Raw genomic sequence first — 72,089 nt, 5'->3', positions numbered from 1 at the left:
TGCCTTCTTTTTTTTTAGATTTATTCTTTTTAGGACATTTATTAGCCCATATTCATGATAGTTGAAACATTGACTGTCTTTTGTTTTAAATTTCCAAGAATTAGATTTTCCCTTTCTTTTATCAGATGGTTTTTGAAAATCTGTTCTTTTCTTATTTTTGAAAATTCTATAAAATTTCTTTGCTAACATTAGCATATCATCTTCATTTTCTTTAAAATCAGAATTAGTTTCTTTTAAATTAGATTTAGAAGATTTAAGAGCAATATACTTAACTTTAGGAGCCTTAAAATTCAACTCATAAGTTTGAAGAGAGCCAACTCCTCAACTTTCATAACATCAGTATCCCTTAACTCTTGTATAGCAATAACCTTATAATTGAACCTATCAAGAAGTGATCGCAGTATTTTTGCGCTTATTTTCAGAGATTCTATCTCCTAGACCTCACATGGAATTTACCATGTCATTTAGTTTCGTATAGAAGTCCATAAATGACTCATTTTCTTCCATACGAATCTCTTCAAATCTAGTTGTGAGGATTTGAATTTTTAATTTGTTGACAATAGTAGTTCCTTCATGTGTCATTTCGAGAATGTCTCATGCTTGCTTAGTTGTATCGCTTGAAATAATTCTTTTGAATTTATCAGGCAATAGAGCGCATGTTATGGCATTTAAAGCTTTTGTATTTGTGCTGTTTTTATTTTTCTGACTAGCAGACCATAAATAAAATGCAGTTTCTCTCATAGATTTGGTTCCATCTTCGGCTAGTACTTTAATCATAGGAGGGGTTCATTTAGTCATAGTGGCTTGCCATACACTTTCATCTAAGGATTTGAGAAAAATTCTCACCCCAGCTTTCCAACATGAATAATTAAAGCCATCAAAAGGAGGTGGCCTAGTAATAGACAAACTGTCAAAATTTAATATAATAAAACTCTAGATCTAGCTCAAGTGGTTTAATCCAAAATAAAAATAAAAATAGAGCAACCCTCTCTGATACCACTTGAAAAGGAGAGTGTAAGAAGTCCTAGAGGGGGGTGAATAAGACTATACCAAATAATCGAACTAAGTGCTGAATGTGTAAATAAATCAGATATCTCAATTGCCTAAGAATTGAAACGTTGATTCCAAATAATTCGTATGACAACCTTCACCTAAAGTTTAGGCAGGACAACCTTATTTCACAAATTTCTTTAAAATCAAGACATCAAACTTTGCAAGAATAAATAAAAATAAATATTACAACATTAACCACTTGAATTGAAAATTAAATACAACCATTCACCACATAAACAGTAAAAGCATTCACAACATAACACAGAGAATTATAGTGGTTCGATGTTCTAAAAATAGTCACACCAACTCCACTCCCAAAACTACTCTCCACGTAATTTTGGCATTCACTATGAAAAATGTTTTCTCAGGGTCACCTTAAAACCTAATATAATTCTTGTGATTTTACCGGGCTATCACAATCAAACCCCTCACTGAGATTTTCAGGCTATCTCAGACAAAACCTACACTGAGATTTTTTAGTTATCTTAGAAAAACCAAATAAAGAATTGAAGGTATACTTATCTTTACCGTATAAGATGTTTCAGAAGTTGTAGCTAAAGAACCGCTTTCTTAAATGTCGATTGTTCAATGTTCAGTCAGATAGAAAATGTTCCAGGGTTTTATTGATTTTAATTAAATTCAAACCAATGGCTACTTGAGTTAATTCTCTTAAATCTCAAAAGAAGAGTACAGTTTACTCTCTTTAGAAACAGAATTGGAATATCTGAGATTAAGGGAATTAAACAAAAGCTATAAATAAATTTTATAAATACCGTTCAAATAACTTGCTAATAACTTGAGCTTCTTTCTCTCTTAGAGAAAGATTTTGATAATTAATTTGGATATTTTGGATTGAAAGAGGAACTCAATTTATAAGCAAAGAAGTTGAATCTTCGACTAGACTGAGTAGACCGAATTCTGTTCAACGGATTTCAGATAACGTGGGATAAGACCTATCCAAACTTCGACTAGCCTGAGGACTAGTTCAACTAGTCGAAGAGCTCTATTCAACTAGTCAAATTTGGTCTTCGACTGGTCAAAGATCCGAAAATCTGAAATGTTTTAGTTGCTGGACTTTTGGCCACCTGAATAATGGATTAACCTGAATTTTTTATTAAATTGAGTCTAACATGGGAAGACACACTTAGTGCTAGTGGCCCACCTAAATAATGGATTAACCTGATTTTTTGGCATCGAAACTAACCTAGGATTACACCTAACGGGCATAGTGGATTTCACATATACACTATGGTGGCCTCTTAAAAATCAATGGTGAGCTATCATCTCTGAACTATTCTTAAATTTCCGCTATTAAAATAAAATAAAATAAAAAAGGTGCCACCCTTGATTTAATGAGGCCTACCTTGAGACCACTCGACATGTAATCCAATGTTAGGTTCAAGGATAAAAAATTAGTTTTGATTCAGGTAGGCTACACCAAAGAAAACAGTTAAGAGAGATTTGTCTACAACTTTATGAGTTTGGTCTTATTTTAGCTATGCATCTACACACATGTCAACAAACATGTGTGTGAAAGTCCATCCATTCATTAGGCAGGGACTTTTGGTGATCGTGCCTTTGGCCTAAATAATCATGTCAATCCACCACTCATTCATCATGTGTACTGCCTAACTTCACTCTAGAACCTAAATATCAAGTCGTTCCAAAGCACAAGTAGGCCATACCGTAGGGAAGTCGGGCCCATCATTAATTTTATGGGGGCTTACAACAGTAGTTAGATGACATCCAATCCATTTCATCGAATGCACCTCCTTCACCGGGATGTATCATCACCCTAAATATCATGCTTTTCCATAACTTAGGTGGGCCACACAATGTTAATATAGGGGTTTTAGGGATGACTTCACGCCGTTCCCTATGCTGTGGCTCACCTAATTGTTGGGCGAGACTTGCTTTTGTGGTTAGGGAATGTGTGCTAAACCTAATAGATGAGGTCGCTCTTATACACATGAAGCCATTGCTTGTGGGCACTCCGCTTGAATTTAAAATTGAGCTATTTAAAGCCCGGTTTAACTCTATCCTGGCCCATTACCACCCCTTTAGAAGTACAGCCTTAAATATTTATACATTTGAGGGGCAGTTAGATGGTGGATCATTTCCCATCACCACCCAACTAATGTGATTTTATGGGAGCAGTTTATAATGCAAGGGTCCACCAGCTTAATCAACCTTCCATTAAGGTCGTCCCATATTCATAGGGATCATGTGCCAATCAACCTTCCATTAAGGTCGTCCCATATTTATAGGGATCATGTGCCAATCAACCTTCCATTAAGGTTGTCTAAACTTTGAAAATTTTGGCATATACTCCATCCACACAGTGTCCAACCAAATCAAAGGTCTTAATTATCAAACGGTGGTGCAATGCGTACCGTGAGAGGGAACCATATAGAACTTTTAATGCAGCAAAATACATATCAGTAGGGGTGTCAACTTGTTGGGTTTAGGTAGGGTCTTATAGTACCCATTCTCAGGCTAACTAGTTTAGGGACTTGTCAGGTTGTGTCCATAAGGCCCAAGTCTAATTCGTGAAGACCCAAACTCGGATCCAATCAGGTTACACATGGGGTCTTTGGATCTAGGTTTTGAAATAGAAGGAAAACACAGAGTTGCTATGCTCTTTGCCTTTGCTATTGATGCAAAACATGACTGGTCCCTGGTCTCATGTGCATTTTTTGAATCAGTGAAAGTAGTGAGTTGGAAATGGTTTTGTGATGAATTGGCTCAAGTCCTAGGATGCATACCTAAATTAACATTTATATCAAATAGAGGATGGGATTCTTGAAGTGGTTTGTGGTATCTTTCCATATGCATTTCATCAATACCGTTGGTGGTTGCTGGTTGAAGAAATTGTGAGGAAGTACAAAATTAGGGATTTGCGGTTGCTTTTTGAGGATGCAACTTATGCAACAGATCGTTTTGAATTCGATGCTTGTTTGCATGAAATTCATGATAAATCTATAGAATCATGGAATTTTTTGAAGGATATTAATCCTCAGCACTGGGGCGCATCTCACCTCCAAGAGACACACATTGTGTTTCCGATATTTATCATGTCACCATGATGTCCAGTTGGGGTCAGAATTGCATCGACCTGCATATCACTAATGCTCGTATGATGGATACATTTAGAAAAAAGTGTAAATGGAGTTCAAAGTGGGACACATTCTTCGTCCCAGTGCTCAAGAGGTTATTTCTATAGTAGAGAGACTAGGAGAACCTGTTTGTGTTACCATGTGCAGCAGAGTTTGTGGTTGGTAAGCACATTTCAGATGTAAAGAAGGTGGATCTTGAACGGCGAACATGCTCATGTCATTACTGGCTAAAGTTTAGGTTCCCTTGCCATCATGCCACTACGGCTATCCGATACAGTGGACGTAACGTAACATGCTTTGATGTACATTACACAGTTGCCAAATGCCTTGAGACATATTCCAAGGGTATTCATCCATTGTCTAACAAAAGGCAAACCCAACTGAAGAAGTACATATTTTGAGAGACGCTTTCTCTAATTCATTAGGGCACAAACAGGATGATGATGATGCTGATGAAAACGATGTCTTACAACTGATGGACGGAGAGGATGTCACACACAACACAGTGGGCACCGCACTGCTTGGGCGTTGTACCCATTGCCTATGACAGGTGTGGACCTGTGTGCATCAGTCTATTTAGTTTATGGATGACAGAAATTGCCATGTCATAAATTAATGATAGACTATGACAAAAATTACCATGTCGTAAATTAATGATAGACTATGTAAATTATTTTTTACTTTTTTTTTTTTTTAATATACCCCACAATGGATATTGGAACCTATGACCTTAGTGTTTTAAATACTTCAATTAGTTATGATAAGGATTTATTAATAAAAACTTACAAATATATTTAATAATATCAATAAAAAAGTGAAGAAAAACCTTAATTCAAGGGTAGAAATAGCAGATGGTTAAGATCATCTGCCATATGATTTTTAGTAAGCCACATACATGCATTATGGTGTCCACATTTTGGAAGGTACAGATTGGCCTAAACGTATTAAATAATTATCTGATTATTTAAAATATTAACCACTTGACACCAGTGGCATTTAACATGGATAGTCTTACCGTTGCATTAAGTGGCACCAAACACAACCCTATTGATATAGAACTTGCTCCTACTAATTAACAGAGGACTTGTAGTTGGGAAGGAACCCACATCCGTGCCTAAACGGCCGGTGGCAATGTAACCGTTTGTGCACCAAACGAAAAATAGCCGCTATAGTGCCTTTATCATGCGAATCTCAGTTTGATGCACGCCAACTGAGTCCTTTATTTGGAGAAATCAGATGATCCTCGGCCCAATAACCTAAAGAAATTTGTGTAGTTCCTTGTCCGAGATTTCAGAAGTTAAAAAACAGTACAGGTCTTCCAAAAATGATTTTCCAACGACTTTGTCCGTGGACGTGCTCAAGTGTTGTGTGGGTTTTTTAGCTCATATTTCAACGTGTAGGGAATCAGATGGAATTTGCAAACCTGCAACCAAACACAATACGAATTGAGATTTTGCTTAAATTAGTGTTTAAGCATCGATTGACCCTTTTGAGGGTATGTTGAAACGGCACTTGGCAGTTTTTCAGTTCAACCACACAAGCACCGAAGGTGGGATGACTAGGATCTCTCATTCTAGGAAATTTTGGGTCGCGATCCATATATGGTGATAGTCCATCCTTTCAACAGTCGAGATTAATGAGCTATTGACCCACTCATCGGAAATGAAGACCGTCGATATCTGTGTCCGTAATATCTCTGCCCTCCATGTGGCATGTTCATGTTGAAACGGTAGCCATCTCCATATGTATGAACCAGTTTGATCAGGTTATTCAGGCCATTCAATCAATGGTTAGTACAACTCGCAGATATGAGAGGCAACGGGCTAGGCCGGGCCCATGCAGAATAATGGATGGATAATCTGATCTGTCCATTTGGAAGGCCCGTAGTTGATGGACAACTGTACGAATATTGCATCAATTGGGAACATCCTATTTGTCTAAGAGGAGTTTTAAAATGGATAGTTGAAAAAGAAAACAAGTCAACAAGCCACGTTCAAGAAGAGGAAAACCGGCCCTTAGAACTGTCCATCTTTCATGGTTTTGTTTAGTCGTTCATCTTAGGTGGGTCAATAAAGATGGATGGTATAGATTACATATCCATGTAATATGTTAATAAATATAGACTTATAAAATGTGGCCTTCTTGTTCGGAGATTGATAACTGCCAATACCTGAGCTTGGCTTGTTACTTAAGACTTCAAGTTTTGTATGCATATTTGGATTTCTAGTCCTATAATAATGTCAGCATTTCTATACCTTGTTGGTATTTGGCTCCAAATCTGATAGTTGGCATCTGTGTATTGTGACGGGATGCAAAGCTTTTTATAGCTCGATCCGAACTAAACGCCTATGACCCCAAGTGTTGATATAAATAGAGAGACTATGGGCGGTCGTTTATGATCGAGAACTAAAGTAATCCAGCTATCAATTAAGCCATATGTACATAAAATCAAATGATTTTGCAAATGGAATGGTTTGTCTTTCCAATGAGTTCTTATTATCTTTTAGCTGATTTTTTTTTTTTTCTCACCATGATAGCAAAGATAGTCCGATTGCAATAATTGCATTAATTGAAATAAAAGTAAAAACTTACAAAAGCATCCCTAAGCAATCCAACATCTATGGCGTACATGGTGAGGCACTAGATTTAAGTCTTCCTTGGTCTAGCGACTTAGGCATATGCGAAGAGAATTACATTTTTTTAAAGTAAAGAAAAAAATTCTTACAATCTAGTGCTCATCTTAGAAGGAAGAAAATTACACTATTTTCAATCTAGGTCAGTCCGGCATAGCAGCGCAGATGGATGGAATTACACTACTGCTATGTTATAGCTAATCCAGCGTAGTAGCGTAGACAGGTTGTCCTAAGCTAAGATAAACTAAGATAAAGTATAAAAGATAAGTAGCAGTGTACTATAGGTTTGATTTTATGTGTTGGGTTGGCAAGGGCCAAGAGCTTTATAGAGTTATGGGACAATTGCATGCACAGATCTTCATATCCACCCCTCTTGTCGCTGATATGAAAATAATTGTCTAGACTCAAAGACAATGATGACCTATCATTGTGATTTGGATTAACATATAAATTATACAGATACAAATAACCTAAAATTAACATTCACATTATGCATGTATTGCTCAGTATAAAAAAGAAATGTGTATCGTGGCTTTTAGAAAATTCAGGGCAGAGCATTGTGTTCATTTTAGAACTTCTAGGGCAAAGCATTATGTTCATTTTTTATTTTTATTTTTTTATATCACAGAGCATTACAACCCATGCTATCATTCTGTCTCATGAATGCATCACATATAACTAAAATAATTTTTCTTCATTTCAACATATCATAAGTACATATCTAATTCATTTAAACATGTACTCAATTCCTTCTCACATACAAATTTAAACTTAGAATCAAATATAAACATCTAGAATTCCTTAGCTATTCGGTTGGATCCTTGGAGCACCTTTCAAACGACGTATAAGCTATGTACAGGAAAAGCACCTTATAGAAATGTTCATTTGAAGGGGCGGGCTGGCTGGGCTGCCTTTTCAATCAATCTCCGGCCGCATCTCAATGTTAATGCGTCGCTATTGGTTATAAGTTTCAAATATAATAAATTGAAAAGAACTCATATTATTATTGTATAAAATAGATTCAACATAATACTGTAAATAAAAAATAACAAAAATTGAGAGGATCACCCATTTGAATAGGTGTAAGATGATTTGGATTAATGCTGAAAATTACGTGCACTCTACCAGGGTTTAATTATAATTAAACTCGGTTGGACTTAGTTCAACTTAATGTGACTCGATGCAACTCAGTATGGTTTTTGACGCACATAAGTGGAATCCCACTAGTTACTTATTACGTACACTAAGGTTCTCCATCCTCTAGACCTAAATCTAAGAGATCAGCACGTTGACTCAGTGAGTCATGGTGTAAAAACAACAATTAAGGTTTATTTTCGAATCGAAGAACAAGGAGGGAAGGAATACCTTTCAAATGATGCTGAAGCACCTGAACCAGTCCGAGAAATGACGCGAATTCAAAAACTCAGTAGGTTAACTCGGCAAGTCCACTCAGTTGTCAAATCATCTCCCTCTCTCTCTCTCTCTTGTTTTCCTTCCTCTATTCTCTCCACTTTTCTTCTTCTCTTTCCTGCCTTCCTGAACTTCTAGCAAAGGATCTTTTCTTCTTTTCTTTCCTGCCTTCCTAAACATCTAGCAAAGGCAAGGCCTGAATTGAACTAACTCAGCTGAAATTGATAACGAATCGAGTCGAATCTGTCTTTCTCTCTCTCTCTCTCTCTCTCTCTCTCTCTCTCTCTCTCTCTCTCTCTCTCTCTCTCTCTCTCGATCAAAAATCTCTTTCCTTCTCTCGAATTCTCTCTGTTTCGATTCCAATCTCTCTCTCTCTCTCTCTCTCTCTCTCTCTCTCTCTCTCTCTCTCTCTCTCTCTCTCTCTCTATCTCTCTGAGGTCTTTATAACCTTTAATAGCACTCTCTTTCGGTCTCCTTATCAAGGATTCCAAATGGAGTAGGAGACGAAAATAGTTCTTTGCGTTCAGGTTCTTAACAGCGTGTTTTGAATGCTAGTTGGGTGCTTTGATACACTCCAATACCCTCATTCAAATCCCGTGTAATGAATGATGATCATATGTTGTTTAAATGGGCCTCAGTTCGGATCTTGAATCGATGGCTAAATAATGTTCGAAGGTGTTGGCTGCTTCACGAAGAAGATGGTCGGATTGTTAATGCAGATTACAAGCTGGGGGGTTATTTCTTCACTCCGATGCTATTGGACAGCCTAGATGGATCATGCAAAGTTGGAGGGTTAAGAAATCAAAGGTTGGGATGCATTTGACCCATGGTTCAAGAGGGAGAAGCCTTCGGGCTGTCACACACTTGAGAGGCCGAAAACGTGGAGAAGAACACGGGAAAGGGGGAGTTTCTGATTGGCTATTCAAGAATGGGGAATGTTGGAGCAATGAGTGTCGTTGAATAATCAGGGAATCCAGAGATTGGATGGTCTGGATCAATTTTAAATTCGCTAGGTGAGGTTATGACGGTCGTGAGAAATTAGAAAACATCCCGTTTCAAACGAATTCTTTAAACATTGGTGTGGTTAGGTGGGGTCCACTCTGATGTTTGCAAGAAATTCACTCGGTCCATTGATTACGCCGGGTCAAAATCAGGTAGGAAATCAAAGATGAGGCAGATCAAATATTCGAGTGGACTACACGATAGGATATCTATGGGGGAGACGTCCATCATTAAAAACTCACTCGGGTAACAGATGGATGGTCCAGATCACTTTGGTGGGTTCCATTGTTGCTGATCGAATGAGAGGAAGAATTTGAAAGGGAGAAGAAGACGGGGCTTTCCTCAACGCACACGTTGGTTTTTCTTTAGATTTTGTTTTTATTTTTAAGACAGATCTGTGGGGCCCACTTTGTGATGACTGAGAGGCATCCGCATAAACTAAAGGGATTGGTGGGTTGAGATAGGGGAAGCAGATTAGCTGGTGTACCACACACCAGCTATGTAGCTGGTGTATTAACGTCCGCAAGTTCCGTGGGTCCCATCATGAGTTATGTGTTATATCCAAACTGTCCATCCATTTGGCTAGCTCGTCGTAATGCTTGAACCTAAAAATAAAACAGACATAAAGATAAAGTGGACCACACTGAAAAAAGCAGTGGTGGATTGAACGTCTACCATTAAAACCCTTCTGGGGTCACAGAAGTTTCGGATCAATATGAAATTTGTTTTTACTCTTCATCCAAGTATTTGTGACCTTATGAACATATTAGATGGAAAATTAACGTTATGTGGTTCATTTGAGTTTTGGATATGATTCATTTTTTGGCTAATGTTGTAAAATGATCTCTAAAATTTGATGAACGGTGTGGATATAATAAATACATCGTTGTGGGGCCATGTAACTTTGATCTCCTTTGAACCGTTCATACAACCTGCTTCTTGAGATATGATGTCAGTATGAAAATATGATAGATTCAGGAGACGAGTGGTCCATGATGATGGAAAAGGCAATGCCTGCAGTTGAAAGCTTCTTTGGGGCTACTAGGGTGATTACATATGCCATCTGTACCGTTCATGGAGTTAATCTATTATGATGGACTGAAAATACAAGAATATTAGATAGATCTAAAACTTTTGTGGCCCACGCATGTTGGAAGATCAATGGCCTATTGCCGAACTTGCGATGGTGTAAGGCCCAATAAGAGTCGGTAGTAAGTTAGCTTAATCTGACCTAAATTAGTGTTCATAATGGTTTGGATCAATCAATGGGTAGGTGAGTAATGATTTATGAGCTCAAAATGGATATAAGGGTGTATATTTGCACATGAGAGCAGGATTGCTAGATAGCAATCCTGATAAGATGAACTATTAGAATTATTAATGAATAGGTACATGAGCATATATAATGATCTGAGAGTTAGCTTACCATGAGAGAGACACGTCACCCCATGTTGATAAGTCGATTGAGTTTGAACTGATTAATGGACAATTAAACCCCGGTCCTAAATCATAACCTTAAAATCCTAAACCTTAGGAACCCCATTCATAAACCTTAAACTCGGCCTATTCAACTCAGTCGGCCTGTTCAACCCAGTGAGCCTAACCTTAAACCCTAGGAACTTCAAACCCTAAAGCCTCGAGTTAACTTCGTGATTCAACTCACCTAATCAACCCACTAAGTCAACTCACCCCCAATCCAACAATCTAGTCAACTCACCTAATTAAGCCAAAACTAAATCCTAACCCAAGCATAAAAGCAAGCCTAATTAGAGAAATGAGTGAAACTTTAAAGCAACAACCTTCATAGCAGATCCTCTACATGCTTGGAGGAGACTACCTGTCACGCCCCAATTTCGGGAATTGAGCTCACTAAATTCCCAGCCACAAAATTCGGTGCCGACGGCCTTTGTAGTACCCCATTCTCAGCTCCCAGCTCCCATACACCAGGTTCCGATCCTAGGATCCCGGAAGGAGGATTTTTAAGCTGATTTTTTTTTAATCATAACCATAAGTGTACCAAAGTCATAAAACTATCATCATCACCACATATCCACTAATATAATCTTTGAGTATAGTGTTGGAAGGGAAATACAAGATATAATCAAGATCTCAAAAGATCAGGTTCATACTCTAGGCTCAATGTTGTTGATATGCGTTGACATCACCTGCAGTACAAACAAATGCGTATAAGCTTCCTACGAAGCTCAGTAGAGTGTGTATATGAGTGCATAATACATATGACACGAACATGGATATTAGAGTATGCGGAAGATGATGGAGAGCTAAGCTGCCAAGTCCATGAATGTTGTTAGCATTACCAAGTCTATACAATGCAAGGCCTACGTGGCTAAGTGTAATATGCTAGAGATGCAAGGTAAACATACCAATCCTCAACTACTCCACATATCAGAATCGTTCGTTACTGAAAATATCACCGAGGTTTAGTACACTCTAATACTGACTACCTCCCATCGTGCGCACGGCTAAGTGGAAGAGACTTTACTATTTGCTTGTCAATGGTATGCCAATGTCCACCCGACTTGTCTATATAGGACCCATTTCATGAGTTGGTCAGACTCAACCTAGCTTACAACCCCCTATTCTTGGGTGGATAAGGTCACATCCCTTTCTAACTAACCTCAATACAGTGGGAGACGCGACCTACTAGTATTTGACACACGGGTGCTCATGTTATCCACTCGGTCTTGACATTGAAGTATCCTATTGGTATAATATTGAGGGTCAAATATTGCATGTTAGACCTTAATTATTACCTGATTTTATGTACATGATAATGCTTAATGCCCTGCTTTAATCTTATTTTTGGTGCAAGGTGTATTTACGAGCCTGGACCGAAAAGGATGTTAAAAGCATGGATTTAACGCTCAGGAATTACCAAGGCAATGGACGGGACTACAGGGGACTGAGATCGACAGATTTACACGCCAGAGATCTGAGAAAATTAGGAAACTGAAGCTCAAGTAGCCCAAAATTGGTCCAGAATGCAAGATCATAGGGTTTCCACCATCCGTTCGGCTCGTAACTTCATACATGGCCAAGGGACTACAAATTAACCGTACACGTCAAAATTCAGCCCTTGGATCAGTGTGTAAGTGACCCGATGGATAAGATCAGACAATAACCATTAAGAAAGTATCTTAGACATCCTTGGGAGATCAAAACCCAAACTGAACCGATGGAAAGAGCATGAAAAACGGTGGATACCCGTCAAATTTCCCTTCTTTTGGATGGTACAGTAGGGAGAAACGAACGATAGACGTTTCTAAAAGGGAGAGTGGTAAATTTGTAAATATAATGAACAAGTTTTTGGCGCCGTTGCCGGGGATTGACGGTTACGTTTTCTAAAATTAATTAGTTTTAGAATTAGCTTAAGATTAGGATTTTACTAACTTTAAGTTAAAGGTTTTTATTTTATTTTATTTTTAGGAACTAACCTGTTTTTCTGTTTTGTAGGATCCGGAAATAACTTCTAAATTGGTAATCCCTTTCTAATTCCTCTACTTTTTCTATTTTTAGAATTAGGGTTTGAGTTTTAAAAATTTTCTTATTCTAGGCTTTCTTTTAATTTTAGAAATTTTCTATTTTCTAGTATTTTTCTATTTTTAGGAACTAGTTTATTTTTAGAAACTTTTCTTTTTTGTTTTTGGAAACTAAGTTTGTTATTTCCCTTTTTAGAAATTCTTTCTAATTTTAGAAACTAACTCATCTTTCCTTTATTTTATTTTTAGAAACTTTCCTTTTTAAGAATTAGTTTATTTTTAGAAACTTTTTAATTTTAGGCTTAGATTTTCTATTTTAGAAACTTTCTAATTCTAGGTCTTCTTTTTAGAAACTAACTTTCTATTTCAATTGTAGGAACTTTCTAACTTTAGACTTTGTATTTTAGAAACTAATCTCTTCTTCTTTTTTTTTTCTTTTATAGGATCTTAACATAAGAACTTCTCATTTGGTACATTCTTTCTAACTTCTCCTCCTCTTAATTTTCATATTGTTGTAGGATCTTTTCTTTTGTTTTTCTTAGTATTAGATTCAGAGTTCGGGTTTCACCATGTATATGCATGAGTGGGAACGTCAGTATGCTGAGAAGAATAACATATATTGGAATGATGATTATGATAGAAAACAACATATGCATCAAAACTTTTCTGAAACTATCATCGAGAACCGATCAGAATATAAAGATCCACCAGTTAAAAAGTCCTTATGTGATCATATGCAAGAGAACAATTACACCCCACGGATTAAAAAAACAGTACGTGAGTGTTGGGGTTATCATAACTATGGGAGTGAGAATTATTATCACCCATCCGATAAAAAGAAAACAATGTGTGATTATATTATGAGTGATAATATGTATTACCAACCATCAGATTCTTCCACCTGTGATCTGTATGACTATAATCAGTGAAAACATCGAAATTGGGAAAATGAACCAACAACATGTTATAATGATTATTCTCTTGGATCCCCTACCTTTGAGATCCAACCAGAAATGATCTAAGATGATTCATTTCAGCATAACATGGCATGTCTTATGGAAATTAGAAAATCATTTGAAGCGCTTACTTCGAGCCTTGAAAAGATAGAGGAGACTCAGTTATCCCAGCCACAATTCAGTCCAGAAATACAATGCGAGGAAAGTGATCCTAACTCACCTTTGAAGAACTCTGAAATTATGAATGGGGAGTTGAATTCCATTAATGAGCATACGGTTCAATTCCCTGATGAGTCGATCTCGATGATTGTTCAAAAGAATGGTGAAGAGACATGGGTTTCTTTCAAATACAATGATGATAACACACCTTCCTTACATGACACACAGGATCTCAATAATGAGGTAGAGGTTAGTTTATTCGAACCTCAACCGAATTTATATATAAAATGTGAGGAAAGTGATCCCATCTCAAGTGTGCACTGCACGGAATTAGATGAGGATGTGTATTGGGATGATGATCATGAACGAGTAGCCCAAATTCCCCTAGAATCAATCTCAAGTTTGGTCCAGGTCAATGATCGAGAAGTACACGAAGAGAACGGTCATAATGAGCTACTCCACTCACCTGACATGTCTGATCTAAAAGTGGAGGAGCTCCTTACAATCGACCCTTCTATCTCTTATGAGATATGTTTGGACCACTCCCCTGAATTGAATGATGATGTAATTCGGGAGAAGGACGAGTTGCTCGCTACGACCCTAGAATTTGAATCCACTCAATTGAGGCCACCATCTAAGCTGTACACGTTTGACAATTCAACGCCCCGATTGAGTAGTTTCAATGAACAAAGTGATCACATCAATGCTTCCCCTATCGATTTTCAATATGTCTATGCAGGACTGGAGCAAGAGAGCGTACATCCGTCTACTTTCAATGATGATGGATTCCTTGGGCAAATCATTACGAGCTCCAATGTGAAAAATAAGTCACACTCAGCTGAACTTCCCAACTCATGGGATTGCTTGGCACACTTTGCAGATTCAAATAATCCCATGTCAAGAGATAAAGTGGATGCCTTGCAAGACAACATCCTGATTGTCACGGACCATGCGAACCCTTACTCTGAAGCCCCTTCTTCCACAGATCCTGAATGTTTACCATTAAGGGAGGAGGAACTGAAAATTGAACCGAAGTCTAACACTTTAGAATGTGTTGAGACTACATTACTTCTTGCAAAGTTTTCTAAACTTTATCTACCTATAGTTTCTGATTCACTATGGGATACTAACGATGAAACTTCTTCTGTCACAGGTGAATCGTATATATTATGGATACCTCAAGCACTTCAACGGAAAATTTCTTATGAGGTACATAAGTTTCTCTAGAAGGTCATGCTCCAAGGCGTCCAAGCCTATGGCAAAAAGGGCTTTTGGATGATCCTGTTAAGGAACTTACTGAGAAGCTTATCAAGATATTGGTCGGAAGAGGAACCTTGCGGCTTGACTCAGTAGTTTTTCCTTGCTTTCTTAGGACTAGGGTAGTTTCCTTTATGCTGTTTTAGGATAAACGGTAAACTTAGCACTCATGGGAGCCAATCCAACTTTTCATTCCATTTCATTTTCCTAGTTAGTTAGTTCAATGTTTGTGGGTAACATTGCTGCAAACCCTCACAAGACTATAACTCGTCCACTAGGGGCAACCTAGGGGTTTAAAGGCATGTTACATACGCTAAATGTAATCGAGAGCGCCTGCGAAAGTGGTGTAGGTAGGATTTTATTTTTGTTATTTTTATTTTACTTCTGTTGGTTTCTCTCTTATGCTGACCCGCTCTTACGTAGATATCTTTGGAAAGCCTCTTGATTCTTTCGTCCAGGTACTATCTTTCCATCACTCCTCTTGTACTTTCGTTGTCCCATGTGCATTGCATGCTTATTTCGTTTACATTGAGGACAATGTAGATTTTAGGTTGGGGGTGAGAGATTAGGTTTCCTAATTAGTGTTTTCTTGGTCTTGAGCAAAAATTGTGAAATTTTTTAATTTTTCTGGAATTTCTTGTGAATTCGAAGTGATTTTGACAGCCATCTAGGGCACTTAGAATTTCAAGATACGTGATGTTGGCAATTTATGACTCTTGAATTCAGTATCTGTTAGATTTCACAGATTTTACAATTAAGTTTGAATTGTTAATCCAGAATTAGAAGTTGTAAACATTGATAAAGTCATGATTTTATATGTCACATCTCGCTTTCACATTAAGGGTTCAGTTTGATATTCAAGGATTAACTTGGTAATCACTAAGCATGTAAGGAACCACAGCCTGAAAAATTTGCCCGTCATGATCAATTGAAGAAAAGAAAATACCGAGCTAAAAAAAAAAACAGATACCTTTGGAAAAGGTTGGCGAATAATCTTCACCATAGGTTTGCTCCCTATAGGTGTAGATTTAATTCCCCATGGATGATATATGAAAAATGGTTGAGTGTACAGTCTTCACCATAGGTTTGCTCCCTATAAGTGAGGATTTGATTTCCCTTCTTGGCGTTACTTTTAATGGAAAAATCAAAAGCTGGAAGAATGAAAAGAAGAACTGTAAGGCAAGTTCTATTTTAGGTTTTGGTTGTCCTAAATGCTCCTTGAATTATCAATGTTATCATGTAAATTAACGATTGAATCTCTTAATCATGATAAGTCGAGACTACACAATACACCAATGGAATTCAATGTTTAGAATTTTTTCTAATTGATAGATTAATACTTTGAACTTGATTATAAAGCTTATCATGCGCTTGAGTCCAGGAGAAAGTAATACCCAACATTCATGAATCTGAGAATTCTCATATCTGGATTATTTTTCAAAAATCACTCGAGTTTATATAAATTGTCTTGTAATTCTTAACTTATTTTTCGCATACCTTGCTCGGGACTAGCAAAATGCTGGTTGGGGGTTGTGTTGAGGGTCAAATATTATATGTTAGACATTAATTATTACCTGATTTTACGTACATGATAATGCTTAACGCCCTGCTTTAAACTTGTTTTTGGTGTAAGGTGTATTTACGAGCCTGGACCGAAAAAGATGTTAAAAGCTTGGATTTAACGCTCAGGAATCACCAAGGCAATGGACGGGACTATAGGGGACTGAGATCGACAGATTTACACGCCAGAGATCCGAGAAAATCAGGAAACTGAAGCTCAAGTAGCCCAAAATTGGTCCAAAATATAAGATCATAGGATTCCCACCATCCGTTCGGCTCGAAACTTCATACATGGCCAAGGGACCACAAATTAACCGTACATGTCAAAATTCAGCCCTTGGATCAGTGTGTAAGTGACCCGATGGATAAGATCAGATAATAACCATTAAGAAAGCATCTTGGACATCCTTGGGAGATCAGGACCCAAACTGAACCGATGGAAAGAGCATGAAAAACGGTTGGTACCCGTCAAATTTCACTTCTTTTGGATGGTACAGTAGGGAGAAACGAACGATAGATGTTTCTAAAAGGGAGAGTGGCAAATTTGTAAATATAATGAACATATAACAGGGTTTAGGGACTTTCACCCTTGGACATCTATAACGCCCAAGTGCTAGAACACATATTTTCAGTATCTAATCTGGCCATCCACGATACGCCTGTAAAGGCCACAACCTCGATGTCGGTAGGGTATTAAAGTGATCGTGACATATAGGATGTGAAATGTATAAGTCATACTATCCAAGTTATGCATCAAAGCTATGCATACTGCGCGATCATGTGGGGTGACCCTGCCTGATATAAAGTCCCCTAAGTGTCTCAAGTTAAAGGGCATATGCCATGAACAACCGCCATCCACAACATGCATACAAATTATGTGTATGGGCATATAACTGGGCATGATATCATTACACTAAGCATGTTATCATTGTGTCCTATCAGGCAAAGTACACTAACATGTTATCAGACATATCATGTGATAATCGACCTTAATTGGAACATCATATACATAGAGTGAGACCCGAATGACATGCCCCACTAGGAAGTTAGTAGTCTATGCAGTGTGGCTCACGTTAAACTAACATTGGCTTCTCATGTAGCATCTACACAAAAAGACTAATAACCAGATGTTAGGCATGGATAAAATACATATCCCAGGGTGGGGCCCACTAGGTGTGACCTAGGTGGACACCCACATGTGCAATATGTGTGCCACTGGGCTACCAATCTATTAGGCACATGGCCCACTGATAATATCCCAAAATAATCAGATTATCAACGAGCCAACGACATCACTATAATTACTTTAATAGGATGATCTGCACTCTTTGAACATTGCTGACCTAAACCGACGGTTACTGATCATTGGTTAGTCACTAGGATGTGATCCTATGCTTATGGCCCATTTGAGTTTTGAGATTTCATCATTTCAGGCAAAGTATATGCCTCAATGGATTTACTACAACCAAGTGTCAACATTACATATGTACACTAATTAGAAATATTAAACTTGATTTAATAATTAAATTCAAACCATTGCAAATATATTATGCATATTATCTTGGGATTATAGAGGTTTTGAATCTAGGGTGCCAAACATAGCCAAGGGATTCCAAAAATATAGGGTTCCCAAGTCCAAGGGACTCCAAATCGAATGGATCCCAAATAAACAGGATTCCCAAATAAGGGATCCCAAGTCTAGGGGATTCCTAGATCTAAGGGATCCCAAAATAATCATATTTCCACCCCCACAATTCCCTGTGGTGTGAATCACCTAAGATCTGGATTGACTTGAACTTTGAGCTCATGGCTTAACACGTCTTGTAAAAAAAGGTGAACGGCATGGATGCACATAAATATCAAGGTGGGTCCCATGAGTGGGACTGTAATTGTTGTTAAATAGGGGCAGCCCTCCCTGCCCAACTATTCCCCTCGTTGTGGTCCGCCTAAGAATCGGATTGGCCTGATTTTTGGGCCCTTGGCCTAAAATCATAAGGATGAATGGAGCAGATGGCACATAAACATCATGGTGGGCCCCACACTTCATGCCCTAGTGAACATCTGCCCGTCTGGAAACTGGCTACATTGCTAAAACATTACTAGCTCTTTTTTTGTTGTTTTTTTTTTTTTCTTACTTAGGTGGGGTTCATTTGGATGATCCACCCATCCATCGGATTGGCCAGCTCGAGCGGGGATTTGGAAGGTTTTAATAGCAGGAATTTAATCTTCTCATTGAGGCCCATTTGAGACTCGAATCTTCCTTATTTTTCGGCCTATGGCCTAAAATGATCTGAAGAAACATATGGACGATGTGGATATACAAAATACATCGAGGTGGGCCCTATGAGTGGGAACCTACCACCCCACATCTACATGGGCAGACGCTGACAGCGTGTGGGTGGTTCCCAGCCCACCGTTCAGCCTGATTTTTGGGCTTAAGGGCCAAAATGAGCTGGGAAAATGGATGGGCGGTGTGGATATAAGAAACACATCAAGGGGGGTCCTAGGAGTGGAAACCCACCCCTACCTGCATGCGCCTGATGTCTTTGACACCGGAGCTTTCCAACCATTCCTGTTGCTCACGATGTGACCCTCTTGAGATGTGGATCAGCTTCATTTTCAAACTTAACAACGAAAAGGAAATGGAGATTTGGATGGATGGCGTGGATGAAACATATGCATCATGGTGGGACCCACGACTGGAGGCCCCACCCTTCCCCTATATCTTTTGGCATCTTAACAATTCCAACATCTCTGATGTTAAGAACGTCCAGCATCTAGACTTCCTTACACACACATGCACGCATGCACGCACACACAGATATATATATATATATATATATATATATATATATATATATATATATATATATATATATGTATGGGGTCCATGTGAGAGATCTGACCTGTCCATCAAGTGGACCAACTTGTGTTGGGCCAAGGAGCTTTGGATTTACCTGATTTTGGTGCCCTTCCACCATCCAAATCTGTATGAACCTATCAACATGTTGGATTGAAAATAAACATCATGGTGGGCCATACAAGGTGGTCCACACTATGATAGCATGTAGGGCATGCTCTCCAACAGAATAGCCCACTTGTGGACCCCACAACACCATAATTTAAAAGAAAATGAGGAAAGAAAGGAAATGAAAGAAAAGCAAGGGAAGAGATCCACCAATAGGGGTGGCCCCGCCACTTGGAGTCTACCATACACTATACATGATCAAGGTGGGTTCCACCATTGTGGGCCCAACAAAAATAGGATAACACAAAGAAAATGGAGTGTTTTTACTCAATTTTCCCCCTAATCTCTCTATTTTTAACCACTTTTTTCCACTTTCTTCTTTTGAAAATTCTTAAAATTCTAGCCCATTTCACAATCGGGTCAGGTATGGACATTACAAAAGCTCGAGAGCTTGACCTAAATTAGGCTTAGGCTAGACTATTTTGGCCCATCATGCACCTAGTCCAAGCGTGGCCCTATGTGGGTCAAGCTTGGATAGAGCTTGGCCTAGCCCTAGTCTAGCCTATTGGCAAACCTAATTGTTAAGTTGTCTTAGTTTTTATAAGGGGCTTGTGGTACTATATTGTATGTCATCAAAATTGTTCATCAAGTCTCAAACACCATATAAACAAGGGCAACAATCTAAAATCCTCCAAATTCACCTAGTGGGCCACACAGAGGTTGGATCAGCTCGAGTGTCCAGTAATGATGGTAAGGTTGCTCTGTTGGACCAACAGTTTGTGTCCATATACACAACACCTGCAACATATTTTATTGGAACTTTTGCATGGACAAAATACCCTTTATATGCATAAAGAAAATACTGGTAGGTTGAGGATACGTATTATAAAATGAACGCTTGTGAATCCACTCCATAATGTGGGGGGAGGGGTGGTGTATGCTATAAGGGGGTGGAAGATGAGAGATGTGGTGGCGTGGGTTGAAGCTTGGAAGCTGAAAGGAGTCATCAGTTCAACTGGGTCCACTATAATATGACGGGTCGGTGCAGGATGTTCTTTACATCCCTGTTACATGCATCGCATCCTAACCCCCGCCCATCTTAAGCCACGAATTGAGAGATTTGAGAATAGTAATGGGTTGAAGCTTGGAAGATGAAAGGAGTCATTGGTCCATCTTACCCACTATGATATGATGGGTCAGTGTAGGACGTTCTTTACATCCCTATTACATGCATTGCGTCCTACCCCTGCCCATCTTAAGCCACGAATTGAGAGATTTGAGAATAGTAATGCAAGAGTTATTTGTGGTGCGGTCCACTTGAGGGTTATCTACCTCATTTTTGGGCTCATACCTTAAAATGATATAAGAAAAGGGATGGATGATGTGGATACACAGATACGTCACTCCCCCATATGCATGCTCCCTAAAGTCGGGTGAAGTAGGACGCAATTCGCTTCCTTTTCGTAAAGGCTTTCAATAACCATTAACTTTTTGACAAAGGAATGTTGGGGTTGGCTGGGCGCCTTGCACTACAAGAAAATTGGCCTTTATCGGTGGGCCAGAAAAACCACCAATAAAGTCTTTACCGGCGGTCAGGTAAGTGCCGGTAAAGGTTTTACTGGCGGTTTTGCTGGACACCCTACTTCATAAGTTTTTGCTGCACTACCAAAAAGGTCGAGCTATGAATAAAATCCGTAACTAAAGATATATGGCTATAGTTATAACCATAGCTATCGTAGTAATGGCTTTTAATCCATAGCTATATAACTTATGGCTTCCGATATTCCGTAGTGATAGATCAAAGCTTTCTCATCAAAAAGAAGAAGAAGAAGAAGAAGAAGAAGAAGAAGAAGAAGAACAAAAGAAAGAACGAAAGAAAGAAGAGAAAAGGTGATGCCCTTTAGCATCACCACTGAATATTAACAAATTGCTAGCACTCAGCCATTTAGTACATCCTTTTCTATATTTACCTAGTCTGATTTCTTGGCTTGTGGGTCACAGGGTCTATACCCCTTTGGAGGAGCTTCTTCTTCAAATGGGTATTGGAAAAGTTCTTGATTTCATTATCTGTCCTTCCTAGAAGATGGGAAGCAATAGCTAACCACCTACATAGGCAAACAAAACACAATAAGACTAAAATTCAGTTTTTTCCTCATTCAAGTTATTACTACTCTATCCTAATTAAGCACGCTTAATTATAAAGTTTCTTTGATAAGAGATGTTGTTGGCATCCATTTTAGTACTTCTACTGTGGAATTACTGATACAAAGAATCTTCGTTATGAATTCCAAGTAATTCTAGGAGACCCATCAAAGTTCTACTCTTGCCTTAACTTTAAGATCCTATTTAGATGGTGCATGGTGGGAAAAAAGAAAAAGAAAAGAATAGAAAAGAAAAAAAATGCAATGATAGATTCTCTCCATGAGTTGAAACATGGATTTCCATAGAATTTATTTTTGAGGGTCTTGTTTGAATAGCAAGAAAGCATCATTTTAAAATTCTGTATACTCATCGCAAACTAAAGGAGAAGGATAAATCAATTACTTATTTCTGAGCGCTGAATGAAGGCGGATGATGATTTCCTCTTCTTGATCTGTGAATCTCCTCCTCTTGATATCGGGCCTCAGATAATTTGTCCACCAGAGCTGGCAGCTTGTTCCACACCTGTTCAACCCGGCAAGCTTCGGGAGTGTCCTCCAGCTTCCATGCCCATGTTGATGTATGTAATCCACCAGCATCTCATCTTCTTCTGGTGTCCATGGACCCTTTTTCACCCCACTTTCATCACAACAAGGAGATCTCCCCATTACACTCCTGCAAAAGCATTCAAGACAAGATCAATCAATGTCTATGTTTGAGAAATCTCTAGAAATGAAGAGGGTCTCTTTTGGGTTTGGCCTAAGACAAACCTGCTGGGATTAGAAGGTGGGTCTAAGGGAATGTGAGTATCCGTGTTGGAAAATCTCCTATCTAACATGAGTTTTTATAGGGCATTGGCGTTGAAATTAAGAAGACTTTCTGGATAGGAGACGCATTTCCCATGAGCTACTTTCTTATATTCTATGCTATAATGAATTTATTCCATGATCACCCCTCACATTTTTCTCAAATGACCAAATGAGGGAGAATCGGTTTATCCAACAAATGTGTGTGGTCCACCATGATTTGTACATGGCATCCAATCCGTCCATCATCTAAACCCTCTTCATGTTCTCTTCGGCACTATAGAATCATGCTGATCCAAAACTCAGTTGGGCCGCATCACAGGGAAACAGTTGGGATGGATACGCCTACCGTTAAAAACCTTCTGGATCAAGTTTGGTATATGTCATTTAAACCATTTAGAAGATGCACCCTGCAAAGATAAATGGATCTGTAAAAGTCAGACAATTTCAAGGCCTACCTGAGCATTGGGTGCCAATGTAACGCCCCGTACTTTTTAGTACTCGGGTGTTACCAAGTAACCTAACTTAGTACAAATACCAGCTTGACTTGAACATTCAAGTTCATTACGGTTTAAATCTAACCATCGAAAACAGTCTCAATCTGTATATTAACATCCATTCACTAATGTTGAGATGAACCATCACATCATCAGTATAACCCATTTTAGGACTCCTTAGATAAACTATGAATCAATCACAATGTTCCATGGATCAATCCAACGAAAAATTCCCATAATCTGACCATCGGGCTAGCAGGAATCATTTGTTGGCCATGAGATCACTAAATATGGTCCATCTGAGTTTAGGATACACCTCATCCTTTGGGTCGGCACCAATTCAAGTTAACAAAACAGACGGAAAATGTGGATTAGCTGATTTAAACCTTGGATCGATGGATCCACCATCCATCTAATGTATAAGTAATATCAAACGATTTAACACTCAAATACTATAGTTTAGTGGTCCGACAGATAAGAGTACTGTTGAGGATCGTCTAAACTGGATTAGGGACCACTCAAATCAAATGTAGGCTCGATCCAACCATCATCTTAACTTAAAACAACAAACTAGCTCAATATAACATTATCAGTTATGACTCTTATAAAAGGCAGGTCCTATAAATAAATAAATAAATAAGTGTGTATATATATATATATATATATATAATGACAAAATATAAAACAAGTGATAATGGCATAATAAGATGAATAATATTATTAAGGGGATTTTAATAACAATAATGGAGTCATTAACGTAGAGAGAGTAGGCTGGAACACAAAAAAAAAAAAGAAAAAAAAAAGATCCCTAGATCTTTTTGACTGTTGATGCTCGAACCCAGAGCAATCTGACCCTCAGATCGGTGGAAAGCCACAAATAGATACTCCGATCGCAGCTTACGGCCCACCAAGGCTTTGGATCCACCTCATCTTTAGCAAGGTGTTCTAATATGACCTTTAGAATCATTTGAGCAGAGTGGATTTCCCACAAACATCACGGTGGACCCCACACAAATGTTGTGTGTGCACCATAGGTGGTGCACTCGCCGTGCACGGGTCCTGGGAGACCGGTCAGCACGGGTTGACCCGTGTTTCTCCCAAAACAGAAAGCTCCCTCTCCCTCTGTTCTCCCACAACCAACGGACGGACGTCCGTTTTCTTCTTCTATGGCCCACCCTCGTCATTCGATCGGAGGATCCAGACCATCCATCATGTCCAGGGATGTAACGCCCTGAAATTCGGGGGTCGAGTAGGAGCCCAACTCCCGAGTTCCATCACATCACTTATGCAACATAGATAATGATGATTAAATGTTGTCTGTATTAGTGCCTTAAACATGAGTGGGATTATACCAAAACAGTATATCATACTCCAGAGATAGTTAAATGTCGCAAGCGGAAGACTGTGATAGATATATAAAGTATATAAACCAATGTAGGTCTCCAGAGTGTGAACATGTTACCAGGTTAAGTATATACATGTATACTCCAAAAATGCACAAAATGAATATACATGGGTGTTCCAAAGTGCAAAAAAAAAGAGACAAGTGTAATGGGGTCTAATCAGCATCCCTGTAATCCCGTCGATCAGATCACGGTCTACATAGACCCGCCTGATAGCTGCATGTAGGAGAACTCCTCGTTACCGTAAAAGTCCGGCTCTGCCTTGAAGCATCACCATCATCTGCATCTACAATAGGGTCTGATTGGTGTTTAAAACACCATCCCAGAATATGGGAGTGAGTGATCAACTCAGTGGAGGTATGAAGCAAAGGTTAACATGTTATCAATTCAGTCAAGCAATAATGATAAAACAATTCAACAATCAGGTCCTAAGTACTCTTATTAATGCAAGGATGGTATGTGATAACGATGCATGTCCTCGCCTACACTCCCTCTACGACATCATCTTACGATCGCGGCATGCACCCCTTCCTCTGTGCACTTCCTCGCCAAAGCACCATGCAATGCGATGCATGGTAGTGTTAGCCAAGTTCTTAATTAACCATATTCATACAGCAGGATTGGGAAGTTAAGGCACCTTCCTTTATATCATATCCCCAAACATTGATCCATCTAGGGTCGTCAATCCTAGTAGTCACATACGATAGGCAATTTTCAGGTTGCTACGGAGTGGCTTGTCACCTCAATGTAGGCCTGGTTCATACTCGAAGTCACTACGGAAAGGCTCGTCACCTTAGCGTTGTCCTAGTGTATACTCGTGGTCACTACGGGCTTGTCACCTAATCATAGGCCAACAGCTCGAATACAGTGTCCCATACACTACCATATTCGGCTCATGAGTTTGGGTTGCTCACTGGTCACTATGGGGAGGCTTGTCACCCTAGCGTAGGCCGACAGCTCAACCACGGTGTCCCATACACCCCCATGTCCGGCTCATAAGTCTTATCAGATTGAGGTATCAAGGTTAAACGGGATCTTCACTGGTAAGTTGGTACCTTTGATTCAAGCAGTAGTGTCCATACATGGTGAACATAGATTAGGCCAATCGAGTTGCTTGACAAGTTCGACTAGTACGAGCGTACATCGAGCTGATCGACATGGAGCGCGTAAGCACTCCACGTGGCCTAACCACTATCGACTAGCAACGTACGACTCGAATTCCTCGAACTTATTTGGTGTGGCAAAACGACCTCGGCCACTAACTCAGAAATCATTACCGATTGCCTGGACTATGTTGTAGCCCCAAACACATCCCAAGCAATTATATACGCATGTAGTAGTCAAAGATAGCATTTGACAACTAAAATCAAATATAGATCTTGCTTAAGCAATTTAACGCAACAAATACTACACATGTTACCGTACATAGGCATTTCATCCTTAACTCACATATATAGTAGTAAGATAGGTTATATAAAGGATACTATAACCATAGTTAAGGGAATTGAGAATCCTATCTCAACACCCTCATTACATGCGTTTCAACAAGCATTTTCACATTCAGGCATTTTATCAAACACTTAGGCTACACATATCATATACATGTAATAAAGTAGTTATAATAGGTATTATAATCCCTTTACAAAGGGTTCACCATACATACAATAATCAAGTATTATCAGTCAATGAACATGGCAAGCATAAATCATAATTTCATACTCATTCAATCATTTAAACAAACACGTGAAATGCATTAAAATCAACATAGTCTACACACATATATATAGTATATGGAAAATGTCGTATCTATGCACATGTGACAACAATCAAGTTAGTCATAAATCATTATTGACATTGAAAGCCTTGAAAACCATAACTTAAACATTTATAGTCTGCACCTTTCACCGGTAGACTCGTAACGAACTCAGTTTAAACCCTAAGTCTTTGTCTACAGCACGACGACAACCTATAACATAAAATAGGTTAGCTATTTCACCATTTACTTTATTTGAATATCTAAAACAGATTAGGGATAGGATTTCTTACCCAAGAATGGAGTCGGAATCGCCGGGATAGCGATACAGACAGACTGATTCAGCACGTGGAGTGATGGGGTTGAATCCTAGGAACTCTCTCACTTTCTCTCTCTTTCCTCTCTTCTCTCTCCTAGGGTTTTGTAAATTCGTATGGAATGGGAGAGAGAGAGTTTAAAGCCCTTATATAGGCCCAGAACTGATGGGAATGGCCCCAGTGCCATGACATACTTAGGTTATAGCCAAAAGTTGGCTGTTTCGATCCAATGGAGCACATCTAGAGGCCCCTTTTCTGCATATGGTCCCGAAAAAGTCCCATGCCATTGGATTTTGGTCAAGTTAAGTTTTTCGGTCTGATTAGATCTACAGATCGACTGCGAAGGGTCAGTTTCAGTTCAACGGTCATCGACACTCGATCAGGGTCACAAGTACACTGACATGTGTTGAAAAATTTCCCTGATCCGAGGGTGTAATTGGGTCAGAATCTGACGGTCTGAATCCTTAGATTCGGCCACCAAGCGAACGACTCAATTGACTTAAGTTTCAGTTCATTTCCTAAAGATATTCGCGTTTCTCACACACTTCGCTCTGGGCTCATGTTATATATTTTCGGATACCTTTAGGACTTGATTTTCGAGATGGTTGCCAAGTCCAACAAGGCGGTCAAAACCATGTAAATTTGGAGAAATCGGACTTTCGACACGCAGTCCAGGTCCGATACGAAGTTTCAATGCACTCCCAAGAGCAACTGGGTTTTGAGATGAATCATAAGTTTTTAGGCAATGTAGCGTTAGCGATCCTGCAGATTTTGAGTCATACAGATAGTATTTAAAGTGATTAGTGCTAATTTCACAGATAATCTAGTTTAACACTTAATTAATCCACATCTAATTTCTAAAGGAATTTGGTCCTTAGTGATTTCTACCTGAGGTGGTACTCGAGTCTTTATAAGAATTTTTCCAAGACGTTACAAGAATTGGGTCCCAACAAAACCCACCTCACCTCGCACATTGATATGTGCGTGCGTGGGCACAATTCTTGCTGCAAGTGGGCTGTACAAAACAAGATTTTTCAAAAATGGAAACTGATCCTCTTTGCCACATTGGCAATCCGCATGGGGGGTTTCTCCTCCCATCTCGGCCATCCACGTGGCCAAATCCCTGCCGCCCAATAGGTCTCCACGTGGGAGAGGATTTCCACCCACAGAAAACCAAAACCAACAATCAGTTTTAGCTCTGACGGATGCTGTTTCCATCTCCCTATGAAACCATCTAGAAAACGAATATGGAGCTTCGCTCCCTCGCTCCTACAAGGTCTCTTAGACCAGCCCTGACCTTCCGAAAACAACCATTCAAAGAAATCAGGTGGATCTGCCATTGGAGTCAGATCATCTTCCTCGGCCAAGCGCGCCAGGTCTGTCCGAACCGGACGTCCATGGCTGGACATTCCCAGCTAGAAGAAAAAAGTTGGAAGAAAGAGAAAAGGAGAAAGAAAGGGAAAAGAAGAAGGAAGAAAGGAAGAAAGTAGAAGAATGGAGAAAAGCAGGGGTTGCGGTCGCTGTTGTTTCTGCCGCACCACCTGCGACTCGGGCCGAGTCAGGCAGGGCCTATTGCCACTGTCGAGTCTGTAGTAGACAAAGGATGAGAAGGAGGGAGAAGAGAGTGAGATGAAGGAAGAGAGTTCGAGATTTCGGTGTGGGTGGTGTTGCACTCCCGTCGAAATGCAGGGACTCTCGCACCAGCTCGACTCCAACTGAGTCACGGACTCGGTCGGGCTCAGCCAGCTTGAGTCCGGACCTTGCTGGTCGTTGCAACGGAAGAAAAGGAGAAAGGGGCTGAAGGTGAGGGGAGAATAGGAAGCCAAACAGCCGCCGCCCTCCAAGTACGTGTGTCGGGTCAGGCTGGCAATTTGAAAACTGACTCACTATCGAGTCTGGGCACGAGTTGGGTAAGGCCTGGTCTTCTCATTTCTTCCATTTCATCTTAAAATACGACATTGTTCCTCGTCCTTTACTCACCTCTATTGGTTCCATCGAACAACAACTTCAGACCATTCTCCAATTCCAGGATCAAAAATTACTCTATTCAAATGTTGAGGCCCTTTGTAGGTCACCACAAGCAGTGTCACTTGCTAGCACTGTTATGAGAAATACATCTCTAGTCGCAAACCATAGAGCCTGTTTATCTATGGACTGCACTAATATGAGGTTGAAAGCATTACCCAGCTTCATCAAGCTTAGCCCTTTCAGACTTGTTGGTACTTACATCTTTTATATTGGAAATGGGAAACTCCTCATGGGTTGGGCCGAGCCAAAGAAGTGGGCCGAAACCAGCCTGCATTTTGGGCTGAAATCAGTCCAAGAGGTGGGCCAGGTACAGCCACACCATAAGTCTCAGTGGGCCACACTAAGCACTACCGGGCCAAAAGGTGCCAAACCGGGGTCCAATTTGAGGCCATAGTCGGGCAACAATTGCAGGGCTGAACCGGGCTGAGACCAGGCCCAGTTTTGGGTCCCAATGTTGGGCCACAACTGCTGGGCCTGATCAAGGTAGGTGCAGGCCCAGTTTTCACTTGGAGTATTAATATTATATATGAGTAACCATTAGTAAATTGTCCATACTAATATTATCCATTACATACAATTATCAGTATTATATATTAGTGTTGCATATTGTCACTCCTAAATATCATCACTAATAGTAGACCATAATGTTAATCATCATCGTTACTACCATGTTAGCTAATACAACACTAACGCTAGTAGTTATCTTGTGATTATTGAGATTTAAATTGTAACTAATACACCAACTAGAGTTCAAATCCTAGGATCTAAGTTAAGACTGAACCCTAGGATGAAAGTCCCGATCTTACACTAAAAACCCTAAGATAAATGATTCAAACTCTAGGCCATGACCTCAAATCTAGGTGGTGCGTAGAACTCGAATCAAATTGTGCTAATTGGTGTCGTCATAATAATTATTAACTAATGTCAACTATAACACTAATGTTAATTAATGTCTTATAATTATTAAATTAACACTAAGGTTAAGTTCACAAAATCTAACTTAGACCTAAACTCCAAGCTAAGATCTTAGACCTAAGTAATCTAAACCCTAGGTCGATACTTTAAACATGAATAGTAAGCTAAATTGGGATCTAATGATACAATTCATGGTAGGATGCAAGTCTAAGGACGTGCACACTTCCCAGCAACATTAATGGACAAATCGACACATCATGTGATGATTCTTCCCCTTGAGCTTTCCATCTTCCCATTAGCTTAAGTTATAGTGTGTATTTTAATTTATAATTGATATCTCCCTTTTATAATCATGTGTTAGCTGGTGGAAATTGAATTGTTATATTACATGCTTAATGTTCATCCTGTATATTTGTTCATGCTTGTGGATTATTTGTGGATTGCTTATGGAACTTAAACTGGTACATTAGTAGGAAACCCCCACTTATAAATATACACCCGTACTTGGGATGTAACCCGACTGGTTGTGACTGAAATGGACCTTCGGTCTAGTGGTTATTGAGCGGTGGTCTAGATGGATCATTGATGTGGGCCTACCATCCAGGGTTATTGTGCCTAAGTGGTTTTCAAGGATGGTATTTTATCGCATGGTTTTGATACTCGCCCTATGTGGCCTATTTAGATAATTGCCCTACGTGGCTTGTTTTGGTATCACCCTATTAGGCTTTATTCTGGTATTTTTCCTATATGAGTTCGATGTTTTTATCGTGCAACCATGCGATGGTAAGCCCCGTATATTGTAATATGATTGGCCACTAGTCAGCGGGTTTCCATTAAATATCCTAAGGTGGTAGCCTCATGAGCCGAGGATGATGGTATGGGACCTACGCCCGAGCTGTTGGACTACGCTGGTGACAAGCCCCTGTAGTGACCTTGAGCTTATTTAAAGTGACTAATTGTAACCAGACTAATAATGGTTTGACTAATCATGCATCCATAGCATATTGGCGATGACCAGTGGCTAATTCTAGATGTTGTAGCACGTGCCTTAGGATCATCGGGGTATTGTTTCACTAGCTCCCAGACCACCGACTATCGACCCTTATTTCAACTGGATGATTTTCCCAGGTTGATGATTGCATGGGTGACGAGCCCAATTTCTGTACAGATGAGCATCCTCAGGGCGATGTGCATTCACACATCCATGCATTTAAAAAGATTGCATCATGTGTTGTTTTGATTGCCTTGTTGTTTTATAACTATGCTTACGTAATGTGGCGGTGTGTAATCTTGAGGGGAATTCACACTGAGTTGACCACTCATCCATAAAAAATATAACCGTAAAGGTAGCACAGGTGGCTTAAGTGATATGCAGGTTCAGACTGATGAGGAGCCGTCATGGTGGTCAAGGACACGTGGTTGTACCTGTCAAGGAAGTTGCAAGATCTTACGGCTTTCATTGTGTTTCAGATGCTTTTAAATTTCTCATATGTGTAATCTTATATTTGTTATTGTGGAGACATTGGTTTGTATAAGTCATTATGGGCACCTCTGTATGTTCTAAATGTAGTTTAAAATTTTTCTTTATGCTTATTTGTCCATTCTATGCTCATCTACTTACTCTGATAAATGAAAAAAAAAATGTATACTTGAATTTGACCATCCTTTAAGGTTAACACTCGGGTTTTTGGGAAACGGGTCATATACTCGGGTCCTGAAAACACGGGGCGTTATAGTTGGTATTAAAGCATAGTTTGGATAAACTTGGCCTTGGAAAATGATCTTATACAAGCCTTAAATGTCTCAAGTTGGGATGTTAAAATTAGAAATTTGAATACAGGTGAACTTCCCTTAGACTTAGGAGGATGGTTGGAAATATAGAAATCCAAACTTATGTTCCCTTAGAAATTATTAAGAAAATCATTTGAATTGATGTGGGGTCCCATTAAGGTTAAGAGAGATTGAGGACATAGAAACTCAGAATTTCAAGCCCCTTGAAACTTTTAGGTTAGGCCGTGGACCTTGAACTTATGCTGACTTCCCTTAAAGGTGATTAGGATGGTCATTTGGAATTAGGAGCATTAGGGAAGTTGAAAGCATAGATACCCATACCTTAGGTCCCCTAGAAAGTAGTTTGGATAAATCTAGAACTTATGAACCAAACCTAAGTCCCTTGGAAATTTCAGGCTCAGTCATTTGCATCCCTTGAAAACTACCATAATTATTATTTGAACTTAGGAGTCAAACACATGAACCATAGGGGAAAGTACCCACTATGATGTATTTAAAATTGAATGAGAACATTGATTGAACTTGACTCTCAACGAATAATCCTTAGAAATTTGCAACGTGCACTTATCCAAAAATTCTAGTTAGAAAGAATATTGTTGTTATGCTCAACCAATGAAACGAACATAGGATTGTTGAAATTTTTCTTAACCACCAGGTTATACACATTAGATTAACCATGCACACTTCCTAAACCTAAGGAATCCTCCCGAGAAACTGAAATTCGGATTCCCTAATGCATCCCTTTGCTTAGAAATAATATTTCCTACAAATTCCAACACTTAAAATAAGTAGGGAAAAAAAAATTGGGTAAGGTTTCAACCTTAGGCTGCGCACGTCGAGGCCAGATTTAAAACCTTAGATGAACTTAACAAAATTTTAAGCCCAGAACTCACGTAAGAAGTCTTGGCCATGGAAATTTTAAGTAGTACAATAAGTGACCAGAGTGCGCATTGGAAGCGTGATGGTCATTCGTGTCTATTCACGTAGATTTCGGGCGCTCTCATTGAAGAAATTGGAAGAATTCATGACATTCCCCATGAGTCTAGAATAATCGAGGCCACAAGCCGATGGAACCACATTTAAACAGAGTTATCTCAATGCCCTGATCAAGCAAAAGATCGAGATTTAATAGGATCATGAATAGATACAAAGATCCTCTGTTCTGTAGGCAGATGATCGAGGTATCGAGCTTGAACCTACTACAACCATCTATTCGTGGCAACTCGAACACAAAAAACAAAAAACAAAAAAAATAAAAAAACAACAAAAATAAAATAAAAATCGTGATGTACTTTAAACAACAGGGAACTATCATCAAAAGTAAAGGGAAATAAAAATAAAGAGAAAATAACATTATTAGCCACCTAAACTAGCTTGAAATTTTAGTAAATCTTAGCATAAATTCTGATGTTGATAAGCATTAAGAAAATTTCCTGAGTTGGTTGGTATTGGGATAGTCTCTAACCTTCAGTAGGATCTATATGCACCACTTGATCGGCTAGAACAAAGACTGGAGGATTGCGGAAATTTTAGTTATGGCCGTTGCGATTTCACACATAGACGTGTATGAGGCAATGTACGCCCCTAGGATAATCCTCCTACTTGTAACAGTAGTAACTAGAATGAGAGTTAACCAATCCACATAGTAAAACCTTCTTTAAGGGGAGTAGATTATAATGACCCTTGTCCTAAGAGTAAGACACAAGCGCTTGCATATATGAATAAACATAGGGTGGAAAAGTGAGAAATGCGTGCAGACACCATAAGATGGATCGTTGTCCACGTTCATAGTCGGAGTGTGGAATTACGGGGACGAAATTCTCTTTAAGGGGGGTAGATTGTAATGCCCCATACTTTTCAGTACTCGGGTGTTACTAAGTAACCTAACTTAGTACAAATACCAACTTGACTTGAACATTCACGTTCATTACGGTTTAAATCCAACCGTTGAAAACAGTCTCAATCTATATATTAAGTCATCCATCCACTAATTTTGAGATGAACCATCACATCATCAGTATAACCCATTTTAAGACTCCTTAGATAAACTATGAATCAATCACAACGTTCCATGGATCAATCCAACGATAAATTCCCATAATCTGACCATCGAGCTAGCAGGAATCATTAGTTGGCCATGAGATCACTAAGTATGGTCCATCTGAGTTTAGGATACACCTCATCCTTTGGGTCGGCACCAATTCTGTCACGCCCCAAACCCGAAAATCAGATTCACAGGAATCCGGATCGCCGAATCAGGTGCCGACAGCCTCCATAGTACCCCATTCTCGGCTCCTAGCGCCATGCGCCAGATTCCGATCCTGTGATCCTACAAGGAGGATTTTTTTATATTTTTTTGTACATTTAACTCATAATACGCATAACCACAAGATTACCCAATTCACAAAGGCAACATCATCATCACATATCCACTAATATAATCATTTGAGTACAATGCTAAAAGGAAAATACATCAATCGAAAATCAAGCACCAGAAGACTGTTGCACACTCCAAGCTCAACATTGCTGCAACCTAATATCACCCGCACGCATTTATAGTGCATAAGCTTATAAAAAGCTTAAAGGGTGGTGTAACTGTGTGCACAAGGTAAGTGTCAAGTATTCAATACAATGCCATAATTATACAATACCAAAAATACTGGTAGTCCATAAATCGTAAATACTGACAAGATCATGAATTATCAGAGTAAGCAGAAATACTGACAAGATCAGGAATTATCAGAGTAAACAAAAATACTGACAAGATCACAAATCATAAGATAATAGAGTAAGCGGAAATACTGACAAGTCCATAAGTCATACAATATTAGAATACGCAATACAAATCAACTATACAAATGAGGAGTCATAGAGTGTCAAATATCAAATGCAGAGGATGCAATACAATATACATTCCTGATGAGTAACACAAATAGCGTCAGCCGTACCTAGACCATATAAATGCAGAAGCACAATAACCCAAATTGTCATATGCCGCAGATATAATGCAATATGCGGTGTGAATGGAGTGACCATGCTTGAGTGTGAAGTCGGAATGATAGTACGTAATATCGCAGGCTATGAGGCCCATCACAAGGGACTTCTATCCAAACTAGTCCCATACCTAATTTGGATAGTCAATCTCAATGTGGTTAACTCCTGATCTCAGGTTAGTCACGCGGCCCAACTGAAATCATGGCCATTGCGAATGTACACGTAACAAATAGTCGTCCACCACCAGCCCGAGTGGATAGTGAATGAATGAGTAAGCAACCCCTGCTCAATAAGTTCACGTATCAGTACAGTTCATCTCTGGGATCATCACCGAGGTTTAGTACACTCCAAATGGAACTGCCGCTCTGCCAGCTGCACAGTCCAAGTGAGCGTAAGAAACCTCACTATCCGCCTGGCCAATAGTCTGCCAATACCTATTCGGCACGTCGATAGCGGACCCATTCACGAGCTGGTCAAACTCAGCCTAGCAATGCCCCCTCCTCTCGGGCGGGTAAGGCCACACCACCTCCCAACTGACCACGACACAGTGGGAGACGCGGCCTCCTGGTATTCGATACTCTGGCACTTATGTATCCACTCGGTCTCGACGTTAGGGCGTCCTCTAGTACCAAGAGGGTTTAAGAATTTTCACCCAGGGCCATCTATAGTAGCCTGAGGCTAGAACAAATTTTCGGTGTCCCGTCTGGCCATCCACGATATGCCTGTGGAGGCTACAGCCTTGATATCGCTAGGGCATATAGTAATCATAATGCAAGATGCATGAGTCATATCATCCAATCATGCATCAATCCTTCACATACCATGCGCTCATGTGAAATAACCTCCACCTATCAGGGAGTCTCATAACAACATGCTCAATGACATATGCAATGGTCAACCACGTCTCATAACAAACATGCAGATGATGCGTATGGGCATGTATCATAATGCTATGCTATCATGTACTCAAAATTAGTATCAATAACTGACATCAACAATCGGCCTCGATAATGTAAACATTTAACCAACATTGCCCCAAGGAATGGCCCACATAGATCCTAACATATAACGGACCCATGGCTTCAAACAAGGGCCAAATATACAACACCATGGCCTTACTCAAGGGCCACATATACACAACAGGTGGGCCCCGCTCATGGGCCTCAAATACATGACATGTGGGCCCTACACATGGGTCCCGAATACATCAAATGGGTCATGCATCATGAGCTTAATACATATCACAATGGACATTGCTCATAGGCCACGAATACATCACAATGGGCCTTGCCCATGTGTCTCAAATACATCACAATGGGCCTCAACTACGAGTCACATATCATCATATTAAGCCTCAAACACGGGTCAATTGCACATCACAATGGGCCTCAAATACGGGCCGCATATACATCACATTGGACCTCGACAATCGGCTACAACAATCAGAATCGTTCGATAATCGGCCTCGATAATCGGAGTCGGCAATCGGTCACAATAATCGACCTCGAATGCTAATTAGCAATCAGCCACAATAATCAAAAATTGATTAATAATCGGTCTCGATGATCGGAATCGACAATCAGCCACAACAATCGGAATTGTTCGATAATCGGCCTCGATAATCGGAGTCGGTAATCGGTCACAATAATCGGCCTCGATACTTGGCCTCGACAATCGGAATCGGCCTATATAATCGACCTCGACAAATCGGAATCGGCCTTGAAAAATCGGAATCAGTAATCGATTTCGACGCGAGGCGAGGTCCATAGATGGACGATGATGGACTAAACAATATTAATGAGGCTCATTCATTTGGGTTAACCTACTAGAGAATGATGAGAATGGACCTAACTAGGCCTAATAAAAGGTCACAATATGGACATTTAACCATCACTGCCCATCAATGTGGACATTTAACCATCATTGCTCCCAAGTAATGGTTCATATAGAACCAAACATCATAGTGGACCCATGGCCTCATACAAAGGCCTAATATATGTCGCAATGGGCCTCACTCAAGGGCCACATATACACCACATCGGGCCTCGCCAAATGGGCCATAAATACATTACAACGGGCCACATACCTGGGCGTATATACATCACAATGGGCCTAATCGTATGGGCCGAAAACATATCACAATGGGCCACGACATATGGGCCGAAATTACATTATAATGGGCCTCGCTAATGGGTCATAGATACACAATAGGTGGGCCCTGCACATGGGCCTAATATTCATCACGATGGGCCACGTATACGGGCCTTGAATGCGTCACAAAGGCCATAGCCCATGGGCCCTGAATGCATCCCAATGGTCTCCTCTCTATACATCAAGTGGGTCGTATTAATGGGCGCACACAAATGGGCCACAAATATATTACTTAAATGGGCCTTATGTAAGATGGACGATGTGAATATAAAACAGATGGTTGGTATGGATATAAAACAGATGCACGGTGTGAATTACAAAGGATGGCGTGGATATTATACATACACCATGGCAGGCCACATACATCAGGGCCCACCGTCCTATACACAAGGACAGTGTGGATATATGCAACACATCAAGGTGGGACCCACACATGTGGGTAAAACACTTGCATCACGTGGGTCCCAAATAGATGAATGGTTGTATAAAACACATACTCCATGATCAGACCCACCTAACTAGGATGTTGGTCGAACAATTAAACGGTTGAGATGTAAACCAGATGAACAACGTAGATGTAAAATAGGTGGGCGGTAAAGGATGCAAGGCAAATACGTCATGGTGCAACACCATCTCAAGATGGACGGTTTAGATTAAAATACATATATCATGAGGTCCCACGCCCTTTAGCTGGATGGACGACGTGGGTATGAAACATATACACAGCGGTGTGGTACATACATCACGTGGGCTTCATAGGCAAGGATGGTGCAGATACAACATTACCTCATGGTGGGCCACTGAACATGCCGACGTCATCAGCAGCAATGGGACCCACAGAGCCGTTGACGCTACAACACAGCTACATAGTTGGCGTGGTAGTCCAGCCAATCCAGGTCCAAATAAAAGGTGGGTCCCACGTGGGGCCCACCATATACGTATGATATGTATACAATGTATATAATATCATATTATACTATTATATTAATACTTTATTTTTATTTTTATTATATGTGTATATATATATATACATATACATATATCTTGTTGAAGATCTACAACGTCCAGTCCAGACAAGCTGAACGGACGGTTTGGATGAAACAAACACATCAGGTGGGTCCACATGCAGAGCCCACAACAATATTTTATTTTATTATTATATATTATTATTATTATTATTACTATTATTATTATAACAAGAAGTCCAGATCCATCCGGCGTCTGGACGTATGGATCTCATTCCATACATCAAAGTCTCCACCGTCCAAGGATATGGACGGTGGGTTCACACGTGTGGAGCCTTTGAACGGTAGGGATAAAATGCATACATCACCGTGCGTTCCACCTTGATGTACGACATGGATAATACATAACATGGGCCACACTGCTTGACGGTGTGGATTAAAGCACAAGGTAGGGAAGGTCCCACCATCCACTGGACGATGTGGTTATAATACATAAAACATGGTGGATCCCACCGTCCTGCTGCTGGACGGTGGACCCCAAATACAAAACAAGCGGGTCCCACGGCTAACAACGTGGATAAAATGCATCGCAGAGGGCCCTGCATCCACAGATGGACGACCCTGATGCAAAACAAGTGGGGTCCATGTGACCTGGACGGTCTGGATGGGTATCAGATGGCCAACATCATCACGTAGGCCCACAAAACTTGGTGACGTCACTTCAGACAACCGGTCAGTAGCCAATCCTCCCATGCGAGCTCTTGTTCGTTCATCTGGTGGATCCCACATGTTACAATGTGGATCGAACTTCAAGGGAGTGGATGGACGGTGTGAGTGTCAAACATGCAGGATGGGACCCTGTAGTCGGCCCCACAGCATGAGGGAACACACTGAACAGCGTGCTGTCCAGCGGTGTACTCCGCCAGAGATTTGTATCTGCCTCATTAGTTTAATGGCATGGATACACTACATCAAGGTGGGTCCACGTGAGTGTGGCCCACCAGCTTGGAACATTAAGCTGATATTTGTGTTTTCAGTTTATCCAGGCCCGTCCAAATGGACAGGCAGTGAGGTGGGGCCCAACACACAGACGGTCCAGATCAAGTGGGCCACATTCCAACACCAAAAGGGAAGAGAGAGAGAGAGAGAGAGAGAGAGAGAGAGAGAGAGAGAGAGAGAGAAAAAACGGTGAAAATGGGAGGGACCTCACCACTATGGGCCCCTCCTTAATGCAAAATATACATCAAGATGGGTCCCACCACATGTGGGCCCTCAAATCACAAAATCAACGGTAGAAAATCATAAAAATCAGCCACCTTATGATCTTCTTGGTCCTCCACTTCCATCAACGCATCCTAAAGCTCCGAGGGACACATTTCAACGGTGGAGATGACCATTGGATGGTGGAGATGAGAGGTAGGAAGGTGGGCCACACTTACTCTCTAATCTCTTTGGAAGCCATGAACGTTGGCTCTCTTGGGAGTTGCTTGAATGGGGGTGAAGAGAGAAATGAAAGAGTGATGGGAGTTGTAAGGATGGATGACATGGAGTGTATGGGTGAGGGATGGGGCTAATTGACTTTTTGGGCATGAGATGAGATGGGGTATGGGTAGCATTGCCTTGTTGGCATGAAAGGTATGGGAGAGGTAAGGTCTTGGTTGACTTGGTGGAAAGAGGGGGTATGGGTAGAGATTCCATTCTCTCAACCAGGAATCTTCCTGGAAACGGCACATACGTTACCCGCGGTGTTTCCTCGATCTATTCTCAGGCCCACAACTCCTGGCCTGGGTATCGCACTGGCACGCAAGACGCGGCATCAGAACCACAGCGACGGCGCGGTCGTTAGGGTGCAAGTCTCGGGTTGAGCCGACTCAGGAATACGGGATACGACTCAAGGATGCACGCAAATGCTATTTACACGTCGCGGGTCGCCGGAATTCGACCGAGAGGACCTCGAAAGCTTACGGAATGGTACAGTTTAGGATACATGCCTTACAAATTCAAGTTAACAAAACAGACGAAAGATATAGATTAGCTAATTTAAACCTTGGATCAATGGATCCACCATCCATCTAATGTATAAGTAATATCAAACGATTTAACACTCGAATACTATAGTTTAGTGGCCCGATAGATTGGAGTATTGTTGAGGATCGTCTAAACTAGACTAGGGACTACTCAAATCAAATGTAGGCTTGATCCAAACATTAGCTTAACTTAAAATAACAAACTAGCTAAATATGACATTATCAGTTATGGTTCTTATAAAAGGCAGGTCCTACAAATAAATAAATAAGTGTGTGTGTGTATGTGTGTGTGTGTGTGTGTGTGTGTGTGTGTGTGTGTGTGTGTATCTGTGTGTGTATGTGTATAAATAAATAAGTATATATGTATACATATATAATGACTAAATATAAAACAAGTGATAATGGCATAATAAGATGAATAATATTATTAAGGGGATTTTAATAACAATAATGGAGTCATTAACATAAAGAGAGTAGGCTGGAACACAAAAAAAAAAAAAAAAAAAAAAGAAGATCCTAGAGCTTTTTGACCATTGATGCTCGAACCCAGAGCAATCTGACCCTTAGATCGATGGAAAGCCGCAAATAGATACTCCTATCGTAGCTTACGGCCCACCAAGGCTTTGGATCCACCTCATCTTTAGCAAGGTGTCCTAATATGACCTATGGAATCGTTTGAGCGGAGTGGATTTCCCACAAACATCACGGTGGACCCCACACAAATGTTGCGTGTGCACCATACGTGGTGCACTCGCCATGCACGGGTCCTGGGAGACCGGTCAGCACGGGCTAACCCATGTTTCTCCCAAAACAGAAAGCTCCCTCTCTCTCTCTGTTCTCCCGCAACCGACGGACAGACGTCCATTTTCTTCATCTGTGGCCCACCCTCGTCATCCGATCGGAGGATCCAGACCGTCCATCGTGTCCAGGGATTGGGTCCCACCAAACCGACCTCGCCTTGCACGTTGATATGTGCGTACGTGGGCACAATCCTTGCTGCAAGTGGGCTGTACAAAACCAAATTTTCCAAAAATGGAAACTGCTCCTCTTTGCCACAGTGGCAATCCGCGTGAGGGGTTTCTCCTCCCATCTCATCCATGCACGCGGCCTAATCCCTGCCGCCAATATCTCTCCATGTGGGAGAGGATTTCCACCCACAGAAAACCAAAACCAGCAATCGGTTTCAGCTCTGACGGACGCTGTTTCCATCTCCCTATGAAACAATCTAGAAAACGGCAATGGAGCTTCGCTCCCTCGCTCCTACAAGGTGTCTTAGACCAGCCCTAACCTTCCGAAAACAACCATACAAAGAAATCAGCGTCGGAGGTGGATCTGTCATTGGAGTCAGATCATCTTCCTCGGCCAAGCACGCCAGGTCTGTCCGAACCAGACGTCCATGGCTAGACGTTCCCAGCTAGAAGAAAGAGAAAGAGAGGAAGAAAGGGAGAAGAAGAAGGAAGAACGGAAGAAAGTAGAAGAATGGAGAAAAATAGGGGTTGCGGTCGCTGTTGTAGCTGCCACACCACCTGTGACTCGGGCCAAGTCAGGCAGGGCCCATTGCCACTGTCGGGTCTGTAGCAGACAAAGGATGAGAAGGAGGGAGAAGAGAGTGAGATGAAGGAAGAGAGTTCGAGATTTCGGTGTGGGGTGGTGTTGCATTCCTGTTGAAATGCAGGGACTCCCGCACCAGCTTGACCCCAACTGAGTCATGGACTCGGTCGGGCTCAGCCAGCTTGAGTCCTAACCTTGCTGGTCATTGCAACGGAAGAAAAGGAGAAAGGGGTTGAAGGTGAGGGGAGAATAGGAAGCCAAACAGCAACCGCCCTCCAAGTGCGTGTATCGGGTCAGGCTGGCAGTTTGAAAACTGACACACTTTCGAGTCTGGGCGCGAGTTGGGTAAGGCCTGGTCTTCTCATTTCTTCCATTGCATCTTAAAATACGACATTGTTCCTCGTCCTTTACTCATCTCTATTAGTTCCATCGAACAACAACTTCAGACCATTCTCCCTTTCCAGGATCAAAAATTACTCTATTCAAATGTTGAGGCCCTTTGTAGGTCACCACAAGCAGTGTCACTTGCTAGCACTATTATGAGAAATACATCTCTGGTCGCAAACCATAGAGCCTGTTTATCCATGGACTACACTAATATGTGGTTGAAAGCATTACCCAGCTTCATCAAGCTTAGCCCTTTCAGACTTGTTGGTACTTACATCTTTTATACTGGAAATGGGAAACTCCTCATGGGTTGGGCCGAGCCCAGCTGCTGACCTGGGCCAAAGAAGTGGGCCAAAACCAGCCCGCGTTTTGGGCTGAAATCAGTCGAAGAGGTGGGCCAGCTACAGCCACAAACATGGGCCACACCATAAGTCTCAGTGGGCCACACTAAGCACTACTAGGCCAAAAGGTGACAAACCTGGGTCCAATTTGAGGCCATAGTCGGGCAACAATTGCAGGGCCGAACTGGGCTGAGATGAGACCCAGTTTTGGGTCCCAATGTTGGGCCACAACTGTTAGGCCTGATCAAGGTAGGTGCAGGCCTAGTTTTCACTTGGAGTATTAATATTATATATGAGTAACCATTAATAAATTGTCCATACTAATATTATTCATTACATACAATTATCAGTATTAGATATTAGTGTTGTGTCTTGTCACTCCTAAATATCATCACTAATAGTAGACCATAATGTTAATCATCATCGTTACTACCATGTTAGCTAATACAACACTAACGCTAGTAGTTATCTTGTGATTATTGAGATTTAAATTGTAACTAACACACCAACTAGAGTTCAAATCCTAGTATCTAAGTTAAGACTGAACCCTAAGATGAAAGTCCCGATCTTACACTAAAAATCCTAAGATAAATGATTCAAACTCTAGGCCATGACCTCAAATCTAGGTGGTGTGTAGAACTCGGATCAAATCATGCTAATTGGTGTCGTCATAATAATTATTAACTAATGTCAACTATAACACTAATGTTAATAAATGTCTTATAATTATTAAATTAACACTAAGGTTAAGTTCACAAAATCTAACTTATACCTAAACTCCAAGCTAAGATCCTAGACCTAAGTAATCTAAACCCTAGGTCGATACTTTAAACATAAATAGTAAGCTAAATTGGGATCTAATGATACAATTCACGGTAGGATCCAAGTCTAAGGGCGTGCACGCTTCCCAGTAACATTAATGGACAAATCGACACATCAGGTGATGATTCTTCCCCTTGAGCTTTCCATATTTCCATTAGCTTGAGTTATAGTCTGTATTTTAATTTATAATTGATATCTCCCTTTTATAATCATGTGTTAACTGGTGGAAATTGAATTGTTATATTACATGCTTAATGTTCATCCTATATATTTGTTCATGCTTGTGGATTATTTGTGGATTGCTTATGGAACTTAAACTGGTACATTAATAGAAAACCCCCACTTATAAATATACACCCATACTTGGGATGCAACCCGACTGGTTGTGACTGAAATGGACCTTCGGTCTAGTGGTTATTGAGCAGTGGTCTAGATGGATCATTGATGTGGGCCTACCATCCAGGGTTGTTGTGCCTAAGTGGTTTTTAAGGATAGTCTTTTATCGCATGGTTTTGATAGTCGCCCTATGTGGCCTATTTTGATAATTGTCTTACGTGGCTTGTTTTGGTATCGCCCTATGAGGCTTTATTCTGGTATTTTCCTATATGAGTTCAATATTTTTATCATGCAACCATGCGATGGTAAGCCTCATATACTGTAATATGATTAGCCACTAGTCGATGAGTTTCTATTAAATATCCTAAGGTGGTAGCCTCATGAGCCAAGAATGGTGGCATGAGACCTATACCCGAGCTGTCGGCCTACGCTGCTGACAAGCCTCCATAGTGACCTTGAGCTTATTTAAATTGGATGATTGTAACTGGACTAATGATGGTTTGGTTAATCATGCATCCATAGTATATTGGCGATGACAGGTGACTAATTCTGGATGTTGCAGCACGTGCCTTAGGATCATTGGGGTATCATTTCGCTAGCTCCCAGACCATCGACTATCAATCCCTGTTCTGACTGGATGATGTTCCCGGGTCAATGATTGCATGGGTGACGAGCCCGATTTCCACACGGATGAGCATCCCCAGGGCGATATGCATTCACGCATCCATGCATTTAAAAAGACTGCATCATGGGTTGTTTTGATTGCCTTGTTGTTTTATAACTATGTTTACCTAATGTGGCAGTGTGTAATCTTGAGGGGAATTCACACTGAGTTGGTCACTCATCCATCAAAAATATAACCGTATAGGTAACATAAGTGGCTTAAGTGATATATAGGTTCAGACTAATGAGGAGCCGTCATGGTGGTCAAGGACACGTGGTTATACCTGTCAAGGAAGTTGCGCGATCTTGCGGCTTTCATTGTATTTCATATGCTTTTAAATTTCTCATATGTGTAATCTTGTATTTGTTATTGTGGAGACATTAGTTTGTATAAGTCATTATGGGCACCTTTGTATGTTCTAAATGTAGTTGAAAATTTTCTTTTATGCTTACTTGTCCATTCTATGCTCATCTGCTTACTCTGATAAATGAAGGAAAAAAAAAAAAAACGTATACTCGAATTCGACCATCCTTTAAGATTAACACTCAGGTTTTTGGAAAACGGGTTATATACTCGGGTCTTAAAAACACGGGACGTTACAGCCAAGGAGATAGTGAGAGGGTGAACATGATGGATGGATTGGATGTCATGCAAACATCAAAATGGACCTCACACATTGCTTTGTTGGTTGAGCTCAACCTACAAAGCATTGCAGTGGATCGGGCTTCATATAAACCTTGGATGTTAATCTATAATAAAGGTTTTTCTTTTTGTCATGTTTCAAGATTGCCATTGGGTTCCACATTGATATTTTTCCTGTCCTGTTACTTTTGGAGAACATCCAGGGCATGAAAAAGGATGTGTGTCTTTGATAGAACGGCGGAAGAGGATGATGATGATGCAAGACATGAAAAGGGTGGTTCTCACCTTGAGTAGCATTCATTGTAGTGGACCTTCAGCTTGTTCTGGTCTATAATCAGCAAAAAGAAAAAACAGATAAATAAAACGTAGACAGTTGGATAACTAAAACTGTCAATGGGCAAGGCTTGGGCTTAGCAAAATCGAAATTTTGAATAGGGCCAGCCAGATAGGCACATCCAATCAGTTCAAAATCCATGCCAAAGGCAACCCAGGCCCAACTCATTAACAACCATATAGATAACAATATTGATAATGGAAATTTATATCAAATACAAGCAACTTCGATCTCCCTATAAATAGTAACAAGTGGGTGTGGCTGTGCATTTATTCTACTGTTAAATCAACAAAGCTTACATTCATCCAGTGGGCTCAATGGTGAATATTCCCAAGCCCAAAGTCAGTCCAGTCCACTCACTTGGTGGCCCACACATGTATGAAACAATGGATGGTTAGAAAATCAAATGTCCCTCATTCAATATACATGCGCAGCCAACCTGTGGATGGACTGGCCTGATTTTTGGAATATGGGACATTCACCTTGGGGCCTACCTTATGAAGGGCCCGAATCTCACATTTGCAGATGGGTGTTTGCGGGCAGCATGTCTTAAAAATTAGGATTCTTTAAGTGTGTGGAGTAGGCATACTGTTAATGCTATCATACCAGCCACTGCACCAATTCTGAAACCTTCTGCAGCAAATTCACCACTGAAATGAATTTGGTCCAAGGATGACGGATTTATACCCCTTTGTATATCTTTCACCTTTCAGACATTTGCAGCACTATTAGTACTTGACTAATATTAGATAAAATAGAGATGTTAACTCTACAAAGTTCGGAAACTTACAATTTTAACACCATCCATTTCTGCATGTGTAATATACATGAAAAAGGTCGAGAAAATAACAGAGGTCAAAGGGGCGATCGCGGGCACCCAGAAAAGGCTCTTCTTCTTCCTTCTTCTTCTTCCCCTGTAACACTTTTGAGTCATGTAAGCAGGAAACCTTCCACAAGCACGGAGTCCAAGGAATATGAAGCAAAGAGAAAAAAACTTACAATGTATTGGCAACTAGAAGGAAAACCAAGAAGACTGATCCTATGAGGATTGTCTGCCAATTCCACTGCGAATGTAGTAAAAGAAAACAGTCAGTGAGGAAAAATGACAGCAATCTGTACTTCTAAACTCATTAGCTTAATCATTGACTGGGTCAGGGAAATTTAGTCTTCGCTTGACTGAGTCATTGGACAACCTAATTGACTTATCATGGTTGCTAGTTTTGAGTTGGTTGGTTTCCATCTCAAATCCAAGCTTTTAAACACTATCAACAACAGTCGTTTTCAGTAGGTTTTCATACCTTGTGATGTACAGAACTCGATACCGAATGCATAACCAAAATTGTATCCGTCTTCTTAGTAAAATTCTTTATGCCAAGGAAACCTTTGAGCTGTTGCAGAGCAATTGTGATGGCTGCCCCACCCATGAACCCAACAATGGCCGCATGAGATAGGAAGTCAATCAAGAATCCTAATCTGTAAACATTACCAGAATCGTCAATGTTATAACAAAGAATACCGACCTTTTAAGTTAACAAGGGTATGAAAAACTTGTAAAACAGATTGTTCAATTACCTAAAAAATCCAAGTGTGACTTGAGTGATCCCAGCAAAGAATGTTGCAGTGAATACAAGGCGGAGATACTCATCATTTGACGTTCAATTTTGACAATTTAATTTGTGTTAGTGTGCCAATAAGAAAAACCAAATTTAAAGGTGATAAACATACATTAAGCCAACCATCCAACACTATAAAAGGTAAACCTGTACTTCTTCATTCAAAACAGATATAAATTAACAAATAGGTTTCCAAAAGAAAAGGCATTCAAACCATTCCATAAATTATTCATAATGCGTACTATGCATGCGAAGATTTATAACAAGATTCACCATTTCATATATAAAATTCAACTCCAACAATTAACAAGGCAGGCCGCACATGTCTCTTCAATTGCATGGTGAGCAATTTTATTTGAACTATAGAAATGTATGTGGGACTGCGTATATATGTATGTGTGACTGCATGTGGATGGTCATGAATCCACACAAGTGTGGGCTTATCCTCTGTTTTATGTTTACTTCAGTTGGTTTTTGAATTGTTTGGTCCCATATGATAGTTGGCACCACAACATGTATAATGTTCAGTTGCCGTAGTGTAGTTTTTATTGTATATGGAGAACTCGTTGAGAAGCCAATGCTTTTGGATTTGTTTGCATTCATTCCATGATCTCATGTCCTTATTCACATCATGAGCTTGAAACTTGTTTGTGTTATTATTATTATTTTTTTTGAAAGTTAACTTGTTCATGTTAGAAATGTTCCTATAATTTTAAAACTTCTCTATTTGTTATGAATTATGACCTAAATCTAATTGGGAGTTTCATGACATCCAATCTCCGGCCATCTTTTTCCAGGCAATTAATGTATTATTTTCATTACTGTCTTTTGTAGGGCATTGATCAACATATTAGGAGCTACAATCTGTAAGATTTTTTATTTAGCATCTTCCATCTATGGCAGAGCCTATCAAATCAAAGTTTGGATCTCATGCACTAGGAACTTGTACTTCCTGTTTCATCCATGATTAGTTTTTAAGGTTAGGTATATACTTCAACTTCTTTTATAGATTTGGCAACCAAATTCTAGCATATAACTTTCAGGTTTTAATCATAAATTTGATTTCCAAACATTTTTTTCACAGCAAAGATCATGGTGACCAGCACGTGCAAAGTGACTAAACGAAGTGAAGAATAGTGGAATGGTGACTACACGGTGATGAGATGTTTGGATGATATTTTCTAATTGTATCTTGAGGATTCATGTATTTTTTGTTACAAATCTTTTAATATGGTACCATGTACTACTATTCATTATATGTTTTGTACTTCAATTCGCACAAATGGTCAACTAATGTTTGATTTATTCACTGTATGCATTGTTTTCCTGTAATATGTTGAAAATTGAAATAGAATGCAATTTTTGTACAATGTAGGCTTAGGAGGCTTCCACAATTTTTCTTTTTCTTAGGCATCTCTCTCTGCATAACAGAATGTCTAAAGTGAGTTTGGATTTTCATTTTAAACAATTGGGCCCAAAGGTTCAAGGATACATATGGTTGATATGATGGCAAATGTTCTTAGCCATTGTTTCTATGGCCTTCTCTTCATCGAATGTGGAATGTTATCACATTTCTTTCTTAATTAGTGAGCTATCAGCTGGCAACTAATTAAAGGATTAGGAATTACACATCTCGACAACTATATGAATGACTGGTATGTTCTATGGGGCACCCAAAGTGGGCCAATACATGCTCCATTATGCAAATTGAAGAACAAGCTTACACCATTGAAACAGAGCATTGTATTCTCCCACTTTGTTTTTGGGGTACTGTATATGATGCTTAATCAAAAGAAATGGAGCTTTTATGATTGGCCCAGCAATGGGGCGAGTAAGGCCCTTTGATTGGAAGTTAAGATTGTCTAACCACTGTGATCTTTTAGTCATGATAGCAGAGTTGAAAATTTGTATTGTATGGATTAACGAATATCTAGGCTTACAATGAGTAGGTGAAAATAATGACGTATCGATTAAAGTTGTGGAAAGCATGCAGCGAAACCACAACATATTCACATACTGGAGTGGGGAAGAGTCTATTTTAAAATGTTAGTAAATATAAATAGCTAGAGAAGCCCGAGTGGCACTTAATTATAAGGATCATGAAACCAATGATCAATTATATAATAAAGGACTCTGTTTCTGTCACTCAGTCATTTCAATATTGCTAAAACCTTCAAACATGGAAGACATATTACAACTTAAAGAAGAATTCTTCAATGCAGAACATAAATAAGTCCATGTTATCATGTATGTCAAAGTTCATCATGCTGAACATGAAATTCACGAATCCATATGTTATCTAATAAAAGGAATAAAACATCAGTTGGCTAGTTCAAAGGCAATATAATGTTTGTAAATGGTTTATAGAATGATTAGGAGAAATTTCCAGAGTTACATTAAACTTAAATTAGAGAAATTTTGTAATGGCAGAAAGCAAGAGCCCATACCGTAGAAAGGCAGCAACCATCCAAAAAAAAAAAAAACCTCTTGTATTCCAATTATTTCACTAGTAAGAACAATATCATACATTAACATGGACAGTGTGTATAGGATGGAAGATTGAATTTATCACCAGGCCATGGGATTGCAAAATTTTCATATGAACTGATTGTAATAAAACCTTTCCTCTTCCCACTACCACCCACTTTGCTAGCACATATCACATACTGAATTGATTCTTGAGCTAGCACTACCAAAAAAAGGGGCAAAGGATTCAGACCACATTACTATTTTGCTACAGATATAAACCTTAGCTATACTTGCTAGGGTTTTAATCCTTAGCTAAAAAGTTGATACACCATTAATAATTATTAGTGTTGTAACGGGCTCTATGAGGCCTAAAAAAAACTATATATTATATCTAAGCCGTCTATATATTTTTAAATATTACTTTAGACGTTGAAAAAAAAAATCAGCTAGATCAAAGCCTCAAGTGGACCACACGGTAGGAAACATTGATATTAAATTACAGTTGCTTTTTATGGTGTGGTCCAGTTGGGTGTTAGATATATCTAAAATTTGTTTCCTAAAGTAAAATAATTTATTAAAATTATTGATAGGAATGGATTAACTAAATACATCATGGTGGGCGCCACGGAGTCCCTAATCGATCCGTCCGTCAGAAGATCCCCAATTTTGGGCTCGCGCTCAAAACAGAGCAGCGCCCAAAGACTCTAATTCGCGCGCTCTCTCCTGTCTCTCTCTCGCGCACTCTCTCTCCCTGTCTCTCTCTATCTCTCTCTCGCACTCTCTCTCCCTGAGTCTCTCTCTCACGCACTCTCTCCCTATCTGTCTCTCTCTCTCTCGTGCACTCTCTCTCCCTGTCTCTCTCGCACTCTCTCTCCCTGAGTCTCTCTCTCATGCACTCTCTCCCTATCTGTCTCTCTCTCTCTCTCGTGCACTCTCTCCCTGTCTCTCTCTCTCTCTCTTATCTCTCTTTGGCGCACTCTCTCTCTACCTGTCTCTCTCTCTCGGACGCACTTTCTCTCCTTGTCTCTCTCTCTCTCTCTCTCTCTCTCTCTCTCTCTCGCGCGCGCGCACTCTCTCTCCCTGTCGTAGCTCTGTTCTACCGCAACCCAGCTGCCCTACGACGACATTGTAACGGTGCTCCGACCACACCTCATCGGCATACAAATCCAATGGATTAGGGTTTCCAATTCTGGAAGGTGATATTCTTTTGATCTTCTCAGCTTTAATATTTTCAAGATTGTTTGATAGTGCTAAATTCATGAAATGAAATTCTCTTTCTTTTTTATTTTCGGGATTTCTTCTTTGAAGTTTGATGACTCGGTTATTTTGATATTGATATTGCTCACCAAGTGTTTGATGAAATGACTCAACGAAGTGTCAGCTACTGGCAAGGAAGGTATGCACACCAAACAAATACCATTTTTCCATGATTTTGATGTTGCATATAAGGTGTTTAAGGAATACTTGCTGCTGTTTTACAAATAGTGAGAAACTAAAAGTGCCCTGTATGTGTTTGTGAAAACACTGCATGGGCTCAATTTTGGCTGAAACTCAGGTTTACTGGCCCGACCTGCAGACCAAACCAAGCCGAGTTGAGTTCAAGCTGGGATCAGTTAGTGGCCGAGCTGAGGTCAGCTCGACTCAGTGTTCACCCCTAGTAGGACGCAATCACTCAGGTGGATACAAAATTCAGGTGGGCCTCACCACAAGAAACAGTTAGAACGGAAACATCCGCCATTGAAACCTTCCTGGGGCCAACCATCTAAACCATTCATAGGCTTATTACCACTCAAATAAAGTATAGGTACAAATATCATTCCGATACAAAACTTTCATGGCACCCAAAATGTTTCCAATGGTAGGCATTAAATCCCTTTTGTTTCTTGTGGTGTGGCCCACCTAAGTTTTATATCGGCCTGATTTTTGGATTCCTTTTGTGCATTTTTGTGGCTATTTTAGCTTGATTCTTCGAAAATAATTTCACTTTTATTTCTGTTCCAATGTGGTAGAAAGAATTGGGTGTTCCACTAGACTTAAATGATTTAGTCTTATTGGCTTCGGATTCTGAATTTCACTAAGAATTTGGATGTGTTGCTCTTTTGCATGTATTTCAGAAAGGTAAACAAGTACCATATTTGTCTGGCAAATCATGTTTGCAATAGTAAGCAGGATTCAATTTTTTGATTTTATCTTTAATTTTCCTGTTAGACTGGGTTCACCTGTCTTTCGTCTTGGATGAGTTTTGTTATGGTTCCTTGCTATTTTGTATTAATTTGTTGGGTTTTCCTGGTTTCATTTGTAGTCCCCTAGATGTAATTTTCAATTATATCAATGAAATTATAGATGGTCTCTGCCCAACCCATGGATTATGATGAAACTTGGGTCCGGCTCATCCCAATCCCAAGTGGTCCAACCCAATTGTTCTATGGTGGGGATCTTTATTTGTTTATCAACACTCTTAATCATGTTTATCCAATTCAGATAAACAGGCGTTGTTGGATAAATGTTTGGGTTGCCGAGTTGAGGTAGGTCTGGAAATTGGGTCCCAGTACATGCCCAATTTTCAATCCTAACCAGTGAGCTATGGAATTGAGCTTTGGTAGGCTCACTAGCCAAATACTCACCCCTCCAAAGGACTCTTATACTAAGCTTGGAGATCTCTAGTGTGCTGGAAAATTCTACTGCAAATACATTGTGAGGTTACAAACTAATGATCTACTGCTCTGAGCATAATGAATTATGTTATAATAGATCATTTTGTTTTCTAACTTCTTGCCTGGACCACAATGAGTCATCCAAATAGGCCCTTTGTATTTATTTTTTTTTCTACTTTTGGTAATCGTTTGATGTAGAGATCTCACAATTTAATAAGCCAATTAGACAAAATTTCAAATGAAGTTCATTGCTCAGCAGTTAGATGTGTCTCCAACACACATTTATGTACAACCTATAACCTTCATAAGGTGGCCCCTATGGACGAATACCCCTTTGATCCCCAAGAATCAAGCTGGTCCATTTATTAGGTAGCAATGGATGTCTAAAGAAATGGGTGGCTTAAAAAATGACAACCAATGAGTTCTAGATCTGAAGCTGCAGTTCACTTCATCTTCATGCATTTCTTGTTGCCTCAATAAACTTCTGTATGTTTAGTTCTGGATTGCCATGGATCATTCTACAATTATCTCTTTCAAGTCTTTCAAAAGTTTTTTTTTTTTTTTTTTAAATACTCGTTTAAATCTCTACTATTGAACAGGTGAACTGCCCCACATGTGTCAAAATGGCATGTATGTCCAACATATGAGCCTGGTGCCAGGTCTGGCACTATATATACATGACCATACCTTGTACCTTTTTTTTTTTAGAAATAGAAAACAAGTTAATATCCTTCACCATCATGTCTTAAACCACACTTAAAATTTCTAAAATATAAAAACCAATAAAGAAAAGCTTATGCCATAGAGACTAAAATCCCTAATAACTTGAAAGCATCTCAACTTTCTAATAGTTTCAATGAATCTGATCTAGCAACACAAAGTCGCATACATCATTGATCAGAATTACATGAACAAATTAGGCCTCAATGCCTTGAATGTTGTCTTAAGCTTCCTAGTTGGTTGCCTAACCTTCTTGAACACCAACGGGAACTTCATTTTGGAATCATGAAATTGCTTGGTATTCTCTCTCTTGCAAAGTGAGTCAGGTATGGTAGCTGTCTTGATGATCTGAATGCAAGGAGACCTTACCCTGTGGCAAGAAGCCATCTCGTCATACATCTGCTCAACAACACCGTTAAGAGTGGTGTCTCGGTATTCCTTGTACATATTGTGGTAACCAGTTATGCTCTGGTACAGCAACCAAATTCTGTTTTTCTCAACAATGGTGGGATTCCTCTCAAGAATCTCATTGATGGCAAGCACTTGCCCGATACTGATGGAACATGCCTTGTACCTAAATCCATGTTGGTTCCAACTCTCAATATGAACAATCCATCAAATGGGTTCATCCTTGATTGCCCCTCTCTCTCAAAAAAATCACTTTTGACTAGATGATCTTAACTATCCAATCAATGGCTAAGGAAATTGATGGTTTATATTGTTCATACTGCAAACAGTCTATTAATCTAGACTTTCCATGATGTGGGTCCCGAGCCTGATTGTCCATTCATTTTTCCATATCATCGTGGGTCATGAACCCAAAAATGAATGGGCGTTCAATAATCATTGTTTCGTCTTATGTAATCCACATAAGATTTGGATCTTCCTCTTTTTGGTCTCATGCCCGAACATGATGTAGAAAAATGGATGAATGGCATGGATGAAACACATACATCATGCGCTGACCGGGTAAAGGAGGAGGGAGAATGGGCATCAAGGTGAGTTCTAGTAAAGGGGGAAAACTATTAGAAACAACAGCTCAAGGTAAATATCTATTTCCTTATGGCTTTTCTTTACATCTCTAATCAGTCTGAAGTTATCGTTCCATCATGTTTGCGGTACAGTTTTAATGTTCAGAAAACTTATTGTGCTCTACCTTTTTATTCTCTTCATGGCATTACAATGAAGTCGTTTTGGTAAATTTGTGAAGATCCAATTTGACAAGAATGGAAGGATATCAGGAGCAGCTATTAGAACTTGAAAGATCGCGTGTTTGCCAAATTTCATATCCTGAGAGAAACTACCATTGCTTTTACCTTCTTTGTTCAGCACCACCTGAGGTAGTTATTCTCTTCTTTCACCTTACTTACTTCCTTATATGTCTGAGATAAACAGCTGCTGTCTCATTTACTTTCTCTGTGTCATAAGACTATATGCCATTTTTTTATACTTAAAGAGACATGATTTTGAAATTATTGACTCAACCTTATAGGATATTGAGAAGTACAAATTGGGGAACCCTAAATCATTCCATTACCTCAACCAGCGAGCAAGAACAGGTCAGCCTTCCCCTGTCAATCTGAACTTCTCTTATTTTCCTTCTTCCTTTCATAAAGGTTCTAGCCACGTTTGGAGGCCATGCTGCGAGCTGAAACTGACCTCTAACTGGGCCATGAAGAGAGCTGCAGCAGGCCTTTAAATGGGCTTCAATCCAAGCTATAAACAGGCCTCAACCTTAGGCTGAAACCAGGCCTTCTTCAAGCCACACAAGGGAGCTGAAAAACATCCTTCAGCCAGCCCCAAATCTAAGTCGAAATACCTCCCAGATAGGTCGTAAAGATGCTGAAAATCGGCCCTTAGTCGGACCTTCTGTTGGCCATGAAATGCATAGAGATATGGGCTGAGTGTAGCCTAGGTCCGAAAGTGTTTTGAGCCAGAAATAAGGCCTTCAATCAAACCGCACAGAGGGCTGAGAAACATATTTTAGATGCCTTGCAGTCAGGCCGGACATGGCTCACGGTCAAGCCATGAAACCTGGATCCAAATGGCCTCCATCTGGGCCGTGCTGCATGTTGAAAACAAGCTCCAAATGGGTCCGATTTGAGTTGAAATTAAGCCACGACTGGGCCTTGATCTGCACTAGAATCTGGCCTCAAACAGGCCCTTAGTACCAACCTTATAGCTAGGCTTCTTATAGGCAACAAATCAGTCGGGGCTAGACCTCAATTGGGCCTTCCATTTGGGCTGAAACAAGCAAAAAAAAAAATCAGCCAGTGGACCTGTGTCCAGCCCCTACACTAAACCTTAACCTATAACCTATAACCTATAACCTAACCTTAACCTAAACCTAAACCTAAACCTATAACCTAAAACCTAAACCTAAACCTAAAACCTAAATGTATTCTCAAATCCCTAAACCTAAACCTACACCTAATCCTAATCTCAACTCCCTAACCTAAACCTAAACCTAAACTTGAAAACCCAAACCCAAAGTTGATGGCGAACCCGAACTCGATTTCCTAAACCTAAACCTTAACCTATTCTCAATTCCCTAAAGCTATAACTTATAACCTATGACCTAAACCTATATACTTAACCTAAACCTAAAGCTCAACCTAAACCTATAACCTTAACCTAAACCTATAACCTTATCCTAAACCTAGGTTTTGAGTTTAAAAGTCCATCCTAGGTTTGAACACATTACTCATGTTGGATTCTGTTATAGTTTAGAAGATTTGTAGGTACATTTTTTATTTCTCAATATATAAGTGTTTTTTTTTTTTTTTGTCTTTCTTCCTTTTGAGATGTGTACAAAGGCATGCTTGATTGATTCTGTCTACAAATGTTGTTTTATACAAGCTGACAAACTAAAGAAGTCAGTGGAGGATGAAAGTGATCTTGTGTCGAAGTCCACAGAAGTTACATCTACAGTTTCAAGGAAAGAAGAAGCTCTATCTTCTACATTTGCTGAAATTGACTGTCTGAAGGAAGAAAATTCTGTAAAAATGTAAGCATTATTGAATGCATATAGAGGGAGTTTACTGTATTGGAGTATATTTGTTTCTTGTACATGAGGGCACGCCTTAGTTGTAATTCTTATGATAGGTTGAGCAAAGTGAAGTATTATTTATTTAGAAATGTGAATGTAGGATGCATTGTATGATTTGATTGCTATTTGTAATAAACGCATCGTTTCATTTTTTTTCTGATTGCATTTTATGTACTATTTCTATCAGCATTAAGCTTAAATGAGTTATCAATGACAGCAGGTTCTTACAATGGAAACATGTCGTATTATGACAATTTTTTAAAAAATATCTAGAAATATAATCCGTAGCTATAGCTATGGCTTTTGTCCGTAGCTATTGGTATCTATTGCTACGGATATTATTGGTGCTATTGGCATCTACTACTACGGATAAAATCCCTTTTGCTACGGATTATATCCGTAACTATTGGTACCTATTGCTACGGATATAGTCTGTAGCAATTGGTACCTTTTGCTACGGATATAGTCCGTAGCTGGACCTTTACCTACCCCACCAATAGTGGCGGACGTGCTACGGATATAATCCATAGCAAAAGGACTTTTGCTACGGTTTTTGGTCCTAGCCTTTGCCCGTTTTTCCTGTAGTGTAGGATATCAACCTACTGGTATCCTCATGATGGATGGGTTGGATCTCAGATCTATGTCTCAAACTGGCACAATGTGGTGTGCCCATAAGGTGCCTTATACACACATGATAATCTTGGAAAAGGTCATATTAGATAATAGAAACAAGGTTTTCATTCTAGCTTGGCTTACTAATAAAACTTATAATACAATGACTTTGAAGTCTTCTATACTAGCTAATTGTAAGATAGCTATTGGGTGGGCCTCACATGATCATTGGTTTATATCTAACCATTAGAGTAGACATGGATTGGATCTATGTCTTGTGACGAGACTCTAAAAGAAGAAGAGTTCTGATGAGCTAACTTCTTCAGGCGCTTTTATATAAAATAGAGTCTTAGTCACCTCACCAACATGTATATAAACCTAATTCATTGAAGGATTTTCTTAAAAATCTAGGAACATCCAGTGCATTCACATCAAAATTTTGTGTGGCTTCTCAATCTACTCATTTAAAATTATAGTTTATTTGATGGATGCATAGATCAATTTACTATTCCACATATAAGTTTAACAATTGGCATCAAAGCCTTCGTATGCATCAATTTGGTGAATTTTGATTAGTTTTTATACTCTTCCATCATGCAAAATTTAGATGATCGGCCCATTCGTCATCCCTGTTGCTGCAAATGCGGATTAGCTGTGACCCAAATCCAGCAATGTGGGTGGGACCCTAACCGTGGGCCTCATCTCAATGTATGTGTTGTATATCCACACTGTCCATCTGTTTTACCAACTTATTTTAATGCGTGGGCCTAAAAATGAAGCACATCCAAATCTCAGTAGAACCACCCCACAGTGAAAAGTGATCATTGACCACCCCCATCAAAAACTTCTTAGTGCCCAACTAGATGATAAAGTTTCACTGACCTGAAGATGAAGGAAAAACACAAATATCATCTTGATCCTAAACTTTTATGGCCCACAACAAGTTCAATGACCACTGTTTTTTGTGGTGTGGTCCACCTGAGATTTGAATCTACTTCATTTTGATTAGTTCAATTGAAGATTTTAACTTGGATTTAGGAATGTAGATTCCAATTCGATTTGGGAATTAAATCCCTGATTTTTTATTTGATTCCAAAATCCCTAATTGATGTCAATTTGGGAATTAAAATTCCTAATCACTAATTTTGGGAATTCAAAATCCCTAATTGCTAATTTGAGATTCAAAATCCCAATTACTGGATTTGATCCTTCATACCTGATGCACAGTGGCTCTGATACCAACTGTTAATTTTCTTAATGCGGAATAGCAAGGACCGGACCGAGCTGTGCATCAGATGTAAAGATCAAGAATATTGAATACATGGCGTAGGTAGGATGCCGAAGTCTTCCTCTCCTTACACCCTTAGAGAAGTTGTGATGGGGCTGAAACTTCTGTTGGTAGTATTGGATTTGGGACCCAGCCTTATTTTATAATGTAGAGGCTAGAGGAGTTTGAAACCTATCAAAACTCCTCTCCCTATGGTTCTACACGAATTTTACAATCCTAGTTCCTCTAGAATACTAGAATATTGTGTGTGTATCACAGTTGTAGCACTCCACCCCTTACACAAATTCTAAATGTATCACAACTTAGTGGGGCCCATTGGTATACCCGATCATATTATCCTACCCTTAGGACAATCCAAACCGTTGATCAATAAGGCCCACCTTATAGAATTCTTACAAAACACAGATATCATCTTGATCCTAAACTTCTATGGCCAACAACAAGTTAAATGACCATTGTTTTCTGTGGTGTGGTCTACCTGAGATTTGAATCTACTTCATTTTGATAAGCTTGCAAAATGGATGGACGACATCAATATAAAAAGCATGCATCAAGGTGGGCCCCATGGTCAGGGTCCCAAATCCCAATTGTTGGATCCAGGGTAGCAGCTAGTCCGTGTTCTGTTGCAGCATGTACGCTATGGCTACCACTGCTATTTTTCTCCCATGCAGACCTCTGTCGCTGCCAGTGGCCTCAAGGCAACCTAGCCGCTGCTTTTCTAGGAATTTCGAGCATGGAGGCCAAAGTGGTTAGGGCATCAACAAACTAGTTTTTGGCACATGGCATGTAGGTGAAGGTAACTTTGTCGAATTCATCAATGAGATTGATTTTCAAGGCAAACATGATATGGGATCAGCTTGGATTAAGCTCTTCCAGAAATAAGGGATTACAAAATCAGAAATACCAATTAGAGATTGAAATTTCAAAAAGCCCCAATTAGGGATTTGGAATTTCAAAAATCCCCAATTAGAGATTTTCAATTTGGAACACCTATTAGAAAAATAAGAAGAAGAAGACAAAGAAGAGGAAGAGGAGAATACCACTGCTGTTGCCGAGAGAGAGAGAGAGCTGTTGGTTGTGAGGTTATGAGAGAGAAGGAGATGGTGAGAGCGAGAAGGGACGAGGATTGCGATCTCTGGAGAAAAGAAAAAGAGAGTCGATCGGGCGAGCCAAATGAATTAGGGCGTCCCTTTTTTTTTTCCTTTTATTGGCCCATTTATTGGTCGCCGGTAAAACTGGCCGCCGGAAAAGGGTAACCCTAGCCGACTTTTTCTTGTGGTGTTGGGTGGTCTGTGAAATCCCCCCCATCCATCAGGTCTGTCTCCCCATTTTAGGTCCGGGGCTTAAAATTCAGCACCATGCATTATTGAAGTAGATCACGTACAGGATGATACTCACCCTTTGAAATTGTTTCCCTTGATGTGAGTGAATCACATATAGGTCTTATTTTTAGGCATGACAGACCCAACTTCCATTAACAAGGTACTCAAGTGATAATTAGTTACATTAATAGGGTAGCTTGTTATAAACTTCTTTGAAAAAGGTAAGGGATGTAAATAATACATTATTGAGGTAATATTAGTATTTTGTAAAATTCCCTGTATAAAAGAATGGAAGATTATGCCATGCTGACCCTTGATTTTTGATAGGGTTTACCATAATGTGGATGTGGGATGCACTCCGACCATTAGATGTATAATCCCAACTTAGGCTAATGGAAGAAAAATAAGTTGACCGGTGAATTAATCCAATACCAAATAAAACAGACGAGAAATGTTAATCCTAGAACAGTCAGAGATGCTAATCCTTTTTCTAGGGTCCACCGCGATGATTATATAAATCCACTCCAACCATTAGTTGCCACATCAAAATCTAGAGACCCAACACTCAAAATTCAGGTCCATTCATAATTTAGCTAAACCACACCAAGGGAAACAATTTAAAGGGTAAGTGTTGCCTTGTATAGTATTTCTAATTGTGTTATTCACTTGAATTTTTTGGATGAGGCTGATTTTTTCCACCTTGGGCCTCACATGAGTTGACCCACCTGATGGTCGGTGATGATTTTACATAAACATCACAATGGGCCCACCCAATTTTAATCATATTCTTAATTGAATGCAAGTCGAACTATATTCTGCCTAATAAACATGCTATATTCTGAAAACAGTAAAAGCGTATTCCAATCTAATGAGATGTGGAACCAATGAAAGTATAGTTCCTAATTCATGATCATACGCATCATATGTATGCTTGATATAAGAAGTGACTGATCATAGCATATGCCTTCGGGCAGATTGATTAGGGGCTCCCGAATAGGCAATGTTGCCCTACATGAGCATACGATACGCGTAGGATTGTTGCATGATTGGATAGTGTGATTCATGCATTCGCATTGTGTGATGTGGTTACTATACGCCCTAGTGACATCAGGGCCATAGTCTCCATAGGCGCATTGTGGTTAGTAGGATTGGATACCAAAAATCTTATTCTATATGGGGTGCTATAGATATCCCTAAGTGAAAGTCCCTAAACCCTTATGGTACCAAGAGGTTACTCTAATGTCTAGACTGAGTGGGTGCATGAGCGCTAAGGGTCGATTACCAGATGGTCGCGCTTTCCACTGTGTTGTGGTCGGTTGGAAGGGGGTGCGGCCTTACCTGCCCGAGAGGAGGGGGCAAAGCTAGGCTGAGTTTGACCAGCTCGAGGAATGGGTCCGCTATCGATGAGTCACACCCGATATTGGCAGGCTGATAGTGAGGTATCTTCCACTTCCCTTATTGCACGCGATAGGGCGGCAATTTGGTTGAGAGTGTACTAGACCCCGGTGATATTCTAGATTTGAGCCGTATTGATATGTGGACTTAAATGAGGATTCGTATGCTTGAGTTGCATCTCACATTGCATGGCCTTAGTATGGCCGTCATCATTCATGCCTTGCATCACATAGCCTTGGTACGGTTAACGGTATTCATGGATTCACCAGCATGTTCTGCATTACTTTAATACTGTATAATTGTATTACTACCTTGTGCACAAACTTACACCGCTCTCTAAGCTTTCTATATTCTTATGCACGACCGTTGCGTGCAAGTGACGTTGGACCACAGCAGTGCTGAGGCAGGAGCGCATAGCAGATCTTTTTAGAGCTTTTTGTCCATTCTCATTATATTTCCCTTTATGCTCAATGTACTTGTAAAGCTTTTGATCATAGTGGAAATGTGATGAAGTTTTTGGTTGTTGTTTGTGGGTTATGCCTTTGGTTATACTTATTACGAGTCAAACTGATATTAGAAATCCTCCTCGTAGCATCCCAAGATCGGAACCTGGCGAATGGGCGCTAGGAGCCGAGAACGAGGTTCTACGGAGGCTGTCGGCACCGAATTCGGTGATCGAGAATTTTGTGAGCCCGATTTCTAAGTTTGGGGCGTGACTATTATGATTGGGACTACTACGTAGTCCAGGCAATCCGTAACGATTCCTTTCTGAGTGGTCAATTACTCTCACCACATTTGATGTGCTCGATGAATCCAAGTCGTACGATGATTGTCGACAGTGGTACCATGTCGATTAATTCAACGTACGCTCGTACTAGTCGAACTTGTCTAATAAATCGATTGGCCTATTGTGTGTTTACCATGTATGGAAGCTACTACTTGAATTTAAGGTACCACTTACCAACGTAAAACCCACTTCAACCATGGTACCACGATCAGCTAAGACTCATGAGCCAGGCATTGTGGTATGGGACACCGTGGTCGAGCTATCAGCCTATGCTGGGGTGACGAGCCTCCCCGTAGTGACCAATGAACAACCCGAACTTATAAGCCGAATACAGTAGTATGGGATACTGTATTCGAGCTGTCGGCCTACACTGACACAGCTTGGCTTTGGTCCCCAGTTGGGTTGGTGACGAGCCTTCGAAAATAGACTATCAGTTGGTAGGGCGTTGGTGGAGTGACCTTGAGTATGAAATAGGCCTACGCCGGCGCAACCTGGCTGTGGTCCCCAGTGGGGTTGATGAGGAGCCTTCGAAAATATACTACTAGTGGTAGGGCGTTGGGGGTAGGACCTTGAGTGTAAACTAAAGCCTACGCTAAGGTGACGAGCCTCTTGGTAGTGACCTAAACTTGCCTATCCACTATTTATAAAAATCAGGAGTGTCGTTGCCCTATAACTTGCCTACCGTATGTCACTAACTAGGATTGATGAACCTAGATGGATTATTGTTTAGGTAAGTGATAAAAAGGGGGGTACTTTAGCTTCCAGAATCTACTGTATGAATAAACATAAATGAATTACTTGGCTAACACGACCATGCACCGCATTGTATGTGCTTTGGCGAGAAAGCGCACGTTTAGGAAGTTTGTCATGCTCGATTGTGAGATGATGTCGTTAAGGGAGTGCAGGCGAGGGCATGCATCATTACCGCATACCATTCTTGCATTAATAATAGTACTTAAGATATGAGTGTTATATTGCTTTATCATTACTGCTTGATTGAATTAATAACACGTTAACCTTTACCTTATTACCCCACTGAGTTGATCACTCACTCTCACTCTAGGACGGTGTTTTAAAACACCAACCAGACTCTATTGTAGTTGCAGGTGACGTTAAGGCTTATGAGATGGAGCCTGACTTTTAGGATGATGAGGAGGAGTTCTCCTACATGCAACTCTCGAGCGGGTCTATGTAAACCTGGAGTTGCGCATCGGGGCTACAGGGATATGGATAGATGATATCACATTTTATCATTTCGTAATTTTGGAAATTTTATATGTAATTATTTGACCTGGTGACATGTTCATACTCTGTAGACTCACAACTATTTATATGCTTTATATAACTATCACAGTCTTCCGCTTGCGTAATTTAGCTGTCTCTAGAGCATGATATATTGTTTTGGTATAATTTCACTCATGTTTAATGCACTAATATGGACAACATTTAATCATCATTATCTATGTTGCATAAGTGATGTATTGGAACTCGGGAGTTGGGCTCTTGCTCGACCCCCGATTTTCAAGGCGTTACACACTCCCACTCTAGGACGGTATTTTAAAACACTAACTAGACTCTGTTGTAGATGCAGGTGATAGAGAATGATATCCTGAGGAGTTAGACTTTATAGACGAGGATGAAGAATTCTCCTACGTTCAGTTATCAGGCGGGTCTTTGTGGACCTTGTACTGATTCGACGGGATCACAAGGTTATATGGATTAGTCAGACATTTACGTTTTGAACATTTTGTATGTTTTGAAACAAAACATGTATATATTCAGCCCGGTAATATACTCATACTCTAGAGGTTGTGAAATATGTATATACTTTATATATCTATTTCAGTCTTCTGTTTGCTTAATTAAATTAACTCTAGAGTATGATATGTTGATTTAGTATAATCCCTCTCATGTTTAATGCACTAATATGGACAACATTAAACATCATCGTCTGTGTTGTATAAGTGATGCGTTGGATTTCGGGAGTTGAGCTTTGCTTGACTCTCGAAATTCGTGGTGTTATACGGGAGTAGGCACGTAACCAAACCACTTTACAATTTATGCAATGGGTTGAATGATTTAAATTTCTATCTGTTATGTTTTGTTGAATAATATACTTGATTTATTTACCACAGCAAACATGTTTGACAAAATGCCTAAATGTTGTTTTCACTAAGTAGACTTTGTTTTATAACTTCTTTTTGTTTGTATTCCTTTACATAAGTATTTAGAAGTAAGTGCATATTGATTATTTAGTTAAATTTTAAAAAGTCCTATTCTCCTCCTCTAGGACATTAGTCATATCTTAAAGCTTCGCTTGTAGTGGTAAAACTGCAATTTCAAGATTGAGCCCCATTGTTACAACATCTTAGGATGCTTCTCCAATGCTTTCTTGTTCTTGAATTAACTTTTCATTTGCTTCCACGATCATTGATGTGGATGCTTCAGCTCCTACGATCAACCACCTTATATTTGATGCTTTAATGAGATGACCAAGGTAATGGGAGAAAGTGGAATCTCCTACAACTAAATAGATAGTTGTTATCCAATGCAGATTCACCTACATGGGTGTTCTAAAGGTTAATAGACTAAGGATTTTCCTATGAAATTGTGTCTATTCACTAAAAAATAGTGGAGATCAGGTGCATCCTCATAATGGAGGTTGGAATCCTCATTAGAGTGGTAAATCTCATGGAACATGACTTGAATCTCTTAGGTTTAGAGGCTTAAAAGTGGATTTATGAATGGGGAATCACCTAAGCTCTAATTAATGACATAAAAAATCATCAAAAATCCCAAGGTCGAAATTCCCTTTATAAAGAAGCTGAGTTCTAATGACTATAAGCATAAAATGACACCTTAGATCGATCGATCGATCGATGTGTTGATCAGTCAAACGTAGTTTCACTTTGGTTAGAAATATTGCTGGATTAATTGTTTTAGCCATTCTCGATCAGTGGTTTGAGGATTTGCTCGATCGATCGATCGATTGAGGATTCGCTCGATTGATCGAGGATCAATCGAAATCACCTAAAGTTCTGCTATCTTTGGGATATACAATTTACAACAGCTCTGAATCTCTATAGCTTATCTAAGCATATCTAAATAAGAATCCTAAGGTCAAGGTATGATCAAATAAAGATTACCTATTAAGGAATAGATCATCTAAAGTTTAAGGTTGTTTTGAGTCTATTTAGGTCTAAGGTTAGGATCACCAAGGCACCTTATGATTTACCTGTTCTTCACTCCTTGATATTTTATGTCCTCTTGTGTCTTCAATCTTTAGTTTCCAAGGGTTCAAACGACTTACCTATACACGTGATTGACTAATAAGTGCACTAATAGGAAGTTGCTAAGACAGTTAGCATGCCTCTAGCATGCCACTTTGCATTATCAACAAGGTTATATCCAAGTATAGAAAAAGAGATTTCAGATATGTCACGGGTATCATATGCAAGCATAGTAGGGAGTCTCATGTATGTAATGGTTTGCATAAGGCCAAATATCTGACGAACAGTTAGTGCGGTCAATAGATATATGGCGAATGTAGGAAATGAGCATTGGAATATTGTTAAGTAAATTCTAAGGTATCTCAAGTGCACAATATTATTGACACTAGAATCATGTTTGAAGGACATGGAACTTCATGTGAAGTTGTAAACTATGTGGATTCGGATTATATAAGTGATCTAGACAACAAGAGGTCCGCTACGGGATATATTTTCACATTAGCAGGCTGACCGATATGTTGAAGACCTACGTTATAGTCTATAATAGAGTTCTCTACAACCGATGCATAATATATAGTTGCGATAGAGGCATCAAAGGAAGCACTATGATTGAAAGGTCTGATAGGAGAACTCAGGTTGAAGCAAGAGGTGATTCGTTTATATTGCGATAGTCAGAGTTCTATCCATCTAGTGATGAATTAGGTGTATTATGCGAGAACCAAGAACATCAACATGATGTTCCATAAGATACAGGAACTCATTACTTTTAAATAGATTCTGTTTCGAAAGATCCACATGGACAAGGATGCCACTGATATGTTGACTAAGCCGATGACTAGAGGAAGTTCAAGCATTACATGTGCTTGATTAATTTCTCCATCCACTATTAAGATTGTGCACCATTGCACAGGGGTGTAAACGAATATGCATTCTAGGTGGAGAATGTTGGGAGCAGTTTATGCTCAAGGTGGAGGTTATAAGGGAGATCTTTAAGGTGACTTATCATAATGCAAGTCAATGTGGAGATTATTATGTGCGACGCCTTGGATTCTAACAATCCGCTAGTGTAGAGAAGCCCTATCTCAGTTCGACCAGTGTCTTTTTTATTCAACCGGATTAGGGAATCTTTTTTAATTTTCTCACTATGAAGATTTACACATTTTCATTTCAACCAAAATATGTGAGTTGGTTTATTTCGATTTGACAGAAGGTCTCATTCGGTTCGACTGATAGGTTACACAGATTAGTACAAATCGTGATATTTAAGTCCGTTTTCAATTAGGACTTAGATTATACGAGTGCTTTCTCTCTAAGGGCAAGGGTTTTGTGAGATGAGTCAATTTTCTACACTTGTAAAGGCATGAGAAGAGATTTTTTTTCAAGGGGCCAGAGTTTTTCTAGGTGCACATTGTAAAGGGAGATTGGGTTTCTGTTGTAATCGAAGAAGATAAGTGGTGTAAAAACTAATGCTTTTAATTATAGTGGATTTCTATCGTTTTGTGCCATCATTGTTTCTCACAAGGATTTTCTACATTAATTATTTTATGCTTTGTGTGATTATTTTATTGGTTACTGTTTATGTGATTGTTTTATCTTTGTTGAACATGCTTCCACAAAGTGTATAAATTAACTATGGTATTAGATCCAAATTTCTAATACCTAAGGTTGATCTGGATTTATTGTGGCTGGGATTAGATTATAGTGGTGTGAGATAAGTGTCGGAACTCCAATAGGGAGTCCTATGATTTCCTAACCTATAAGCATTATTTTACGATATCTAGCAGACCTTAGATTGCAACCCTCATTTGACTAGTGGTGACTTTAAGTTATATGCATTATCTCATCTAAGTAAAATCGCACCTTAATCACATAAATGCTAAAGGAGAGCAAGAAAAGGCCAAGTAAGTGAGGATAGCATGCTTGCATGAAAGTACTCATTGACTAATAATAAGTTGGAAGTCCAACATCTAAACTAATTCCTTACTATTGAAACATCAATTTTAAAACTTTTGCATAAAATATATTAACAATTAAACATCTTAGTAACCCAATATTCTTCTTATTATAATATGATAATGTCTTTTCATATTAAATTCATTGTCTAACATAATATAAAATAAAGAAAAAGAAACACATCTTCTAATATATCCAATATGAATACAAGTACACTCTTAACCCAAGACTAAATGTATCCAAAGCTTGTTTAGAAACGTATTCAACAAAGTAACTTTGTTTGAAAATGTTTCTCAACATAACTACCGATAATAACTTCGTAATGACTAAGGTAAGACAAAACCTCCATCTAACATTTGTGATCTAACTTGTATGTCTCTGTGAATCCTGACCTCGAGATACTGGTTCTTAATTGCATGCATTTCTGAAGCCACATCTTTCATGCACATTCGTTCTCTTGGAGACTCTGAAGAGCACAACACACCGATTCTGACCATTAAAATCAAGCATTCATGCATTCTATTTCTTATATTGATATGATTTTGATTGCCCCGAGTAGCTTCAGTGTCTTCTATAAGCAGTTGTGGCTCAACAATCTCCATTACTCGTTTAGGCAAAGCCAACTTAGCGAAATGATGAAGGCTTAGATTGTCCATAAACATGTCATCAGTTGGCCGCTTTCCGGTGATCATCTCCAATAGAAGGATTCCATAGCTGTAAACATCTCCATGTGTAGATGCTTTACTGCCCATCGCATATTCTGTAATTTATACATCTCATATTAGAATGTAAGTAGTCATTTGGATATAAATAATATCAAGGTTAAATTTAGAGAGAGGGAGAATATTCTATTTAAACAAGTAATTAACATTTTTGCTATTCTAAGGATCTAAATTTCTAACATTAATTGGTGTGCTATGAACTTGTAAGTGCTTACAATGATGTTCAAAATTGATCAAAACTCTATTAGTAAAGTGAAAGAACTCAACATGTCAATCATCAACTGAACAAAAGACTTATTGTTATGATTTTTGTGTAACACATATCTTAACTAAAGACATTATAAGAAAATAATTCTTTATATCTTGCTATGGTGTAATTAATGTGGAGTGCAAGTGAGTACAACTTTGTTTATCTAGATCTTGTTGGGAATATCCTTTAAATCTGAGGTCATTCTTTCAGGATTCGAAACCAGATAAAATCAAGTTTAGGTAAGATTTACCAATGTTCCAAATTCAATGTACAAGAGGTGGCATACTTGATCACAAGAATGATCAGGCTAGAACCCAAATAATGAATTAGTATATTTGGTAAACCTCTTAAAAGTGCCCATACGAGTGGATGAGCTTTACTTTTGCACAAGATTGTCTTCATGCTGGGATTACCTTGTCCCACACGCCCAAGTAGATAAGTGTAAAGATATGTAGTGTAATAACCCTAAATTTTGGTACATTATTAAAAAAAAAACTAAATTAAATATTTAAAGATTTTATTTTTACATAAAAAAATAAAAAGAAGTTAATAGTTGAGTTGGTAGCGAAATTCTTAATTGAGAGAGAGGTTTAGGGATTGATTCTTGAAGTAGTAATAATAAATTTTTTGAATTTTCTTTAAAAAGGGATACGGAAAGTTTCTGCATTTAAAAAAAGGAAATAAGAAGTCCTAAAGTAAAAGGAAGAGGAAATTCTAAGAAGGCTCGATCAGGTAAGTTCTAATCGTTAGATCTTTTTAACTTTTTATTATGTCGTTAATTTCTTCTTGATCTATACAATGGATGGCGTGGATCACCCACGCCATCATTGTATAGGTGTGTAGAGTCAATTTTAATAAAGTGATGTTTTTATGATTTCGGTCTAATTAGTAATATTTTAGGAATAAATTAAATGGATGGAATCTGATTGTGCTAAGATAAATCTGTACGGATCATATGATTCTTAAAGCCAAAATATACAAGGGCCATAATTTTTAGATCAATCTAACAATCAGATAAGCCACATTAGTTAGATCTAAAAGTGTTTAATAAAGAAATCTTAGATTTTTGGGCAAGTGTTGGTATCACTTGGCGTAGAAGGTCGAGATGGGCCATCGATGTATGTGTGGTTAGATCCACACCATCCATCTAATGTGTAGAAGCAAAACATGATAATACCTCAAGAATCTGAATGATCCAATCATCCGGTGGGCCACCCCGATTAATTATTTGACATTCAATTTCAGGATCTTAAAAAGAAAATCTAAATCCTGATAATTAAATTTACATAAACATATAATTTTAATTATTTGATTATTTTAGATTTGGCCACTTAGAATGTTAATCAAAGGTGGACCCCACCATATTATACAAATAAATGAATAATAATATCGTTGATATAATTGATAGGACCCTGGAATTCATATCAACCTAATTACATTGTAGATTCAATACTATCAAACTCGGGTGAGTAACCCAACTTGTCTCATAATTCATTAAAATTAAAATAAATCATTGTGATTATTTAATTGATTTACTAGTTTGAATATTTTGATATGATAATTGTACGATAAATTTATATGTGAATATTTTAATAGAGAAAACTATGCCAAATATGAAAAATATGCATTTACATATCATTCCTCATTCATTGCATTGCATAATGTATGGTCGATCCTAGGGGCCTTCCCTGTAAGAAATGTCGATCTTGGTAGAGCGTTACCAGATGCGAGTTATGCCCAAGCTTACCGAAAGGTGGAAGCCTACCCAACGGGTGGATGCGGGTTGACGACCTCCAACCCAAGCACATGGACGATCATCCCATCTGATGCATTCATATATCATTTTATATTCATATCATCGGACATGTATTTGTGTATTATTTTAATTGCTATGATTATGAACCATGCTGGGTTATATCACTAAGACTGGCCAGCTTACATTTTTATTGATGGAAAACCCATACAAAAGAGCTATTAGCAGATGATGTGATGCAAGAGTTGGAAGGATCTACTGTACCTGAACACGACCCACTTGAAACATGAGCATACTTATTTGAAGATGAAGTGGCGACATTAGACAATTTTTTATTATATGTTTTATTTTGTTAGCATAGTTTGATAATGCATATTAGTATTTATTTTGAGACTTTAAGCAATTATTTAGATCTATTTCTTTGAAATAATGTTAGTATGGAATAAATATCATTATAGTATAATGGTATAATAACTGAATGATTTTAAGGTTCATTTTATTTTAAGAGTCGTCAAGATTTATATATGTTTAGTTGATTGGTGCTAAGCATTATGTATGTGTGATTGAGATTATGATGGACCTTATATTGAATATAATTATCATCTCTAATTAAACCGATTAAGAAATTAAATTAGTACACTTTGTGTACGAGTTACGAACTGAAACTCGAGTTTGAGGATGCACACTCTGTACCCGAATTTTAGAGTGTGACATGTGGGGGCTAGAATACCTTTTTGTCCATACAATTACTAGCGGTGTGCTCTCACCTTTTGATTGTATGTGTAGAAAGAGAATGTTTCATGTCCAATTGGTTGGACCACAAGTTACGCTCTACCCAATGAATAACCTACAACCTCTTAAGTGAATGCGGCATCCAATCAATCCAATAGGTTAGGCCCACCATGAGGATCATTTGCACTACAAAAATCAGCTTCATCCACCCATAAGGTGGATCACATTTATTAAAAATAAAATAAAAAAATGACCATCCATTGATAAATAAACTTGCTCAATTATTTGATGGTGGTTGATTTTTTCATGAGGCAATCCTTGTGATGGGGCCAATCTATTGCATGGATTGGAAGCTTATTTGACATCCACCTGAATCACAAGGTTTGTCACCTTATTTCACACCAGGGCCCAAAAAACATCCCCTTCCATGATTTAGGTAGACCACAAAATTGGAAATAATACACGGGAAAACACTCACCTTTCAAACTGTTTCAAATCATATGGCTTACTTGAATCATGGATGGGTCTGATTTTTGAGCCTTGGGCCTTATTTTAGTGTGAAAGCTAATGGTTGGAGTTGATTTCATATTATCATGGTAGTGGACCCAATAAAAATTAAGGGTTGTCCTCTCTCCTAACTTTTAGTTTGATGTGGTCCACTTGAATCATAGGTCAACCTGATTTTTAGCCCCCAATCTTACTCAGGATGACATATCTAATGATTGGAGTGGATTTCACAGTGGGCCATATAGAAATTAACAATGGTAGGCATCCCTCTCCCAAATTATTTCCCTTGGAATGGCTCACCTAAATCTGAACGAGTCTGATTTTTTGACCTGGGGCCTTACATGGGCTAATGTATCTATTGGTTAGAATGGATTTCAGATGCATATCACAGTGGGCCTACCCAAGCCCACCCTACTTTGGTCGCACCTCTTATACTCTCCTAGGAAGCGAATAGCCAGACTAGGTGGGTGTGTGTTTTTGTTCATATTTATGTATTTATATACAAGAAATTAAATAAATTAATAGACAAAATTGTTACCTGGAGCGATGTATCCAACAGATCCCTTGATTCCAACCGAGCTAGTTTGAGCAACCTCAGGTAAGAACCTGGCTAGCCCGAAATCACCCACGTGAGCAATCATGTCATCGTCAAGAAGAATATTGCTTGGCTTTAAATCTCGATGAATGATTGGCGTTTGGCAATGATTATGCAGATAATCCAGTGCAGAAGCCACATCAATAGCTATGTTTAGCATTTGAGTAAACTTCAAGTTCCTTCCAAGCTGGTCATCGCTGTCTCTGCGCAACCACTTGTCTAGACTTTCATTGGGCATGTACTCGTAAACTAGAGCTTTGAAATCATTGCCCTTAAAATCAATGCTTACACAGCAAGTTAAGATCTTAACAAGATTCCGATGCCTAATGTTTTTCAAGGCTTCGCATTCAGCCATGAAGCTCCTCAGAGCTCCTTGTTGTTGAAGATTGAAGACTTTCACTGCTACCATAGTTCCATCACGATCTAGAGCCCCTTTATATACAGCGCCAAAACTTCCGGTGCCAACCAAATTGGCAGAAGAGAAGCCATCTGTTGCTTTAAAGAGTTCCGCATAAGACATGGTGACGAAAGGATCCTCCGCAGAAGGCAGATCAACAGGCTTCCTTCTTGACTTTCTTACCCAATAAAGAGTGGCAAAGATACATGATGCTAACATAAGGCACAGGACAACAACAACAACAACTGAGATTTTTACTTTTGATGCAAGAGACTTTCTCCATTTCTTGGAAGCTTGGCTAGAGCATTGAGGCAATTTTAATTCTGGAATACCCCCACAAAGCTTATTATTTCCGAGCACTGAAACTTGACTGGCATTTCCAAAGACCCCTTGTTTTGGTACTTCACCCTTGAAATTATTGAAGGAAAGATTTAGAGACTCTAGAGCAAGCTTCTCTAGATATTTCGGAATCTCCCCTGAAAGGTTGTTGCGTGAAAGATCCAGGGATCGAAGGCCTCTTAGAGTACTAAATGTTGGAGGAATTGATTCTTGAAAGAAGTTTCCATCCAACGAGAGATACTCTAGGCTGAGACAATTGCCTAGAGAGCTTGGAATTTCTCCTGACAATTTGTTATTTGAAACATTTAATGCCAAGAGAGTTTTCGAGTAACCAACTTCGAGTGGCAAACTATCGGTGAAAGAGTTATTTCCAATGTAAAGTTCAATCAAAGATGGAAACATGAAAAGCGGTTTGGGTAAGCTACTGCTGAACTTATTACTGTAGAGGTATAAGGATTGCAGGTTTATACAATTACCCAGAGTTGAAGGTATGCTCCCCGATAGATTGTTTTCAGACAAACCGAGTACCCACAATTGGGAGATGTTGCCCAAGGAAGACGGAATTTGCCCTGATAATTCATTTGCATCAAAGAAAAGCTTTCTTGCCTGGTTAAGCTTCCCAATACCAATGGGAATAGTACCTGTTAAAAAGTTATACCTCATATCCAGTACTGTTAAGCCGACAAGATTCTGAATCCCAGATGGGATGCTTCCGAATATCTTGTTATCTCTCAAAGTTAGCGAAGTCAGTTGGGTCGAAATATTAGATATGGAGTCGGGCAACACACCGCTGAGATGATTATTGCCTACCTGCAGCACTCGTAAGCTACTGCAATTGGTCAAAGAATCGAGAAAAATCAAGTCATGAGATTTTCCAATTCCAAGTTTATTACCCCAGAAACGTAACGCGGACAGACCCTTGAGGCTTCCAAAATTCGTAGGTACAGATCCGCTAAAGCTATTCTTAGCAAGGTCAATACTTACGAGTCCTGAAGCATTGGATAAAGAAATTGGTATGGGTCCTGTGAATTGGTTTGCAGCGGTGGAAAGCCATTGGAGATTAGGAAGAGTGAGGCCTAAGTTAGGAGGAAGGTTTCCATGGACTCTGTTAACTCCCACGTCCAAAATGTAAATAGAGGAGAGATTGTATAGCTGGGGTGGAATCCTACCTGAAAGTTCATTTTCAGCAATGGCAAACCTCTCTAAGCTTGCTAACCGACCAAGG

At 39.4% G+C, this 72,089-nt stretch overlaps 2 protein-coding genes across 4 annotated transcripts in view; both read right to left on the bottom strand.

Moving 5' to 3' along the window:
* Positions 1–21,489: 21,489 nt before the first annotated feature.
* LOC131254815 (sulfate transporter 1.3-like) lies at positions 21,490–46,870 on the bottom strand. Of its 3 annotated transcripts, none has more exons than XM_058255533.1 (8): positions 46,050–46,870; positions 45,776–45,945; positions 45,477–45,541; positions 45,268–45,382; positions 45,067–45,183; positions 44,429–44,466; positions 22,159–22,428; positions 21,490–21,719 (listed from the first exon to the last, which is right to left on the bottom strand). In XM_058255533.1, the coding sequence occupies exons 1-8, from the start codon at positions 46,123–46,125 to the stop codon at positions 21,581–21,583; spliced, it is 990 nt and encodes a 329-aa protein (XP_058111516.1). In that variant the 5' UTR covers positions 46,126–46,870; the 3' UTR covers positions 21,490–21,580. The 3 variants fall into 3 exon arrangements, with proteins under 3 accessions (XP_058111516.1, XP_058111517.1, XP_058111518.1); XM_058255534.1 differs by having other exon boundaries at positions 45,800–45,945; XM_058255535.1 differs by having other exon boundaries at positions 45,776–45,950; positions 46,050–46,172.
* Positions 46,871–65,895: 19,025 nt separating this feature from the next.
* Positions 65,896–72,089, bottom strand: part of LOC131254936 (putative receptor-like protein kinase At3g47110) — a 6,942-nt gene continuing 748 nt past the window's right edge. Inside the window, exons 1-2 of the mRNA XM_058255636.1 lie at positions 70,072–72,089; positions 65,896–66,329 (exon numbers count right to left, since the gene is read on the bottom strand). The exon at positions 70,072–72,089 is cut by the window's right edge and continues 748 nt beyond it. Coding sequence (XP_058111619.1) covers positions 65,896–66,329; positions 70,072–72,089 — 2,452 coding nt within the window. The remainder of the gene's footprint in view (positions 66,330–70,071) is intronic.

This window comes from Magnolia sinica, chromosome 9, assembly GCF_029962835.1.
Source record: "Magnolia sinica isolate HGM2019 chromosome 9, MsV1, whole genome shotgun sequence".
Lineage (NCBI taxonomy): Eukaryota > Viridiplantae > Streptophyta > Magnoliopsida > Magnoliales > Magnoliaceae > Magnolia > Magnolia sinica.
Note: the sequence above shows the minus strand (reverse complement) of the source record. Positions and strands in the feature narration are given on the sequence as shown.

Excerpts from the sequence above, each read along its gene's own strand:
- LOC131254815 (XM_058255533.1), bottom strand. The coding sequence starts at position 46,125 with ATGATGAGTATCTCCGCCTTGTATTCACTGCAACATTCTTTGCTGGGA. Across the intron at positions 45,946-46,049 it reads GTCACACTTGGATTTTTTAG|GATTCTTGATTGACTTCCTA; the intron begins GTAATTGAACAA and ends TTTACAGATTAG. Across the intron at positions 21,720-22,158 it reads CATTCAGCGCTCAGAAATAA|GTGGTTAGCTATTGCTTCCC; the intron begins GTAATTGATTTA and ends TTGCCTATGTAG.